The following is a 72089-nucleotide window of genomic DNA, read 5'->3' as shown; positions in this document are numbered from 1 at the left end:
ACAGTAATGGGGCTCACACTGCTGGCAGCAGGGACCAGTATTCCAGACACAATTGCCAGCGTCATGGTGGCTCGAGAGGGTAAATATGCAATAACCATCATCAAGGTCAGAAAAAAGCATTATTGATAAAAATGTGAATAGACATAGATAAACAACTCAGATGGAAATAACTGAATACAAAGATAAGCTGTTATGACTCTCATGTAAGGTTAGCTGTTTGATTTCTCTATGCAAAGTTGAAGAAGCCCTGTTTCTCCCTTGTAGGCAAAGGTGACATGGCCATGTCCAACATTGTGGGTTCAAATGTGTTCGACATGCTCTGCTTGGGCCTACCCTGGTTCATAAAGACAGCCTTCTTGGACACAACTGCCCCAGTGGTGGTGAATAGCACTGGAATGGTTTTTGTCACCTCTACCCTCCTGCTCTCCATAGTCTTTCTCTTTTTGGCTGTGACCATCAATGGCTGGAAGTTGGACTGGAAACTGGGGGTCACGTGTCTCCTGTGCTATACCATCTTCGCTTCATTATCCATCCTCTATGAGATGGGCATTATTGGGAACAACCCTATACAGGCCTGCCATGACTAAGTGACACCACATTTGTGTTTAGTGTTGACTCTGCACTTGACTGCCTATGGCTCACAAGAACAAACTGACCTCACACCTGCCTATGTTGATACTTACTCACACCAAGGCATGCATCTTAACTGCACCCAGCCGAACTCAGTTTAATTAATGGTTGATCTGGAGTGATAGACAAAATTACACAGTAGACAATAAGCGAAAATATTAATAATGGAGCAGAATACCTTTTGTCTCCCTCTTTCTTGGAATGTTGTTATACATATTTGGACCAAGTTATTATGGAAACAGGACCATTTCACCTTAAATAGTCAGGGACATATGTGTATTGATGGCTTTCTTTGGTTTTTACCAAAATGAAACGACCATGGCATAGAAAAATAAAAGTATTATTGATTGTACTGCTTTATGAGCAGTTTAGCTTTAGACAACTCCGCACTGAACTTTGACTGAGACAAAAACTTTAGTTTTCTTAAACCAGTAGATAACCTTTCGCTAAGCAGCTACAAATACTCGAATGCAAGTTGTTTTAGTTTACCATATTTTGATTTTGATGTCAAATTGATGTCAAATTTAATTTTAATTTTGTTCCTTTTGTTATTATCTTACTAATTTCTTTTTGTTAGTGTGTATTTGTCAGAATTGACCCATCACACCCATCTGGTTGAGACTGGAATTCCTATACACTACTGGTAAAGCACCCACTCTAATTTTGGAAAAGGTCTGCCTGTGAAGGGCTATCTGACTCTCACTAGAGCCAGACCCGAAGGTCCAATTCCCCAGTCTAAGAACCCTGGTCTCCTCACCATCATTGGATGCCAACAACTACAAGGAACAGCAAACTCTTAAGAGTCATCAGACAATTTCACAGCAAGGACGCTACACACACTGCCATTTAGGCAGTTGGATGAAAGACTGGCACGCTGAGCTGACATCCGAAGTTATTCCTCACACCCTCTGTGCTGTCTGGACAATCCAATGGAACACACGCACACATCTGCAGTTCAACACGGCTGAATGCCAGTAATTCGTAAGAGCTGACATTTCTCTCATATGTTACTAGTTGGTATCAATATTTGTTTTAGTGTTTATTAATCAAAATAGATGAGTTAACTCTTTCCCCTCACCTGACACAACCTCATCACTCCTAATTAGTTCCCCACTTCACTGTTAACAATGGCTTCCTCTCCTGATCCTCCTATTAGACTGTAGGTATACTGTTATTATGAATTTGTTGATTAATAAGTTTCCTTTGTTGGTCTCGATTACCATAGACTGCGTAAACCTATGTTTCTCTAATTATTTTTTTTTAATAGCTTAGTTAGCTACCTGTATCCACCACAAATTGTTTGTGTTAAACTTAGCTTGTTTACATTGTTAGGCTTATGTGATTATAATGATTCTAATGAACTAATCACTCCTGGTTATTAATCTTAGTCAATGATTGTTGTGCATCTCTATTTAGTCAATACCTTGGTTATTACGTCTGTTAGCCCAGAGTGATATTATAATGTTTGGTAGACGAGAAATAATCACATATCAGACTGACGACTTTAGTTGAGACTGAATTATTAGTCATTAATACATTAATTAAAATTAATATATTTTCCCTGTTACGCAGGGTATCTGTAACTGACAATTCATTAAAAGTATTAAAATCACTACAACATATGCATCCACTCCTGTACATATTCACACATACATACGTTCACTGAATAAAAACTATTTGAAATGGTAAATACTTAAAAGGTACCACTGCCAGGTAGAAAGTAACAATGCTGAATTGAATAGAATAAAAATGAAATGCAATAGAAGATAATATTTTTCAGTATAGGTGTGTGAGGTGCTTATGTGAAATAATTGTTCATGAGTGTGATAGCATGAGGAAAGCTTTTCTGCAGGCTAACTGTTTGTCCTCATTTGGCTGAAGTGCCGGCCTAAAGGAAGGAGCTGCAATAGGTGATGGCCAGGATACAATGGGTCAGTGATAATTTTCTCTTCATGATTCTGAATGTGTACACATCACACATGATGGGCAGATTTACACCAGTGGTCATTTCTGCAGACCTGATGCTGTACTACAATTTTTGTATGTTATTTTTGGTGGCAGAGCTACACAAGACTGTGATTGGATGTAGTGATGACTCTATGGTGCCTTTATATGACTGAACCAGCAGCTGCTAAGGCAGGTTTAACTTATTTAGCTGATGCAGGAAGCACATCCCCTGTTGCTCTTTGTTTGTGATGGAGTTAATGTCCCACTTTAAGTCTCTCCTGATTGTAGTTCCCAGAAAATTGAAGTGCTCCACAGTCATCACAAACATGTCAAGGATTCTAAGGGCTGGTAACTATGGAGGTTTCTAGTGGCTATAGCTTTGGGTTACTAAGTGGAAGATTGTAGGTTTGAAGCCCAGCTTTGCCATGCATCCAATTTGGGCCATTGGGCAATGCCCTTAACCCTGTTGGCACCAGGGACACTATACAATGGCTGACCCCAACCTCCAAAGAAGATGGGATATGTGGGAAAAAAAAGCATTTAATTTTACTGTACAAATGTGTATGTATATATGACAAATAAAGGCATTCCATCTGTTTTTACACAGTCCAAGTTTGTTACGTCTCAGCGCCACCAAACCAGAGACAGCAAATCCCCTGGCGCTGTGTACAGGTGGATCTCATCGTTTCTGGAAAAAACAGGATCCCATGCATTTTAATAACGATGAGATCACAGGTAAGTGCCAAGAGTCTATCCATTTTGACCAACGCTGCATGGGGGAGTGGCCTGCAGTGCAAGATGTGAGTAGGCGTAGTGAATGCACAGACAATCCATGGTTAGGCATTCGGTGTGTGCTCAAGCGCAAATGTGAGCTCCCCATAGCCCGTGTGCGCTCAGAACTGCCGAGAGGGTTCTGTATCTGTTCCTCCAGGGACATCCAACCTGTACCTGTAGCTATCCCACAATCCACCCTGTTCCCGGCATGAAAGACACCATCCAGTCTGATCTGGTTCCTGTTCCCAGGGTGGAAGACATCGCCTGTCCTGATCAGGTTCCTGTTCCCAGCATGGAAGACACCGTATGTCCTGTCCCTAGGTCTATTCCTGTGGCTAAGTATCTGGACCTGTTGGATCTGCCTCTGCTGATCACACCGGACCTACCATTGAATGCTGTAGCTGCACCTCTGGACCTCCCAGACTTCCTGGACCTGCCACCGTATGCCTTAGCCATGCCTCCCAGCACCCTGGATTCACCGCTGGTCTCCTCAATGTCCTTGGACCTGCCTTCTGACTCCCAGGCTTCATGTTCCCTGTCCATCCCACCCTGGCCTGTGTATCCTGCTGCTTCCGCCCCTGGGTTCCCACCCATCCCTCCCTGGCCTGTGTCTCCTGTTGCCCGTGTGCCTTCTGTGTCGCCTTTGTTACCTGCTCCTGCTGCCCTGTTGTTTTTGCCTTCTCCGTTGCCTGGTTTTGTTTTTTCTCCTGTTGTGTCTGTTCCTGTGCCTGTTTCTGTGCCTGTTCCAGTTCCTGTGTCTCCCTTTGTTTCTGTCCCTGTGCCTGTCCATGTGTCCATTCCGGTGCCCATATCTGTTTTTGTTCCTGTCCCTGGCCTGGTCTGTTTTACGTTTTTGATTTCCTCATCCTTGTAACGTAGGAGGGGTGGAGAGTGAACACACTTGCGAAGTGCCTGTGCCTTGGATGTGATGCAAAACAGAACTAACTAGGGAAGCCATAATATAAGGGATGGATGGGATAGTATAACTAAATACATTTAATAACAGACACAGACTAACAATATTCAAGATGAAGACACAGGTAACAGAACTAAATAGGAAAGCCAGACAACACTTGAACAGGGGAAAGGAAACCTAAACAGAGTGAAGAGACGAGAGAAAACCGAATGGGAAAAGAGAGCAGAATAAGTTTGATGAATACTCACAGAAAAACAACATAGACTAAAACACAGAGAAAGTATTACAGACAAGGGAACAGCAGAGAACTAAACAAGGAAAGCATAGACAGTGAGAGTAACCAAACAGGGCGTGCAGGGAGAAAACATAAACATGGGGCAAGAAACAAGAAGCGAGATTAAACAGGAGATTACTAAACACATGAGCGAGCAGAAATGAAGTCTAAGAAAACACATAGGCACGAGGAGCTAGGACAATCTGGATCTTACCAGAAACAATGACCAACAAACAAGAGACGCAGGAACGGGAATTACATCGGAATGCAATTAGGGACAAACTCGGATCAGCTGGAGACAAAGGGGAGGAGACAGGGAACCATGGAGAGATGAAAACTGGAAAACCCAGAAGTGACTATGCTTGTCAGGGAACTGGGGAACGCTCTGGTCTGTGAACATAACAGTCCTGTTGTGCCTTCAGTCATACATTGTCGTTTGTCATCTTTTATTGTGTCTCCTCAGCCTCCCTCCCAGCACTTTTGTCATCCTCAGGCTGTTTCTGTTGTGCATTCTATTCCTGCTCCCGCTTCTGCGTCCATTCCAGGTTCTTGTTCTGTTGCTTCTGCTCCTGTTCCTCTTGTTTCTGTGTCTTTGGTATCTTCTGCTCTGGTGCCTGCTTCTTGTCGTGTCCCCGGCTCATGTTTCTGCCCTGTCTACTCCTTTGTCTTGTCTCAGTACTGTACCTGCTCCGCGTCTCGCCCGTTCTGTTCCTGTTGGTATCTCGTCATAGTCCTGTTCATGGTCTGTTCTGTTTGGTTTTGGTGTTTTTTGTTTTTGCATGCCCTGTTGTTGCACGCTTTGGGGGGGGGTACTGTCACTAGCTTCCTCCTAGCTGCCCTGTTCCATGGTTTCCCTGTTTTGTGTTTTTGTTCCATTCCGCAGTTTTGTTTTCTCCGCCCCTCATTTGTTTTCCACACCTGTTTCTCATTTCTAGCTTTGTTAGGTTCACATATTTAAACCCTGTCTTGTTCCCTGTGTCTTTGCTGTTTATTGAATGTTTGAATGACTGTAATTATATATTTGAAAGCCTGTATCTGTAAGTTTGTACTCCGTGCCTTTGTGTTTATCCTAGCCTTTGTGTTTCCAAGCCTCTGTTACAGCCTGCTTCCCTTGTTTGCCTTTGTGTGTCTTTTGTTTATCATGTATCCCCGTACTCTACATATTGCCTCAATGACCCTGGACTGTTATAACAACTCTGAATCTGGATTTGCCCCTAATAAATCTCACTCTTCTCCAAACTTGCATCCGCCTCCTTACTGTTCACCATTACAGATTTACAGTTTATGGTTTGGACTGCACAGTTTCAATATTACTGTGACACCAGTACACCATCCTTCACTGATGTAAACGCAGATTTGGCGTTACTGTTTTCTGCACCTTGTATTCACCAGTGACACCAGATAAATATTTAGGAAAGTCTTTATTAGTCCAGTACAGAACAGTTTGGTAACAGTTCAACCATTTTTTCACCGACATAGTGAATATTTGCCACAGGGATGTTGGCCAGAGCTGTAAAACTGCTGTATTAGTTTTACTAGTGTGCCAACTTGCTTCCTCCTCTTGCTTCCTCCTCTATTAACTAAATTGTCCAAAAAAATACCTGAAAATAAGAACTCAGGAGTAATGCCTGTCTGATATTCAGCAAGCCTTTTATGCTGCATATTACCTTGTTTAGCTTTCAGGCATAGACACAAACGCAAATGAGAGGGCACTGGACAAATGAGGACCATGGCTCCATCTTTATCATATTTCAAAAAGCATGAGAATACCTTTTACCACAGGAGATGACAGAATATTTACTGACATGGCAATTGCCTAAGGTTATTTATACCAATCAATTTATTATTGGCAAAATGCACAGGAATCTTTACTATCACGAGAGCATATAGTCTGCAATAATGACTGACATGGTGGAATTGGATGGACTAAAATCTTGGATAATATTTACATTACCTCACCTTCCCATATAAAATTAATTCTAGTCTATAGTTTAAGTCTATAGTTTCATTTTTAGCCTGATAGAAAACAGAAAATCCACCATTCAGTGCTCCTGGCAATGAGGCTCATCCGGTAGCTATGCTTCATAATTAATTAGTATCCCCACTTGTAAGTTCATATATGTTTGATTTCAATATTTCATGTATGGCTGTATTGTTTGCAATTATATTCACCTCTACTTAAGTAGCGTAGCAAGTTATGACAGCAACCAATCAAGCGTGCTCACTGGAATATTAGCACCACATCCTGACCATTCTCAGATAGAACTGATAAGACTTGGTTCGTGAGCAGTCATATCATATTTCTGTTGTGTTTTTTTGTTGTGTTGAAAATTTGCTTAATATTTCATATACAACTCTGGTTTAGCATCATACAATTTTTTTTTATTTCTTTATAATGTTACCTTATATGTTAATATGTTGATATTTTTATTTTCATTGTAATATGTTACTTAAGTGCTATTTGGACAAGATTTTACACACAAATCAATCAGTAAAGCCTGCTGGTAAAATAGTCAAATAAATTGCCAGATGAGGCATCCATGGATCAGACTTTTCCGGTTTTTCCAGTACATCCTACAGATGTAAAATCAGATTGAGATCTGGGGAATTTGGAGGCCAAGTGAGCACCTTGATCTCTCTATCTTGTTCTTTGAATAATTCCTGATCAATATTTGCAGTGTGACAAGGTGCATTATCCTGCTGAAAGAGATCACTGCCATTAGGGAATACCTTATTCCCTTTCCCAAAAAAACATGATTCTTCCGACCAGGCCAGCTTCTTCCATTATTCCATGATCCAGGTCTGATGCTCACTGGCACATTGTTGGTACTTTTGGAAGTTGGCAAGGGTCAGCATGGCACTCTGACCAGTCTGCAGCAACATAGTCCCAAGCTGCAATGCACTTTGTGTTCTGACACTGTTCTATCAAAACCAGCATTAACTTTTTCATCAATTTGTGATATAGTAGATCTTCTGTGAGATCTGACAAGACAGACTAGCTTGATCCCCACATGTGTTAGTGAGCCTCGCACACCCATGAACCTGTTTCTGGTTCAACAGTTGTTCTTCCTTGGACCACTTTTGGTTGGTGCTGGCTATTACAAACTTGAAGATTTGTCATTATGGCTGATGCTCCAAACATCTCCTGTAGACATCAAAATTTGGCCCTTGTCCTTCCTGCTTCCAAAATATTAACTTCTAGAAATGACTGTGTACTTGCTGCCTAATATGCCCTACTCCTTGACAGCTGCCATGGTAATGAACTTTATTCACTTCAAATGTCAGTGGTTTGAATGGCTGATTGATATACATCCATAAAGTAGATTTATCACAAGATGTATGTATAGTTTATAACCTATTCTTATTTGATAAGAAATCTCTATAAAAATAAAAGTGCATTGCCATCATACTAAAAAAGTCACACATAGGCTTTCACTGGACACAGCTACCAAATCATTAATGCTGCATGAAATATTAACATTATGGCTATTATGGATATTATAAACAAAGCATTTTGATTTAAATTCCTTACTCATTTGTCTTCATGCATCTTCTATGCAAAATATTCCTATGTAATAAATTATGTAAAAATAACATGGTTTTAACATTAGGAGACTACACACATCGACCTAAAGCTACCAGAAGTGTTGCTCCTCTGAGAAGGCCTTTGGTGATAAACCCTGATATAGATAATGCAAATAAATGCTTCCTCAATTACTTCCATGCTCAAGAAAAAGCAAGCAAACTCCACAGGACACTGTGACACTGCTTCCTGTTTTCAAAACTGTTTAGGCATACTTTTTCTTACTGCTCTCTAACTGTTTATCTTTTTTTTTCTTAGACTTAAATACATTCTACCTGGAAATCGGCAACTTCCAATAGACATCGAAAAATACTCTGTCATCAAAAACTACCTAAAAATGTAACATTTTTCATTTTTTATCATGGTCGGCTGCGTTCTTCTTAAGTGTGCAGAGTCCAATATGTATAGCTATTCTTCATCCGTCATTAGTGAGAGTAATATCTGTGAGAATTGTAGATTAATTGCCAGTCTGACTGGGATGATTCTAACATTGGAGGTGCGCATACAAACTTTAGAAAGTGTTAGATATATCAAGGAATTAGAACTACAAGCTCTGGATACCTTAGGCGAAGTTAACAAGCCCTCAATTCCAGCACTACAGCCCTCGGAGTGGGGGGAATGGGTAACGATATGGTGAAATAGTCGAGCTTCAGCACACCAATGGGAGCACCACACCTCTCCCATTCGTGTTTCCAACAGGTTTGCGCCGCTCAGCGAGGCATCCGCTGAGAAGCCTGTCGACAGAGCTCTGGTTATAGGGTACTCTATTTTGTGACATGTGAAATTAACTAGGCCTTTAGAAACAGTAATTATCTCTATACCAGTGGCCAGAACACCAGACATTGTAGGTAATTTTAAAGTCTTATGCAACATAGGTTCTTTAAGAGCTAACAATATACACTTATGCCAATGTGGTGTTCAGAAATAATTGGACCACATTTGAGGGGAAGCTTGGCCTTTTAGGGCGAGATGGTATCCATCCTTCTAGGGAGGGTGCTGCTCTCCTCTCTTGTAACATAAGACACAGTTTTATCACCTAGTTAATCTATGACAATCCAGAGTGGAGGCCAGGCAGCAGACAAAGAAACTAAACCAACCATCTGCTGATTGCTACAAGACTTCACCCCAGGTTCACCACATTGACACTGTGTCTATTCCCCAAACTAAGAAGAAATACAAAAAAACCCAAGAAAAACATGTCTTAATAACCTAATTAGTATTAAAGTAAGTGACTCACAGAACACTGCCTGCACCTTTCATCTAAAGCTACATTTACTAAATGTTAGATCCATAACTAAAGTGCTCATGATAAATGAAATCCTAACGTGATAGATTTAATGTACTTTGTCTAACAGAAACCTGGATCAGGCCAAATGGGTACATAGCTTTGAATGAAGCATGTCCTTCTGGCTACAGCTATGTACATCACTGTCATATAACTGGCCGTGGAGGCGGCATTGCAGTTATTTATACTGACACATTGGCATAAACCACAAAGTTGGATATGATTTCCAGTCCTTTGAAATTATTTTACTACCATAAATGATAAGAAGCCCTCCAGCCTCTTCCACTAATTGGCATCTACAGGCCACCTGGACCCTATTTAGAATTTATTAACCAGTCTGCAGATTTCCTCTCCAATGTAGTCACTATAGTAGAAAGAGTCATTATTGTAAGTGATATCAATATTCACTTTGATAGTGCCCAAGGCTTGTAGTCTTCCAGCTCTCATTGAAGGAGAGCCTTCTCAAGTATAAAAAGGCACTTATTACCTCTTGAACAGCTTATCTCTCAACCCTAATAGAAAATAACAAAAATAAACCTAGATTTCTATTTTTAGTACAATTGTACATCTAACTACGAACTCATATTACCAATGCTCATATTACAACCTCACATAGTAATGAGTTCATGAATTTCTTCCATGAGCAAATTAAGCACATCAGAGATAACATTCAAAGTATTAACATAACATCATGCAGCTACTTTGAGATCAGAACAACCAAGCCAAAAAAGACTGAAGAGTCTGAACTTAGATCTCTGATCTCATGCTCAAAATCCTTTACTTGCTTACTAGATTCACTGCCTACTCACTTTCTTAAGGAAATCCTACCTGAACTAATTGAACCTTCACTAAATTTAATACGCTCCTAAATCATTCAAATTATAAGTAATCAGACCACTTCTCAAAAAATCTAATCTCAACCCATGTCAACTGTCAAACTACAGGCCAATCTTAAACCTTCCACTGATTTCCAAGATCCTAGAAAAAGATGTAGGTCAGCAGCTAAGCTCATAGCTGAATCAAAACCAGATACATAAAGTCTTTCAGTCAGGGTTTAGGCCTCATCATAGTACAGAGACAGCACTGATTAAAGTAGTTAATGACCTGTTGTTGGTTTCTGACCTGGGTTGTTTCTTTGCTTATATTGTTTGATCTGAGTGCAGTTTCTGACACTATAGATCACAACATTTTACTAGATAGACTCAAAATGTTGTTGGCATTAGTGAAATAGCCTTTTACTGGTTTAAATCTTATCGAGCTGGTTGCTACCAGTTTGTTAACATAAATCAAGACTTTTCAGCATGCAAAAAGGCCGTGCTTCACAAGGATCTGTTCTAAAGGGCTTCTGCAATTTTCTTTATATATGTTACCTGTAGGTGACATTATATGTTAACACTGTGCTAGTTTCCACTGCTACACAGATGATACTCAGCTATATGTCATATATCATCTTAGTATTATTGAGGAATGCCTAAAGGACGTCAGACACTGGATGCTGAGAAACTTTCTCTCACTTAATCTTGACAAAACAGAAGTGTTTCTATTACGCGCACACACAGCTAGGTCCTTGCTTTCTACTTACTCAATGAACCTCAATGGTCTCCCAATCACTTCTTTAACAGTTAAAGGTCTTGGAGTGATTATGGAGCCCAGTTTCTCATTTGAAACTCATATAAATAATATTTTTAGGACCGCCTTTCTACACTTCAGGAACATTGCGAAGATTAGGAACATACTATCCTCACATGATGCAGAAAAGCTAGCCCATGCATTTATCACTTCAAGATTGGACTAGTGTAATGCCTTACTATCTGGCTGTACCATTGAGTACCTAAACAAGCTCCAGCTAGTTCAAAATGCATCAGCCATAGTTCTTACAAGAACTAGAAGTTTTGATCACATCATTCCTATCTTAGCTACTTTACATTCGCTCCCAGTATTTATTATAAAATATTTCTAATGACCTACAACGCACTGAATGGTCTTGCCCCACAATACCTTAGAGAATGCCTAGTGTATTACGACCTACCACGTATGCTTAAATCAAAAGGTGCAGGCTCTTTTCTAGTACCAAGAATAAGAAAATCTAACGCAGGGCGCAGAGCCTTTTCCTATAAAGCTCCCACACTACGGAATAACCTTCCTGTTATTTTTTGAGACTCAGATACAGGCTCAATATTCAAGGCTGGGCTGAAAACCTATCTGTACAGTCAAGCATTTTATTAACTACTTCCAATCTTGGGTAAAGGTGTAGATCTGGGGGTCCATGGGTATTGGGTATTAAGTGTTATGGTAAACTGGGATGTTATGATGCTGTCACTTCACCTCTCTTTTGTCACTCAAGTTTGTTGGCTGAGAGTGGTGGAGTGCTGATGTTCCAGGGTGCCCTCATACCTGTGGTTCTTTCTGGCTCTATCCTTTTATCTACGCTGGTAGATCTGCAGGAAGTCCATATTTGCATGTTTTAATTCCCTACTTTAAACACCTTGATACCTGGACATGCCTAATAATCTATTCTAGCCTTCCGCTAAGGTACACCTACCCCTGATGTCACGATGTTACTGAGCCTCAACCTGTCTCAGCTGCCATGGCTACTCTCACTACCCCCTGATGTCCCCTGCTGTAGCCCACCACACCTCCATCCCAGCCAACTACTTCTGCATTGCCCTTGATGGACATTCTCGTGTGGGATGGGTTTCGGACATGCACACTCTATTGGAACCAGACTAGGACTACTAGAAAACTGGAGTAGACATTAATTTTTTTTTTTTTTCCATTTTATTGATTTATTTATTTTGCTCTTTCATTACTTATTCTGCTTCTTATTGTGTATACTGTTACTATTGTGGTGTCGGTTACTGGCCAGAGTCAAGCTCTAACGAGTTTTTCCTTGTCACTGTCACCCTTGTCTTGCTCACTGGGGGCTTGAGCTTGGACATTTGTAAAGCTGCTTTGTGACAGCATCTCTTGGTAAAAAAAAAAAAAAAAAAAAAAAAAAAAAAAAAAAAAAAAAAAAAAAGCTATATAAATAAGTTTGACTTGACTTGACTTCTTTGTGGGAGCTTGTTAAGGGTCATACTGGCTGGCACTGTAGGGGACTATCTCCATCAGTGATCAGTTCTATCACTGTCAAATCATCTGCATACTTAATGAAAGTATTTGTGTTGTGGAATGGTATGAAGAAAATGTGTTATGCAATGAACAAATGAACAAATATTTAATTGTGCATATTAGCTATACATATTAGCTTTAACAGGTACACTGTGGACATGCTCACTGAATAAACAGAATAAAGAAATTAATTATTTCAAACACTTTTATTTAACTATAAAATGTAACTATACAATTTACCTATTTAAAAAATATATTATTTTCTCCTGCTCCATCAAAATGTTTTCTTCTAATCTCAATGTCATAGATGGAGAACATGCAAGGAAAAAAGGAGCAAACGATCTCAAGTCTTCAACTAAAAGTGTCACGGAAGGCTCCGCCCCCGCGAGTCACGTGGTACGGACGATGTTTTGCAGGGTATTCACGTTTGTACTGTTTGTAACCACGCCCCCCGGGATTGCACACACATGTACAGGGCTTAATATCGAATGTCTGAATGTCTATTTAAATACGTGTCAGTATGTGCATCCTCGTTAATCATTGTCGTTACGTATGTGTTAATATTGAGCTCTGTAGCCGTAACGTTAGTTTATGTAGTCCCATGTTAATGTGTATGTGTTATTCGTTTAATATTACATGTAGAATGCCACATGTGTCGTATATGTTTAATGTTAATAAACGTCTTGCACCGTCGAGGAAATCTGTGCTTCCTGCTCCGCGGCACTCGGGACAGCTACGTTACAAAAAGACTTTAATGAAATTAATGAAAACTAAACCAAAGCCAGTAACATTCAGTGACTGACAACGGTCATGGAAACAAAAAGGATTTCTAAAGAGCACAACATAACCCCCCAGTGGTGCATCCTATCCTAATTTAATTTTGATCCTTCATGTTGCTGGTTCTTTGATTCACCCTTCCTTGCTTTTTATTGTGCAAAATATGTTCCTCCATTTATGAAAGTGTTGGTTTTCAAACTTCTCACAACACAGAAAGATTAACCAGCACTGGCAGCAACCACTGATTCAACAGGTGCACCACCAAATTCAAGCTGCCACTTCAAAGCAAAAACACGGGGGAAAAGTCAATATTCTGGCAGAAATATGTAGGTGCAACATGTTGGCCTCTGGAGGACCAGCCCTCAATGTAGATATGAAGGGCTCTTTCTAAGATAAAGAAAACACAACCATTTGTAGTTATGGGTGACTATACACTAGTGAAAACATGGTTTTGTATATTATATTCCAATCCCTATACACCCCCTAGTGTTAATCTTGCATGCTACTCTTTTAAGAGTCATCTGAATGGGAGTAATATGCTCAAAGTCATAAACATCTGTGCTTGCCCCTTATACCCTCAAACTCAGGGCCGCTTTACTATAACAATACAGATGAAGAGAAAAAGAACAAAAAACACATTAAATAATATAAACAATATAAATATCTATAATATAAATATAAATAATATAAATCTGATTGTGATCAGCATAACAGTGGAAATGGAGACCATACCTGTGGATAATCTGACCAAGGGGTAGCATATAGATTATGAACAGGAGAGAGCCAAGGACTGATCCCTGAGGAACACCTTGAGTGACAGTGACAGCAAGCAATTTCATTTACCAAAGATGACAAAATGTGGTCTATTAGAAATATAGGTGGTGAACCATTTCTGAACCAAATTAGTAATTTTTGAGAGGCGGGAGATGAGCATGTTATGGTTAATTTTGTCAAATGCAGCACTTACATCTACAAGGAGAATACTCAAGTCACCAGAATAAGTCAGTATTTAAGAAAGACTGCAGTTGGGAGGGTACTTTTTCTAATACGTCAGCTAGAAAGAGGAGTTTCTGAGTTTAGAAACAACATAAGGAACAAATCTTCCTTCATCTCAGCGGCAAGATGCACTATACCTGCCTTAGTGGAGTGAACTGGTCAAATGGCTTGCAGTCAAATGGATTGTGCCAGAGATTAAGGGCTTTCAGGGCTTTAAGGGCTTTAAAAGTTATAAGCAAGTCTTTGCCAACAATAGAGAAGTTTAATAGTAAGCCAGTGTAAATTGGGGCAGCCCTATTCATAACTAGCTGAACCCTACTCAAACAGAATCCAACCAATGTATATTATATAAATAAAAGTACATTCCAAGTGAGTAGCCTATTTGACCAATATAGCTCTAAGAAAATTCTAAACCTCATGTTAGTATATCCTTAGAGTTATATTAGTAGCATCCTACATAGACAAATACCACAATACCCGGTTTGTATACAGCTTTATGTATTCGAACAAATCAGTATTCTACAGAGAGCCAAGGGCTGTACTTTGCACCTTCATGGCAATTTTTTTTTTTTTTAATGAATGATTTGCAGAAAAGGCCAGTTGTGTCGAAAATATAAATCTTTTTGAAAGTGCTAAGTAGAACTATGCGGTAGTTCTACAAAGAGCCAAGAGCTGTACTTTGCTCCTTCTTGGCAATGATTGGAAAAATTATTTCTAGAAAAGGCCAGTTGTGTCAGAAATATAAATCTTCTTGAAAGTGCTAATTTGTAATCATTGTGAACACATGAAAATAGCATTCTGCTGCATCCAGCAATAACAGCAGGCAAAGTCCTTTAGTTAGATTAGTAAAAAATAACTTACTGTAAATGACATGCAGTCAAGTAAAAGTAATCATAACCATTATACAAGTTACCATTTGACATTTTTAGGCTTTAGATCTGCAAGACACAAGATAGTAAGCCAAAATGATTACATTGTAAAAAATTCTATTACAGTGAGATGTCATACCTAGTGTACATTTTTGTCTATTTAACAATAAGTATGATCCAAGAAACTGACAAGCAAAATAAAAAATCTGCTTTTGACACAGTCAAAGATATCTCATCAGTGTGTGGGTGTGTGGTTATGTCTGTTGCACAGATGTACCAGTGTGATAGCAGGCTTCTCTGTGTTTTCAGTACTGGGCTTCATGGCTCATGAGCAAGGTGTTGCAGTAGAGGACGTAGCAGTTAGGTACCACAGCATTCACCACAGCACAAGGCTGATTTAAAATGGGTTGCAGCAAAATCTATTTAAAATATTATATATGCAAATTTTTATAATCTAAAAAATGTGTCTGCTTCAAACAGTGAAGTAAATTCAATAAAAACTGTTAATCATTGAAAAAAACATAGCTTTAGCCTGATGAGTTTTAGATTCTAGACGAGTTATACCATCATATGGTAGTTTTCCAAGGAGACAGCAAAGCACTAATGTTAAGTTGCTTTAGACAACTGAAAACATACTATAAAAGTGAAAAAACATGTGAAAATTTAGAAATGAGATTTTTTTATTATTCTTCATAAGTGCAAGGACGTTCACCATGAGAAGGGATCACATCTTTTTTTTTTTTTGTCATAAGAACAGCTTCACAGTTGACAAGGTTTGAAAACCTTTTTGGTAACAGGAATAAATTAGATATAGAGATTGCTATAAAGACTTCAACAGCTAAATCCCCCAAACAAACACATAAAAACACACAGCCCTTTATGATCCTTTTTCCACAAACACAATAATAGAACAACTGTTCCAAGAAATTAGGCCTATTAGTCTTGTAAGGTTTAACTCAACTTACATGATACAAATTATCATACATTTAGTGCCTATGTACATCTTTCATTTGCCCACATTCCAAAGTCATGTGTTTGCCTACCACAGGGGCTGAACGCATGTGTGATATCATTGAAGATATGAGTGTCGTATCCTAATTTCATCTTTAAGTTGTGCTGGAAATACCTCAACTCTCTCATATCTGCAGTGAGCTGTGTGTTTATTTGTTCTTCTCTGATTTACAGAAGAACAGTTGGTTTCCTGTTTATTAGGACAAATAAACAACAGATAATCAAAAAAATAGCTCTTATAAGAGTGATGGGCAGAAGGGCATCTTTTAAAAGCCCAACACATTAACATTTGAAGAAGATGGGCTGCATCTGGTTTACCTGTCAGATAATAGGAAGATGAGGCTTGTACTGTTTTCCTTGTGTGTATTAGTCTAAACAGTTTAGCAGTATGCCGCACTCCCTTCAAAACAAACATGTGAAAGATGCAGCCTCCAAGTTCCTGTGCTTTACTGATCCATGCATTCATACACCGAATGAGTAAAACTCAAGGAAAACAAGAACAAAAATAGAGTACAAGTCATGATTAAAAGAGCCAAAGCATGCTCATCAACATGAACCAGCAAAAGCCAACTATTGAGTATAAACGTTTTTACTCCTTAGCATGGTAGAGACAGAAAGTAGAGGCTGAGCTAACAATGGGAAACATAGAAGCATCTGTACATAGTGTATCACAACAAAAGATTAAAGCATTAAGGTAAACAAAATAAAAATACTCATAAAAACTCATTTAGGATCTGTACAATATCATTAACAGTAGATTAGACAAGTGAGCAGGCATGTAGTGTGAACTTTGATGATTCACAAATGAAATGTGACTGCACCTTTTCCTGTGCAGGGAAATTTGGTGACGTTAATTGCTCCTGACATTACTGTAATTAAGCACATCGTCTCTATTTTACCATCTGTGAGACAACCTTATCAGTTTGCTGATACACAGCAGCCGGTATGCTGCAAACAATATCCTCTTTCTAGTGAAAAGGAAGCAGGCATAGAGGGTGTTATAAATTTATTAAAACAAGGGGTGACTGTAGAAACAGTCTCTCCTTATAATACACCTGTTAATCTAGTATGCAAAGCAGGTGGTCGCTGCTGAAGATTTATACAGGATCTTAGGGTAAACTAAGTAGTTGTTCCAAGAGATTCTCTTGTGCTGGATGTGTCAGCTATTGTTAATAAAACTCCTGTTACTCACAGCCATTTTACTGTTGTTTATTCTCAGCATTTTCTTGTCACTGTTCATAAGAAAACACAAGCTATTTTTGCCTTTAATTTTAAAGGAAAACAATACCAATGCATGTGTTTGCCATAGAGGTTTGTGGATGCACCTAATGTCTTTGCAGCCTTCAAACGCGACTCCCTGTCCAAACTAGTGTCATCTGAGGGTTATATAGTGCTGCTATCCTTTTTATTTTGTCTCAGGGAAGTTCTAAACTTTCCCAGGACCGCATCCAAGCTGTCATGGTATTCAAACCACCAGCCACAAAAAGGGGCATGATGCCCTTCCTGGGTCTGATCAACTATTGTTCCTGGATATCGGACCGTTCCTTCCACGACAAGATCCTGATCCTGAGTGCTGTAAGTCAGATTATCTTGACACTATCACATGGACTGCCAAGATAGCTGAAGCCTTCCCTGCTCTAAAGTGATCGTGATGCTCTTCTCCAGCACTGGGACTTATTTACACTGCAAAAATCAATATGTGCCTGTGCAGCATTTTCCTGTATTAAAGCAACATCGGTCAAGCCAGGGACATTAGCTGAAGGATGTGAAAGAAAACTATAATTACAATCAGATGGGTCAACGTAGGAGCAAGGAGTCCCCTCTTTTGCCACAGGATCAGCTAAGAAACTTCCAGGTGCCTCTTTACTGGAGTCTGGAAAATCATGTCATTTAATTTTTCACTATAGCCAATTTTGAGTGTAATGTGCTCGTATGCAAACGATCTGAAATAACTGTGGAGTGGGAAATTGACATTGATTTTTGCAGTGTAAGTACAGTCAAGGTAATGATGGCATTCATAAATGACCCAATGACCACATTCGATTAACTAAATCCTGTTTAGCATGTGTTTGACATTTTCATGGTCTCATGTTGCATGAAAGGGGGTGAGTGATATTAATGACAGTCTCCTTTTGAAACGATAATGGGGCTCCCATTCTCAACACTGGTGGTCAGAGAAAAACCAAGTCCAAAGATTAGTGGCAACATGGACACAAACATGGATTGTGGCAGAGTACACAACTGCTCCTAACTGACAAATTAAGTATACAAACTAACTTTGCCATCTCTCTTCCTCTTCCCAACTTACCATTACAAACCTGGAGACAAGGCACTAATCAAAGGTTTATAGACAACTAGGTGACGCAGCATATGGACCATGATGTACTGTGATTGCTGTCAAAAGGACAGCTATGTTAACAAAGGAAATGCCTCAGTGGATACATGTTAGTCTTGTAAAAGATGTTCGAAATATTAAGGGGGCACCAATTATAACTAGTGGTGAAAAGTGTGTTTATGTCCCTTTTTTCTTGATTTCCCTTTTCTGTCCATCTTTCTTGTTCTTCCCCTATACAGGCTTAGATGCAATAGCCATTGCTGTATGGACTGGTCACTTTGTGACTGATGAGGTGACCTCTTGGGAGTTGTTTACAACCTGTGATCTCCACCGTCACTCACTGGGATTTTCTACATGCCATTAACAAGGTGTCTGATCCTACCATCTGACTGATTTGTGTTACTTATGAGCAGTTTCATGTTGAAATTAGTCACCGTCAGCCCTGCACAGCTCTTGTTCTGTGTCTGGCTTAATGCAGTCTGTGGACCTGCATTAGGGAGCAATTTGTCTGGCTAGTGCTGCACAGAGGAAAAATAAGGATTATTAGCAGAAGGGCAGTGCTAGTGCAGTGGTTAAGGTAATCAACTTGGCTACCAGTTCAAGCCCCACCACTGGCAATTTGCCACTGTGGGCCCCTGAGCAAGGCCCTTGACCCTCAAATGCTCAAAGGTGGTATTCATACCTAGTTGTAAGTCGCTTTGGATAAAAACCGTCAGCTAAATGCCATAAATGTAGATGTACTAACTGGCAATTGATAACTAAATTTAATTCCACCTGGGGAATTAACCCTGCTGCACAAAAGTGGGTTAGCTGGTGCTTTTACTCTCTAACTGGCACGAAAGAAAGGTCTTTTCACCCAGTCTTTGTGGAGGGAGCTTGCATTGCAAATATTATTCTGAAGGAATAAAAGAGGGTTATTGTTAGAATTTCCTACAATGCAACTCCCCATTTCTGTAAACATTATCAATCAATACCAATCTAACTCATTACCATTACTGAAGCAGAGTAAGTAGAAAAGTGGGATGATTTTTGTTACAATGTTTTATTCACTTTAAAAGTACTACATTAAAATATTTGCATAAGAGCAGCCAAACTAGTTTTTCCCAGTGGAGCCAAATCCCCCAGAGCCTCGCTTAGTCTCTTCCAGAGTCTGAAAAGTAGAGCATTATAGTTAACAACTGGGGCATACATAAACAGCACCTTAGGCTAAATCATCAACCCACTTCAGAAGGTCAATTCTCTTGCAGCTCTATGCACTCTTCCTTTATAGAGAGTACCAACTCTCAGAAAAGGGGGGGGCAATCATTCATTCCACTAGGGGGCAAAATAGAGCAATAGGCTCAGGTCCAAGTTAAAGGCTACTGAGAAAATATTCATTAAAAAGAACTTGGGGTGACATTGCAGTCTTCTCAGACATTTTGTATTTGATACAAGCTCATTTGTCTACTTAAAGTGTAGATTTTAGATAAATGTTGAAAAGCTATTAATGTACTAGTTTTTGTTATTGATTATTGCTTAACTGCTCGTCAGCGTAATGTTGCTCATTACCTAAACTGAGTTTGATACCTTGTCCAATCTAACAAAAAAAATCAAGGTCCTCAGAAGGCCTCGACACATTTGGGTAGTGGTGAGCATTACTGACATTTTAAAATAACTTAACATTTTACAATATGTGGCTATACATTGGGGTAAGCACTAGGTTATTAATCCATAAGACCATGGTCACATGTTACAAACCGTTTAAAATGTTCTGGAAGAGTCCTTATACAGTGCAAGTGCAATAGGTTTTAGCTGCAACAGTTCATAGGCATTTACCTCTAGCTCCAGCAGCTCAGGGTAAAAAATTCTTTCACAGACTAGCTGAGCAACTCTATCTCCTTTTTTCACTGCACAGAGAAATAAAGCAGATGTTAAAATGTACATAACCTTATTTAACCATTTTTATTCGATGTCGAGGTCAAATACCTTCAAACGCCGACTTGCTGAAGTTAAAAAGAACCACACCAAGATTCCCCCTGTAGTCCTCGTCCACCACACCAGCTTCACAGAAACGTTAAGGGTATTAGCCAGCCATCGTAGTTTTATTAGTTAGCTTAGCCATCCTAGCAAATGTACATCCTAGTTCTCAGCACCTAGCTATACCTATGCGACCCATCCATAATTGCAAATTGAATACTAATACTTTAGTATTAGTATTCAACAGTTCAACTAAAGAAACGTTAACATAACGCTAACTTACTTACCACCGACATCGATGAAGTGATTTGCTGCGAGACCAGAGCGTGGGGCTTAAAAAATGTAAGAACAAACAATGGTAATAGATTAGTAATATTAAGAAGGGCCTAAACACTAAGTTCAACTAAGTATATGGCGCCTTTCAAAGGCGCAAAGGCGATTGAATTTACTGACAGGGAAGCATTAGGTTAGCTAACTTACCTACTCGGCCATAGCATCCAGTAGGTACAGCAATCTGGATATCGGTCAGCACAATGGCTTTATCCATAGGGCCAATAGTATAATCATAGGCGCTGAAAACAAATCAATTTTAGTAGGGTGGGCGAACTGGTGCTCATTGATTAGCAATTTTAAACAGTATTTTACGTGTTTCTAACTTTTTATACAGCTCTCCTGCCTACCTGTATAGGTCGTATCCAGCGGCTTTTGCAGATCCTCTAGTCGGAGTGGTGGCGTGCTCTGAGATTTTGGCGAATTTTAGTACAACTTTGTCGTTAGTGCCCACTTCAGTTTTAGTCCTCTTCATAGGAGAGACTGCTATAATTTCTGAGCAGGGCATTCTGCCTGTAAATGAACGTTAAAATTTGAATGAACTTTAAAATTCAATCTAAAAATAAGTGACAGCTAGTAACTAACTAACCTAGCTAATTTAACCAAAACAACTCCCTTTTTCGCGCCAACACGAATTTCAAATGCCGCCTCTTCTCGAGAACCAATGAAATGTCTCTAATACGTCATTTTGTTTTGAGGCAAATCCTGGGATTCAATAGCAAACTAAATAGCAACAGAAAGTTGAACAGCAAGGTACCGCTTGTCGAGATAGAACCAACACTCTGCACGAGTCTGTATAAGTTACGATTTCCCCTCTTTGTAGCCGTCAAAAATGATGCGCACCAGCAGGAACATACTGAAAACATCGTCTCGCGAACTAATCTAGGCTACTATGGAGTAAAGTCACTTATGCGAATTTCCAAACTGAGCTTTTAATTGCTTTAATTGAGCTTGACAACACGGGTAGAAATCCTAGTAATTTCCCAGTTTTATACGTTGACTAAATCAGGTGTTACAGTGAATTCGGGTCCCTGTTTACTCTAGCACTGCGCATGTGCAAAATTGCAGCGTCATATGCCTTCGTCTGTGTATGTGCGAAATCTCAGCGTCAGACGCTCTGCTGACAGGCTTTGAAGGTGTATGTGAGTTAAACGTTAGCTTTTTTCCCCCCTGTTCTTCCCACTAAACTCAGTTTACTTCCCGTGTAAAACAGATTGTGATTAAACGCATACTGTATAGAAGGTATTACTAGCAGAGATCTTAATTAGTCGGACAATCGTGCTTTCGGATTCTGTGTATCTTAACAGCTAACCTACATGTATAATGACCGAGGTCATTTTTTATTGGTTGTTCTTCTGAGACAAATATTGTTCACATGTTAATATATTATTAGTTTTTCTTGACTGGCAGATTTATTGATTCGAGTAGTTTACACAGGATGTCCCACAACCTCATCTCCGTTTTATGCTAGCTACTCCTCTCCGTTGTCCCACTTTGTTTTGCACTGAGACCAAGTGTAGAAACGTGATTTCTGCTGTTATGTAGAAATAGTAATGTGTGATATAGTAATGTTTCTCTGCTTAGCAATTTCAATAAACAAGCTTCCATATACAACGTCCTATCACACTCAAATAGGAAACAGGGATACCTGGTTAAATCCTTCCCCCCACTGTATTCTTATTATAAATGTGTATGGATGAAATTTTGGTATTTTTAATACATAGGGTGGCCCTATTTTCTGTAGTATTGGGTATCCCTGTTCCCTCTATGTTCAAGTGTATAGGATGTTGTATATAGAAGCTTGTTAATTGATATTGCAAAGCAGAGACACATTAAATGCAAAACAGTAGGGTATAAATGCATGGCAGCTTCAATGTATTACAGGGAAATCACTTTCTAAACAAACTTCAGAGTTAAACTGGAATAACGGAGATCAGTAACTAGCATAAAACAGTGATGCTAACTCCTTACGGTATTATTAATTATATTAATAAGAATAATATTAATTATTAATATAGCTACCTAGCAAGTTTTTGTGTCTGAAACAGAAGTTCCAAATGTTTCAAGTCCTTATACACAATTTTACCAAGGTTGTGGGACTTCCACGATACACCAATCAATCTGTCAATCAAGAAATCTAATAATACTTTAACATGCAAACAGTGCATGTCTTTAAGGAACTAGGCATTTATACAGTCACTATTTAAAGGTAGCCCAATTTAAAATCAGAACTGAGACATTAAATATAGCTGTTCAGATACACAGACACTGAAACTGGAGGAAAAGCTTCTCACTGAACATTAAAACCGCTGCCAATAATACCTTGTAAGCAAAGCATTACCATATGTGTTTAATTGCAAGCTGATTTACACACAAAATAAATTTAGCTTAGCGAGAATACTTGTCTGTGGAGTCATCTGAACAGCTACAAGACTGTTTTAGCTACACTGATTGGATTTATTTGTGGATGAGGACATAAACACCTACACTTCAACTGTTCTGTTGTATATAAAAACATTGTGTAGACAACATCACAGTTACAAAATGTAGCCATGTTTTTCCAAATAACAAACCATGGATGATTAAATCCAACTCCTGTTAAAAGTCTGCAACGTGGCTTTCCGGTGCAGCAACATGGAGCTATACAGTGCAACTAGGTCCAAACTGAAGAATGGCATCAGAGATGGCAAAGTAGCTTACAAACAGAATGAAGAACCACTTTAATAACTCAGACTCACAGCATGTCTGACAAGGTATACAGCACATCACAAATTAGAAGGGCAACACCAGCATGACTATAAGTAGTAGTGCCGAGCTGACAGAACAGCTCGGTCACTTCTTTGGTCACAATAAGGTGAAGAGAGCACAGACTATAATTCACACAACTCCAGCCTTCAGCAGCCAGATTTACTCACCATACAAATAACAGGTTACACACACACTCTGTAGTATCAACATAGATAAAATGGCAGAACTGGATGAAATTTCAGGATGGGTTCTGAGAGACTGTGCCACTGATTTAGCCAGAGTGCTTACTAAGATCTTCAGTCTACCTCTAGCACAGTGCACTGTCTCTACTTGCCTAAAATCATCTGAAATTGTGCCAGTCCCTAAGTAGACAGCCATAACTTGCCCCATTGACTATAGGCTAGTCATATTTATACCAATAATTATAAAGTGGCCAAAGAGACTGGTCTTCAAATGCACCAAGTCTGCACTTCCACCAACTCTGGATCCACATCACTATGTCTACAGGGCAAATAGATCATGCCATTGCCACTGCTCTACCTACTGTACTGCTCCATCTAGAACAACGGGGAGCATACGCACAGCTGTTGTTTGTTGGTTACAGCTCCATATTTAACAGCATCATGCTCAGCAGGTTGGTCTCTAAGCTGTCCAACCTAGGCCTCAAACACAACATCTGTCTCTTTCTAACAGACTGGCCATAGTCAGTCTTGATGTGGCCCCATCACTCCTCCACCTCGATATTCAGTACAGGGGCTCCACAAGACTGTACTCCCTGTAAACATAAGACTGTATATCAATCCACAATACAAAATACAATTATGAAATTTGCAGATGACATGACAATTATAGGCCTGATCACTGAGGGTGATGAGTGAGCTTACTGGGAGGAGGTGCAGCAGCTAACAATTTGCTGCTCAGATAATAACTTGCCATTCAACACCAAAAAAAACAACAACAGAGCTCATCATTGACTTTAGGAAGAGACAGGATGTCCACTCTTCCGCTGTACATAAATGAAGGGAGAAGTCAAATTTATTTATGTGGTGCTTTTTACAACACACATCATCACAACACAGTTTTAAAAATGTATGGGTATAGATCCCTAAATGAGCAAGAAAAAAAGGTGGGATTTAGGAAGAGTCCTTGGGAGGACCAGGACCAAGACCAAGAGGGAACTTATCCACCATTGGCCAGGCCAGCTAGTACCAGTCCATATTTTTATGATGTTATTTTTAGTCCAAGTATCTAGTAAAGATGTAGAGCCTCAGTTACTCCAGTGGGTCTATGCTAGGTGAGTTCTTTCTGAGATGGTGGCATCAGCGTATCCACTAGCAAAAGTCTCCAGCTTCAGGTTCTTTAGCATGCACTTTTCTGAAGATCTCACATGGTCAGCCAACATAAACTCTCTGACAAAGAAGGCATAGCAGTGGCTTTACTTTGTAAGAACACTTAGGAAAGCCAACCTCTCACCACAGCTGCTATTGAAGATCTCCAACACATCTGCATGCCCTGGAAGATAATTACAGATATTTTCTTCCCTCAGGAAATTGATAAAAAATACAAGTCCATCAAAGCATGCACTACACGAATAGTGAACCGTTACTACCACAAGGTTATCACCACACTGAACTTGGCACTAAAAGAACTGAACTCTAGACACTGTACTAACCTCTGCACTAAAGGAATTACCCTTGTACTGTGCAATAACTGTCTATGTGCAATAGTCATTTTGCAGTAGCTACCCTATATCCTGTGAAATAACTGCCATATTGTGCCATTCTGTAAAATACTTATTCTGTAAATATATGTGCAATATTAATTGTAAAAAATCTTTTGACCTTCTGAGTTGTGATATATCACTGGCCACTTTATTATGAACACCTGTTGCTTAACACAAATATCTAATCAGCCAATTACCTGGAAACAACAATGCATTTAGGTGACCTGCTGAAGTTCAAACTGAGCATCAGAATGAGGAAGAAAAGTGATTTAAGTGACTTTGAACATGGCATGTTTGTTGGTGCTATAAAGGCTGGTCTGAGTATTTCAGAAACTGCGGCTCTACTGGGATTTTCACGCACAACCATCTCTAGGGTTTACAGCGCATGGTCTGTAAAAGAGAAAATAGTGATAGTGGATAGTGGAGGGCAGTTCTCTGGACGAAAATGCCTGGTTGGTGCCAGAGGCCAGAGGAAAATGACCAAACTGGTGCGAGCTGATAGGAAGGCAACGGTAACTCAATTTAACTGAGACATGCAGAAGAGCATCTCTGAATACACAACACATCGAACCTTGAAGCAGATGGGCTACAGTGTTAGAAGACCACACCGATTGCCAGCTAAGAACAGGCAACTGAGGCTATAATTCACACAGGTGCAACAAAATTGGACAACAGAAGTCTGGAAAAACGTTGCCCGGTCTGATCAGTTTTGATTCCTACTGCGACATTCAGATGGTCAGAATTTGGGGTAAGCAGCATGAAAGCATTGATCCATCCTGCATTGTATCAAGGGTTCAGGCTGGTCATGATGATGTAATAATGTGGTAGATATTTTCTTGGCAGTTTGGGCACCCTTTTAATATCATTTTAGCAACATTTAAACACCACAGCCTACCCGAGTATTGCTGTTGACCATGTCAATCCTTTTATGATCACAGTGTACCCATCTTCTGATGGCTACTTACAGCAGGATAAAGAAGCCCAAATCATCTCAAACAGGTTTCTTGAACATCAAAATGAGTTCACTGTATTCAAATAGACTTAGTCACTAGATCCCAATCCAATAGAGCACCTTTGGGATGTGGTGGAATGGGAGATTTGCATCATGGATGTGCAGCCAATAGATATGCAACTCTGTGATGCTGTCTTACCAATATGGACCAGAATTTCAGAGGAATGTTTGCAGCACTGCAGCACCTTGTTGAATCTGTGCCACAAATAATTAAGGAAGTTCTGAAGGCAAAAGGAAAAAAAGTTTTAGTTCTATATTCTGTAGTGTTTTATCATTTTACTATAAGAGCTCTGCCAAGTAGAGTACCTTGATTTCTTTGTATATATAGTACAATGACAATAAAGAATCGAATGTAATCTAAAAGGAAGCAAAAAGCCAACCTTTAACCCACATACACCGATTAAGCCCAAATATGTATCTCTGCACATCAGACCAGCAAGTGGGAGGACTCACACCACAAGTCGGGGGAAACCAACAAGTAGGAAAGAATCTCACCACAAGTGGGTGGAGACCAGCAGGTGGGACGTTTTTGCGCTACCAAGGAATGTGGAAACAAGTGTCACTGAAAGAAGCATCTGCTAAGGTTTTTTTGCATATCCGTTTAGGCGTTTTATTGTACTTTTTAAAAATTTTCTTGTTATTTTAAGAAATAGTAAAAAGGAGAAAAGATGTCGTTCTCTTATTTTTAACAGTTTATTTATTTCTTTTTTTGTGTGCATGTTCTCCAGTTGCATTGACATTATTTCTGTTTTATTTACTATATGTTCCAAAGAGCAAATTGTGAAATACTAAACTTATCATCGCTTATTAAATATAGGCTACAATGTGTTAATGTCACAGTTGGTCCCTCCTAGCTTCCATGTTCCACATTTTCCCTGTCTTGTGTATTTTGGTTGCATTCCTTAGTTTCATTTTCTCCACTCCTCATTTGGTTTTCCACACCTGTTATTACTTTCACCTGTTCCTCATTTCTAGCCTTTCACCCTGTCTTGTTCCCAGTGTCTTGGCTGTTCATTGTATGTATGTTTATGAAAGCCCTTACCTGTTCATTGGAAGTCTAGTTTCTATATGTAAGTGGAACCATTGTTTGTTTATCTAAGTCTGTTTATGTAATACCTAGCCTCTTTGTTAGAGCCTGCTTCCCCTGTTTGCCTTCATGTGCTTTTGTTTGTGGGTGCTCATGTATTCTTGGACTCCCTATGTTAGCTCTATGAAAATAAAACTTAAAGAAAGCAATTGTGTTCATGTAGCATAATCTATTTTTTAGCACACAAGCCCACTTAAGTTAAATAGATCTTGCTATAATACATATGGACTCAAAAAGTTAAAAATAAAATTATTATAATTCTTGGTTCATTTCAGTAACATTTGTGCTTTGTGAATTCTATATTTATATGGGTATATCTGAGTACATGTTAATTCTGTTATGGTGTGTACTTTATTAGATCCACATACCTTGTACCTGCATTCTTTGACCTTTTTATCAGAAACATCTACCACACAAGACATTTACCTGACACTTTTCTCCAGAGTGACCTACAATTATGAGTGAGTACAACTTGAGAGTTAAGGGCCTTGCTCAGGGGCCCAAGAGTAGCAGCTTGGTAGTTGTGGGGCTTGAACCAGCCCCTTAACCACTGTGCTAGATAGCCATCCCTGCACAGTTTAGGTTTCACAAGTCATTTGGAAAGGTGTGATAGAACAAGAAAAAAGATTGAAATGTTCAGGGCAAAGTGTATTCAGGCCCATGGTGTATTCCAGGACCAGAACTGGAAATCGGTGGCTTAGGAAAAGGCAAAAACATGCACAAATTAAGTGCACAGTGTAAAAACAATTAAAGAAATTCTTCATGCGGTGGCTAGCATTTTAACTGGTTTTATTCAACTAAAATAAATATTTTGATTAAAACAAAGTAAGGTAATTATTCAGATGAACAAAGTCAGTATGTAACATCAGTCTAAATCACACAAACACTTTTAAGTCCACTTCTGTCTTTTTCAGTGTTACAATGTAGGCTACATCTTCACATACAACTCCCAGGTGTTCTTCAGACTCAGCTTTACAGTCATGTTACTTGACAGGCTGTGACCACTAATTCATATGTAAGTATTTTTTTCCAATCTCAATAAGATTTCAAGTGGTCCCAATGTATTCAAATAGTTACCCTCAATATTAATAATAATTTTCATACACTGACCTCACCAACCCGAGGCCTACTGAAAATCACATGGAAAGAATCAATAGTCTTAAGTAGTTTTTAAATGTACAATGTTAATTACTGTTTTGTGTTCAGCATTATGTGTTCTACATACAAACTACTGTATTGAAGAAAAAAAAACATAAACCAACAATAGATAGTCAGAACAAGAAAGACAAATATAAATTGTTTTAAATACAAAGAAGTAGTAATAACATAATGAACCAACAACTCCTTGAGTAAAAAAGTAAAAAGATTTCGCACATGTACAGTGCCAGAGGAGACGTGGGAACAGAATTCATCTGAACAAATGTTGCAATGAAATCTGTATCAAATTTGAACTTTTCCTATGAATTTCACTAGGATTATCTCTTATGTCTACAAGTTTCATTTTTTAGTCAAACTTTTGACATTGTAATATTGCACGTAGACACCTTTGTTAGCTGACAACTTCGGTAGCTCAAGCAAAGTCATTTCTGGTCAGTATTGGTTGACACACCTCAGAATAGAGGTGTTCTTGCTTAGAGTCTAAAGTTGTATCTGAAGTAGCACCCTACTAACTGTTAGGTGTAAAGTATCAGCCATTTTGTTTTATTTTCTGATAGCTCATATTTGAAATGCACTTCTATTTTTCATGCTAATTATTGTGGAAAACTGGAATAGTCATAAATGCTTATTTGATTATTGATTTTTGAAATTTGACAAATGATTGTTTGCAGAACAAATTATTGCAGCAAATTATTATTTTCAAATTATTAAACTATTATTTGTTTAGAGTATTGTTTATTTATTATATATTATTCATCTTTATTATTATTATTTATTCAATCAACAAATTATGTTAATTCACTAAATAATCATTAAATAAACATCATTTAACTCTAACATATCCTTTAACTACAGGACTTCCAAAACTTCTGAAGACCAGATTCAGACCTGAAAAAACCTGAATAGTCACATGAAAAAAAGACTATTATGGCAAATTCCTGCTACTTAACTTTGCCTTAACTTCATGTTCAGTATTGCTGCTCTTCACAATCGAGCTAATTTCACAATCCTGTCCTTGTTCTGTACCTTTAACAAACAGCAATAACATTACCACTGGTTACATTTCTATTTATTTCCTCTACTGTTTATAGCTGTGGAGTACATGAGTTTAACAACAAAAGTAATCAAAGAATCTGCATAAAAATCCATATATTAATACTGTTAGTCGTATTTACATTTTTATTTTGTTAATTACACCAAAATAACAGCATATTCACTATAAATATAATGGCCCATAGAAATGAGTTCAATCATTGTTTCATTAAAACATTGTGTGTGTGTGTTTGTGTGTGTGTGTATATAAAGATCTCTCTATATGAGTTCTATTGTATCTCCTGCAAGACAGATGGATGGGGGAAAAAAATTCGTTTCATTAAACTCGTATGGACAATCAAAATTAAATATTTGTAATTTTCAGTGGCAAGGCATTTTAATACTAATGTACATTGTAATAATGACATCTGTTTGCATTGCCAGTTGTTGCTATGGAAGCAATGAATTAATGAAATGAGAAATAATGATCTTGGAACTTTAGAACTCCATGGAATGAATGTTATGATTCAACTGTATTTTACTAGCTACATTGTGTTGACAGATCTGATGACAAATTGAGCACTTCAGATACATGCAGTTAACATTATTTTTCAAAAAGCATATAATACCAAATATGAGTCACTCTATAATTCCTTTGCTTTTAAATGGCTTTCTCCCCAGATTCCCCCATATTCTACATAATTTATGTGACAGTGCCCTTGCCAAGTCTTACATTTTATATAATCCAGATGAAGTAACAGTCTTACTGGGATTAGGTAGCAGACCGTTATCAATGAACATTACACACTGTGTTCTCAGGTTTAGATTGGTTAGTGTCAATTTGTTGTGTGTGGATGAGTATAGCGCCAGAGCAGGATTAGGAGTAGAAGGTCAGCACACTCTTGTGGTTCCCACGGACCAGCAGAGTGGGAGGGACATTTTTGGTGAGGGCCTCCAGCCAGGCCATATACAGGTGGTCTGAAACAGAGCCCTTCCGGGCAATTGGCATACTCCTGCAAAGCACACAAAAACTGCATAATCCTCTGGAGTGTACACTACAATCCATATGCCCGCCATAACCACAGTTTAAAAGTTATTACCAGAGACCATGATGTTAGACCTTGTGCAGTCATGGTACACTTCTATATTTACAGCATTTGGCAGATGCTCTTATCCAGAACAACTTTATTTATGATTATGGCAGTGTGTGCGCTCTCTGAGAATTAAACCATGACCTTGTTGCTAGCAACTTGCTTGACCTACTATACCAAACATCAGTAGAGCTATTCAGGAACTGGGCCAGCCCTAATGACACCTGCAGGGATAGCCAGATGACTGGGCCATCCCTGTAGAGTATTTGGTATGTATGTGTGCAGGTATGACTCAGATGACAGTGAAACAAGAGTAAGAGTGTGTAGACACTGTATGGTGAGACAGGTGTTGGGTCAATATGACCAATGTATGAAGCGAATAAGATGGGTAAGGATGGTGCTTTCACTCACACTATGATGAGTTTAGCTGCTCTAGAACTCTCCTGCAGCAGCTCATTCAGTCGTAACTGGAGGCTCGTCTGCAGTAAGATAATGCAGCTCATGTCATCTTGAATACAGTATACACAGTATAGGAGTGTACAGTACACATTTTGTTCTTTCGTTCATTTATTTATGCATTCATGCATCAATTAATCCAACCATTTTCTCAGTCATTCGTTCATTTATCTGTGCGTGCATCTATACCATTGGTTGACTGATTTATTCATTCATTAATCATTTATTTTACCTTGTCCTCAAAACGATCCAGTTCCGCATCTGTGATCTTCCAGGGGTGCTCTTTCCTTAGAGCCTCTGCTTGTGCTGTGTCCTTGGAACCCTCATGCAGACGGTATGGCTCAATCATGTCCTCAAACAGCTTCCAGCTGTGAAAGTACACACACAGTAGATGAGATGTGGAAAAAATAGAGGGCAGATAGTTACATCCATACTGGCCTCTTATCATATGCATGCATCTTTGTTAGCTGATTACTTTTCTGACGATGGTCGAATGTTGAAGTCTGCAATGACAGTGATGTCAGTACATTTTATTCTGAATTTCTTCAGCAGAGACTGCATTCTGAAACATATAAATACAGAGGATCAGACACCCATGTCTGCACCTAAGACAATAAAACACAATAATAAGTACAATTAAATTAACTTTTATTAACGTTGCTGTTTTAGCAAATTACTTTTTGTAGGTATTAGTAGGGGCTGCTGTCAGTTTTGTGTCTCTGTTCAGGTTAAAGTTTAAAGTATTAAAGCATTAAAATGTATTTGTGGTATATACAAGGCTACTGTTGATTTTTCATCAGAGTTGATGTGACAACATCTGTTGTAAAAAGCGCTATATAAATTGATTTTGATTTTGATTTTGATTTTGATTTTGATATGAGTCTGGGTTCACATACTCCTCTTTGTCCTGTTCTAAGTGGCCAGGCTGCCCTGCTATAAATATACGCAGTTTACACTCCCTCCACTTCTTTCTTGTGGTCAGAATGTATGGCAGGAGCAGAGTCAAACCTGCAGATGGCACAGAGATTCCCTCATTACAACAGAGATTACAAAGCAGAACATAAATTATTACATAAGGATAGTTGACACTACCACATAAAGGAATAAAAATCAAATATATTAAAAATAAAAATAAAATACATTAGAAATAAAAATAAAATGCATCATACTAATGTAACAGAGAAAGAGATAGCGATAGGACAATGCACGGCTTGCTTGGGTTGCTCGGTTCAGCAGTCTATGCTTGTGCACTTACCTGAACACAGATGTGGCAACCTAAACAAGAGTTCAGCAGTTAAAAAACAAACACAAATAAATAAAAAATAAAAACCCCACAAAATATAGATAGATGCATGTCATCTATCATTCATCATCCCAAGATGACAGGTAGACCAGCAAAGAAGATATTCCAATGTTAGTACTAAAGATTTGTGTACCATGATTAAGTAATTATTTTCAGACACTAAGTGTGTTGATTTAGTTATGCTTATTGCACACATCATTGGTATCATGTTTTGGCACTGATGTTAACAAAGGAAAAAGAGTCAGGCTGAAATCCTATCTCATTAGCATTTTTATATCCTTGCACTCGTCCAGTCTCACTGATTCAATGTCATGACTTTGACTACTAACATAAATGCCACATAATGTAAGTTAAAAGAAGAGAGCTTCACAGATATGCAGTTCTGACCCTATATTCCCTAACACCATCCCCACGGATCACACCATCCCTTCTACACCCCCATTCGTGAGCCCCATGTCCTCATCAATGTGCCTCCACAGTTACTGCTTCTGTCCAGATGTCATTTACCATCATATAAATTATTTTTACATTTATGTTGTTTATAACCATTATAACTATAATAGTAAGTTCATTCACATGACATAGCTAGTAAGATACAAATATAATTCACAATATTGGGAAATTGTAACAATTGTTGTTATACTAAAAAGGGCAGTGTGTAAGATTAGTGGCATCTAATGGTGAGGTTGCAAATTGCAGCCAACTGAATACTCCCTCCATCCCTCCCTCTCCAAGCGTGTAGTGGAACCTATTGTGGCACAAATACATTTTGTGTATTTGGGTTACTGAAAAGTGCCATATATGTCTAATGTATTATTGTTGTTGTTGTTGTTGTCGTCATTAAAAGAATGCTGTTCTGAGACAGAATTTAATCTTCCGTAGAGATAAATTGAGAGTTGTAGACAAACACATACAAAGAGCCACTTGCAATGGAATGTGCTGAAGACATAACATCACAGGTGCACAGAGAGAATGGTAACTTCATTAGGCTCTTGTCAGTCAAAGCATTGTGAATCCTTTCCCCATCAGTATTTCCGAGGGAATAATCAACCCATACTACTAACTCTGTCCATCTCGTTAGCAAAAGGTGGCTGTATATATGGGCTGGTATCACATAGAGTCAATATATTAATGCTGGGCCTCCATCAATAAGCCTGACCTTGCTGGACTAGAGGAAGGTGCCCCCATGTACCAGGCTCCAAGACACCCCCCAACCTATTATGGACTGCTTGCTCCCATGTCTGTAAAGATTCTGGCACATTTTACTTACTAAAAATGACCAGTAGAAATAAATCAAGTTATTTTAATGCTGTGAGAATTGCAATGTTATTAAATATTCTGTTATAACCTGTGAAAAAGGCATTTTTGAGCTTATTCAAAAGCTCAGAAGTGTTGAAGTGTTCATTTATGCTGGATACTATTGGCATTTACTTACCTAAAGCCTTCTAATAGTGACATTTCTGGTAGCTTCAAGTAAATTCTACTACATGTATGTAACTTCTTGTGAGGGAGAGGGGTTGTTGGAGGGGTTGCTGAATTGCTGAACTCCCTGAAACGAGGTTTTACAGGGTGGTATGTCTGTTAAGTTATATTTTAAAAGTTTCTCATAAATCTTTAATTTTATTGACGAATATAAGGGCACTTTTTTTTTTCCCATTTTGACCATGATAACATTTACTTTGATAATAGCCACCCACTGTGTTATTTTATGAATAAGCAGTGTTGAACTAAAGCTAAATAAAAAAAGGAAATGTTAATATGATTTGATATTATAAGTCGGTTAGCCTACTGTTTAATATCAGGCATCCTACTTCATCATGATAGTGGTCAAAGCATGATCACGGAATGTCACAAAGTGCGAACATATGTTTGTATTACACTATAGATGATACACTATGGAATACACTATAGAATACTCTATAGATGATTAAACTCCTAATAATAATAAATGGTTAATGGCATATGCCATTGTGACACATTAGTGATGCCGATGCAAATCTGGTTAAAAACTAATCAGCATGCACTGTACCAAGCCTGGCATCAATCTGTCTGCATAGTGCCACATTAAGTCAAACAAGCCTTATGAGATCCAGTCTGTGTGGCAATACTATCAACATAAAAGATCAGCCACATTTAACATAAAATGATACTGGAGTTCTGGGAAAAATCTGTTATAATTATCTTATTTTCTATAAATGAGTACATTTTACATTTACATTTACAGCATTTGGCAGTCGCTCTGGATAAGTGCTTTGTCATTTACTCCTTCCAAACATCTCCCTGTGTGTGTTTGTGTGTGTGTGTGAGGTTCTTTCATCCGTATGGCCACGCCCTCCCTGTGTTTCACACCTGCTCCTCGTTGTGTTGTTAGTGTATGAGTCTTGTTTAAATATGAATATCATCAGTGTTTAATCTTGTGATAGCCTAAGCATTATGTTCTCTTTCGTGTGTATAAATAAATGTTGTTTTGTGTCACACGGCTCGTCTGTGCATCCTGCCAAGCCTCCTCGCATTACAGAAACACTGATGGCCAAAGGATGCCAGGAAAGATGAGCAAAAAGAAGGGCAAGAAAGCGCGTAACCGTTCCCCCCCAGCCCTTACAGGGAAACCCCCCATAGTCTTGGGCACTCTCCACAGGGGAGAGTGCTCCTGGAAACCTTTGGAGGGGCCCTGAGAGTAGCACAGGGTCAGACTCGGTGGAGTCCTACAGACCCACAATGGACTACCGGAACTGTTACGATGGCAACCGGTTTCCAGGGTCGGACTCTATGGGGTCCTCCTATCCATATTGGGACTACTGGGAAGACTACGGGGGGTATGAGCAGAGTGAGGAGTATCAGGACGTCAGCCTCTGGTCAGACTCAGAGGTCAACCATTTGGAGGATCCCGTTATGGAGGTAGAGGAGGCCCTCCATGAGGATACCCCTTCTGTGATGGACATGTGGTCGGCAGATTCCAAGAGCGACGAGCCTCCGGCACCCAAGGCTCCACCCAAGGCACGGTGCAATAGATTCAGCAAATTGCCCCGCGTGACTTGCAGAGAGGTGGTGCCATCATTTGAGGACACTCCCTCACCTAAGGCACACAGCCCCAGGGCTCGCGTGCCTACACGCAAGCCTAAAGGAGGCGTCACCAGTGCCCACCCCAGAGACAGGCAAAACAGCTGGTGCGCTTTCTGAAGCGTCTGCCTCAAAGCCAGAGAAGCCGCTGCCACCCAACATGGTGAAGAGCAATCCCCCACAGCATAGTCGAACTTCAACCCAGCCGGCGACAGGGGGACAGGCTGGGGCTCCTGCCAGCTTCCCTGGACTTGTTGACAACCCTTTGTTTAATTTTATTCATGTAGCTGTCCCAGTCACACTTAATGTGTCTGTCACTTTATCTCCCTATGTGTCTGTGCCTGTAGCCGTCAGTGTGTCCATCCCTGTGTCTGTTGTCATCCTGGTCCCTGTCTTCCTCCCCTCTGTCCAACTCGTGCTGGTCCGTGTTGGGTCGCTCAGTCCTCTGGCCTCGCCATTTGGCCATAGCCTGATAGGCTGGCGTGCCAGGAGTCGCGCCATTGGGGAGAAGCTCTGTCACGGTACGACCCCTCTTCCCAAATGTCTCCCCATGTGCGTGTGTGTGCGTGTGTGTGTGTGTGTGTGTGTGTGTGTGTGTGTGTGTGTGTGTGTGTGTGTTCGTTCGTCCGTATTGCCACACGCTCCCTGTGTTTCACACATGCTCCTCGTTGTGTGTTGTTAGTGTGTGGGTATATAAGTCTTTTGTTTAAATGTGAATATTGTCAGTGTTTGATCTTGTGATAGCCTGAGTGCTATGTTGTCTTTTTTGTGTATAAATAAACATTGTTTTGTGTCACACGGCTCGTCTATGCATTTTGCCAAGCCTCCCCACGTTACACTCATAGAATACATCCTAGCCAGTACTGTAGATTAGAGTTCAAGATACTAATGAACTAGAACGCTGTTGAAAATATAGGGCAAAATACATAAGCTCTATCTCACTGCAATAAACAATACCCTACATTAGGTACTAGAGTTCCAGTTAGTCAACATAGGAGTGTGGTCAATGGTCATTTACATATTCCACAAATAGATGGGTCTTCAGTCTGTGTTTGAAGACTGCAAGGGACTCTGCTGTCCGGACAGAGTCCGGATAGTATCTCTGTCCGGACAGTATCTCCCGATTACTGAAATGCACATGAACAAGAGATTGCAAAATGAGTGTAATAATACTTTGGCACAGCACACCTCAGTTAACTTGCAAGGCCTCTAGGATCCAAGACATTTTCCACAGGAGTAAGACACACAAGACAACTCAAATTCTATGCTTTAGATTACCAAACATTTAAGATGTTCTACTGTTGACACTTACATAAGAAATGCTGTACAGTGAATGGCAGTGCCATTAAATCAGATTTTACTAGTGGTCTTGTTTTAATATGAATATAATATGTAGTATTATATAGTATTATATAATCTTGCTTATAATAAGAATTCTAAGTAACATATCAAGGATAACACAAATTCAAAAGAACTTAGACAGAAAATGTTCATCTTTCTCTACTGTGTATTATAACTAAAAAATGACTGTAGTTCCATAAGCAAAATGGGGAATGGCCACTTTGTTAGCTCAAGACACAGTTGCTTATAAGACTTAAAATATTTTCCCCTCATACCTCCATCGTCGTACAGCCACCACACATCGATGGTGCCTTTGCCCTGCTTCCTCTTAAACTGTGAGCTGGCCTCCACCAAGCGTTGGTTAATCTTAGCCACATCAGAAGAGTGAGGCACTTCCATGGTGACTTAGGGGAGAGTGAGAGAAACCCAGGCAGAAAAATATAAGAAATAAAGGTAAGACACATTATGGTGTTCTTAGCAACACACAATACGTCTGATGGTTTCTCCCCATCTGTCGATGATAATTAGTGTGTATTATTAGATTAGAGCAGCACAGTTGGTTTTGTAGAGGAACCTTTTACTGACATTTTTGTCCTTTGACACTTATGCAAATAGACATTCCCACCCCCTTAGTCATAACACAAATGATGAATATTTTATCTAGTCTAAAATCACATTACCTTTTACACAAGCAACTGAAGATAGATAGATAGAGAGAAATAAATATACTCTAATTTTGTTGCTGCACCAGGGTGTTAACACCACATTTTGCTAATTTTCCATGCCACACTCATATTTTTGCCATTTCTTAATATGGTGAACATAAATAAATGTACTTGCAACAAAGAGGGTGGAGTGACATAATAGGGTGTGTGACATTTAAAATGTATTTTTGTACCTGCACTCTTTTGTGCAGTTACTGCACTGTTAGTACCTCTGCTGCTTGTCATGGAAATAGCAAACAACATTTCTGCCATGCCCACACATGCCTTATTTCTGCCGTGTCCACAAAAATAGAGCCTATAGCTGTAAGTCCAACCCAGGTGTTCAGTTAAAATCATCTTGGGACATTTAATTCTTGCACTCAAAGGTCATTATCTGATCATTTTATTGTGAACAGAGCCATAAACAGGCATACACACACACACACACACACACACACACACACACACACAAAATTAACAGGCAAAAACAACACAGTGCCATAATTTGTTGTATTCAAGCAGTACCTTTAGTGGCGTGTGTTTTTTGTGATAATTTTCTGGATCTTTTAAAAAAGTATTTTCTTCCCTCCTGGAAGCCATTTTCCTCTATCTCGTTCTCCAATGCCTGCTGCTCCACAAGCATCCTCTCCATCTCCTCTGATGAGCAAATGTCCACAAACAAGTTTTAAAGCACTTTGACAGTGAAAATTTATAACTTTCAAAAGTTTTCTTCTGCTCCAACACTGATTGACTCATGAGAGATTTGATGTGCTGACAGGATCTGTGCTGGAGCACAAAAAACTCACTTTCCAGGTCAGTGAGGCTCTTATTATATTAATAGTGCTTTCTAATAAACTGATTTGTAAGGGTATGTTACATTTACTTTAACATGTATTCTGTGTCCCCATGTGTGTTTGTTTGTTTAGGCATCCGTGGTATTGTTTATTGCTTGTTGCTGTTCTTGTGTACCTTCTGCTTCGAGGATGTGAGAGATGTCTAGTCCCTGACTGATCCTCAGCATCACTATACCATACTCAAAATCAAAAGCATCACTAGTGACAGGAGATAAAGATGAGTCATTATTATTAGGCAATGCTGTCATAGATTGTACACAAGGTACAAAAGATCTGCATGTGTGTAAGTGTGTGTGTAACATACTGCAGCACGCCTACGTATTCCTGCACATTCGCTGTGTAAACAGTCTTCCAGTCTCTCTTAAACCCCAGTATCACCGTGTTGGGTCGGAGTCGGCCCAGACCTGAAGCCTGCAGCAGGAATGGGGATGTGTTTTTTTGCCTGATTGCAGTTTACATTCTCTATCTGCTTTATTGCTCAGGCCATCAGCCAGTTGCAGCTCCTAATCTCGCTTCAGTCTGAAGTCCTGATGCAGTGGTATCTCTGGTGATAGCACCAGTGGTTGTAATCTGTGCTGCTCTACAGTTTTATGCATGTATAATATATAACACATAACAAAGTCACACAAGCTGAATGAACACTGTGTTCCACTGGGAGGTTCAATTAACTTTTTATGATTTTTGTCAGTGGAGCTATGTTTTGGCAACTTGACTCATGTGTGACTATCATGGGTAGCATGGATAGCAGTACTCAGGAGAAATAATCACTTGACATCAGCTTTACTGAGGCAGAGCACTTTTAATGTTCTGCAGTACAGTCTGTCTGATCTATAGTGCAGTATAATTTTCTTCAGTTGGATATGTGTTTAATGTGTGGTGTATAGCAGAGCACTATGCAGTACAGTCTAATCAATGATGCAGATCTATTCAACACAGTATTCTGCTGTAGAGACTGCCTGATATGCCACACAATATAATGTTGTGCAGTAGCACCTGTCTGAACTGTAGTAGTTTATTACTCTGTACAGTAACTGTGTTGTATTTATTGTAGTCATTTTAAAATTTGTCTTGCCATCCATAAGTAGCAGTTAATAGCATCTATTAAGTATGGAAACTAAGCAAAGTTTTCTAACAAAATGTGAGGTTCTCATACAAGTACAGGGTGTTCATTTTAACATAACATTTAAAATTCTCAGTCCTAATATTAGTACAAGGGTTTTCGGGAGGGTATGGTATCTTGTGTTAAGTCTATGTTATCTGCAGTACCATACATAATCCTGGGGTAAGTCATCTATACTATATATTTCACATATTTGATATATTTGACAGTGCAATTGGTCTAACCTGCAGAAGGCTCTCTGCACCCTCACGGAAGTTGTCGGAAGCTACGGCAGCATAGAACGCTTTCCTCTTCTGCTGATTCAACCACATTTGATTCTGCTCCATGGCAGCAGTGAGTGCTTGCTGCTGCTCTAGGCGGGGACCCTGGTGCACCAAAACATTGTCACTGCCATGTGGGGAGAAGACTGTAACATATGTAGCAGGTATTACATTTATCTTCTTCATGTACATATATGACATGAAAGCTAATCTTTTCTCACCACAAATACATCGCATGTGATGCAGAGGCCATAGTTCTTAGTGATGGAGTGAGCCAAATCCAGCAGGGCTGGTCGTGTTTTAGGAGTACCAGTCAATACAATGCACTGAGGCCTGATGAAGAGAAGAACAACTTACATTACATAAACATCACCATATGCTCACCTTACACACCAACATAGTCTAAATCTGACCACGCTTACATCAAAAAATAATACTTTGGATAATCTAGAAATATATTTTGTTTACTATATTTAAAAGTTGTAAACCTTTTGTTTAGGGAAGATCACTTTAGATGGGTTTTTAAGTGATTTTTACTGATTTTATCTTTTATGATGAACTGTTTTATGATGAACTGGAGCCACATTTTCAAGTGATTATCAACACATTCTGTGTCAAGGAGCATACAAATTAGTTTAATGTGGCCACAAGATGTGTGTGTAAATAGAGGTCACAAAATCATGTTGTGTGCACATTTTTTATGTCTATATGTGCATTTCTCCTGGTTTCTGAATTGATGCTGAACAAATAAGTAAAAGAAGAGTCCATAATAAAGGATGCTCCTCTAAGTATGTATCATCTGTTGTATAATGTGATAAAATTAATAAACATTTGAGAACTGAAAATACAAAAAATAAGTGCACAAATAAATAAAATTCTGTGCACGATTTGTGATTTCATGACTTTTATTCAGTTCATTGTGGAGATGAAATAAAAATAAACTTGAGGTCTCTGCAGCTACGATGAGAAATCTCAAGTGTTTGTATTTCAGACAAAACAAAAGTCTAAAATATTTGTTTTAATTTGGGTAAATGTATTTATTAGGCTTATGAAGTAAGTGGTACCTGAAGTTTTTGACGTGATCATCCACTCCTGATAAAGTTAGAGCATTGTTCACAGCATTCACAAAGGTCACAGCCTGTGTTGATGAACCCCAGTTCACATCTACAGAAAATGAACAGAAAGCTGTCTGTTCAAAACAAATCCCTCCATCTGACCATCTGACACTTGAAAAAATCTATTTTACAAATTGTTTTGTTTTTTTTTTAATCTGAAAGACTCCTGACATACACTGCAGATCAAAAATTGAGAACAACACACAATTTCAAGGTCACTGTGTAGTCCTAGGTAAATCGATCCTAACAGAATTAAAAGAGCAATATTTTAAGATGATTTCATGAGCTGTATATAAAGCACAGTATAAAAAGCTTAAATGAGATAACTGAAAAAGAACACTGATCAAATTTAGAGAACACTTTCAGATACCTGCAAGTTATTGTTGTTAATCTGGTACCTGGTGCTAATTTCCTTAATTATCTGACAAACCCTTTTTAACTGGCAGCCTAACTTTCCAGTTTTCATTGATTTTGCAAGATGGTGGGCCATTCCAAAGTGACTGAAACCCTCCGGCAGCAGGTTGTCCAGATGAAGGCCAAAGGGGTGACAGCCATAGCAAGAGAAGTTGGTTGTTCCAAGTCTGTGATTTCTAGAATATTGCATCTTTACAACATCACAAACTCATTCAAGTCCCCCAAGAAGGCTGGTTGCCCACGAAAGACAAATGCAAGTGAGGACAGAATAATGTAGAGAATCTCCACGGGTAATTGGTTCATCACTGCAGCTGGAATTGCTTGCCGGTTCAGCACTGAACAGGGTAAGGAACTGTCTCGTCAACAAGTGTCTCGACGTTTAAGAGCATTTGGACTGAAAGCCCACTCTGCAGTAACCATCCTCTCATTAACAAAAAGAATCAAAAGGCTAGACTAACCTTTGCTGAGGAGCACGTTGTGTGGACAGAGAAGTGGTCCAGAGTTTACTTTAGTGACGAAAGCAAGTTTAATTTATTTGGGTCTGATGGCGAGCATTATGCTCGTCAACAAAATGGGGAAAGACTGAACCCAAAGTGTGTAAAGAAGTCAGTGAAAGGTGGAGGAGGAAGTGCCATGGTTTGGGAAATGTTTCGGCAGCAGGAGTTGGACCTCTCATACAGCTACATGGCAGAGTGAATACAAGTGTGTATCAGAACCTTCACCAACACGTGGTTCCTTCATTACGCTCATCAATCAGCCAGCAATTTTCATACAGGTCAATGCCTCCTGTCACACAGCAAAATGGGTAAAGCAGTTCCTTGAAACTGAAAACATTGAAACAATGAAATGGCCAGCCCAGAGTCCTAATCTAAACACAATAGAAAACCTCTGGGAAATCCTTGGTGACAAAGTTATGGCCAAGAAACCCACAACAGTCACTGAACTGTGGAAGAGGCTGCAAGAAGAGTGGACCAAAATCATACCAGAGCAGTGTGAGAGACTAGTGATGTCCTGTGGCTGCAGATGTGCTGAAGTCATTCAAAGTAATGGCCTGTACACTTCCTACTGATTGGTGACTGATGTAACCTTCAGAAAATTTAGTTGTAATCTTTTTCTGTACTACAGTCATTGCTGTTCTCTAATTTTGATCATTGTGTTTTCTGCAAAATAAAGGTTTTATGTTGAAATACCTTGTAAAACACTGTTCTAGTGGCATGGTATACCCCTAACAAAAAAATCCTTCAAATGTTGACCAATGAAGACTACATTATTTCTGAAAAAATCAAGTATTCATAAATTGTTCTCTAATTTTGATCTCCAGTGTATGTAGAAAAGATGGACCCTTGTAATATTTTATCTTAAACTCCTGCTTCTCTCTATTTAATTTTTATATCTACTCTTATCTTCCCAGATTTGGGATTTATTTTCTCAACAACTAGAAATGACCTTGATCCAATTTGCTTGCTTATTGCTTGCTCTCCATTTATGCATGAAAGGTTTTCTGTTTAATCAAAAGTGTATATATCTGGGTCCTCGGAGTTGAGCCATACTTAATAATTTCCACTTTGCCTAGTGCACTATAAAATATAAATTGCTTTTCCAGTTTATTGGAAACTGCCTTCATTGGAAACCGCCTTGACTCAGGTCACTCAAGTCAATCAGTTGCTACATACCATTTAACTACATATTAATAAATCTAAATTTTAGTTTCTGTAATCAGCAAGAAAGCTTCAGTTAAACTGTCTACATCTTGGTAAATGTGCTGGGCTCTATAATCAGTAACTAAAAATTTCAACAATATAAACCATTAAAAATGTCTATTCAAGAAGGTGGTCCTCTATGCCTGTAAACTATTTTGCTGTACATGCAGCACATAGATCATTTGGCTAAGCTCTATGCATGTCTTTGAAGGCAGGGACTTTGGAGAAAGGTTTGGATGAAGGATATGGGATTGAGGAGAGAGACTTGACCTCTGTGGCTGTCTGGGATAAGTTAACAAAGGCTAAATTCGATACCAGCTTTAACATTGTGTGATGGCAGGTACAGTTGTGCTTAGTCTCACTCTACTCTGTGTGTGTGTGTGTGTGTGTGTGTGTGTGTGTGTGTGTGTGTGTGTGTGTGTGTGTGTGTGTGTGTGTGTGTGTGTAGAAACATGGTTTATTTTGAATAAAAACTTGTTTTAGGTTCCTACCTGGCTTCTTAACGGTAACATAGATGTATAGGAACATCTCTATAGCATATGTGAGAAGTGCAGCCCACCAGTTAATAACGAACATAACAGCACAGCACAGCACAGCCCCAAACAAAGACAGCCACATGTTGTAGTATTTATATGCTGGCCTCCAACCTACACAAACAAATATACACATTACACTCAAAATCATCAAAAATAAATAAATAGTGCTGAGAACAGATTACCCTTGAATTAATGTTTGTTCATTCCATAATCTAATATAAAATATTTACATTTAAAATTTGAAAAGAAACACATTCTTTCAAATGAATAACTTTCACTGCATTGTATTTTCCCATCCACTTATCTAACACTTACTTAAAAAATCTAACAATTGCAGTTTACGTAAATACTTAGTTGCATTACACAAAACAGTTCCCTTAAATTAATGGTCAATTATAGGTTGAAGTGGGCTGGAGCATACAGACCTGGGGACTTAGCATATGAAGCATGAAAGCAAGAGAAGTTGATGAGGGCATATGAGGCCAGAAAGAAGTTGGAGATAATGGGAGCAATGATGTTCAGCTCAGCTAAAAAGAAATGAGAGACATTTTAGTATCTTCTGTACACTAAAACACACAGCTGGACTCGTTGATTATCAAGCCTTTTGTGAGCTGAGTCAGAGCTGAGATATGTTACTTCAGGGAAGACACAGAAATGTGTAGTGCATTGCATGGCCAGGACAACCACTAATGGATCGGTTGGTTATGGTCAAGTAGTGCATATGTTTGAGAAGGTGGTTACCGTGGTGTGTTATGAGGCTCACCAATGAGGATGAAGGCCACAGCAATGACGAAGGTGAGCACATAACCACGGATGGGCTCATTATTTTTGCCATGGCCCTTGGCAAAAAAGTGAAGGGCCTTGTAGATATTGTCCTTACACAGAGCCTAGAACCAGAGTGAGGTGAGCATCAGCAGATATATGCACATTTTAAAGCTTGTGCTATAGATAAAAGTTGCACTACATCTTATTTTATCTACCTACCTCTTCTATATTGCCTCACAGATCATAGCCCAAATCCACACACACTCCTAATCCCTCCATATTATTTTTCCTGCTCCAGCCACTACAACCCTTTTGCCAGTGGACTGGCTGACAGTGCCTAAGGATTAGGAGCTTTTGTACTCATCCACCAACATGCTAGTGAAGACTGAGCTTAGAGTATAAGAAGTAGTTTAAAACACTTATTTGTGAAGTGTGGTAACAAAGATGGTGTGGCAAAAATGTACTCAATTTTCCACTTAATAAAAATGTAGTCAGCCAAGCCATCGCACATTTGTTTCACACCACATTCAGCATACAGTATGGGAGTGTGCAGGTTTTACTGCTGTTAGGTTGTGCGCAGGAATGCACATGTATACTTTAGTACAATGTCAACCTTTCAAGGTGACAGTAAATGTGAGCGCATTGCAAAGGAAGCATGGCCGAGCCCACACTGTAAAAGAGATGGCTAGGCGGGGCTTTGCTACTAACAAATCCGATGTTAGCTATGCAAGGAGCATATGAATTAGTTTAATGTGGGCACAAGATACTAAACAGAGGTTATGAAATCAAGTTGTGTGTACATTTTACTTTTATAATATACATTCCTCCTGGTTTCTGAATTGATGCTGAACAAATAAGTAAAAGAAGAGTCCATAATGAAGGTTGCTCCTCCAAGTGTGTTTCAGATGTTGTGTAATGTAATGAAATGAATAAACATTTGAGAATTCAAAATATAAAAAATGAGTGCACAAATAAAGAAAATTCTGTGCACAATTTGTGATTTCATGACTTTTATTCAGTTCATTGTGGACATGAAATAAAAATAAACTTGAGGTCTCTGCAGCTACATTGAGAAATCTCTGACAAACTGACGTGGGCTAATGTTGTATAATGTGTTCTGAAATAAACAACTGAATTTATAGCCTCTTAACACCCATGTTGCCAACTAAAAGAGTAAGCCCCCATCCCTAATTTTGGCCCTAATTTTGTGTTTAGTTGAGTCGAATATCAAAATTATGCCAAATGCACATCCCTAGTTCACACTGCATCAATATTACCGGACAACATACAGTTTTCTAGTGTGAGAGGATGTTATTGGGCAGAGCACCAATGTGCAGTGGGATTGTGTGCTGCTTTTTTTACCTGGAAGACTTTAGGAGCACTGACAAGAGAAGCAAGGGCTGAGGAGATTGTTGCAGAAAATGTTCCTGCTGTGATGAGGGGTCCGAACCCAGATACCATAGTCATAACCTATACACACCGCACGTACACAGAAACAGGAATCAATGCCAATTACAGTGGTGTGAAAAAGTGTTTGCCCCCTTCCTGATATCCTTTTTTTTTTGCATGTTTGTCACACTTAAATGTTTCAGATCAAACAAATTTAAATATTAGACAAAGTTAACACAAAATGCAGTTTTTAAATGAAGGTTTTTATTATTAAGGGAAAAAAAAAATCTAAACCTACATGGCCCTGTGTGAAAAAGTGATTGCCTCCTAAACCTAATAACTGATTGGGCCACCCTTAGCAGCAACAACTGCAATCAAGCATTTGCAATAACTGGCAATGAGTCTTTAACAGTGCTGTGGAGGAAGTGCATATTTGCAGAATTGTTGTAATTTGGCCACATTGGAGGGTTTTTGAGCATGAACCTCCATTATAAAAGGTCATGCCACAGCATCTCAATCGGATTCAGGTCAGGACTTTGACTAGGCCACTCAAGTCTTCTTAAGCCATTCAGAGGTGGACTTGCTCATGTGTTTTAGATCATTGTCCTGCTGCAGAACCCAAGTTCACTTCAGCTAGAGGTCAAACAGATGGCCGAACATTCTCCTTCAGGATTTTTTGGTAGACAGCAGAATTCATGGTTCTATTTACCACAGCAAGTCTTCCAGGTCCTGAAGCCACAAAACAGTCCCAGACCATCACACTACCACCACCATATTTTACTCTGGGTATGATGCTCCTTTTCTGAAATGCTGTGTTACTTTTACGCCAGATGTAATGGGACATACACCTTCCAAAAAGTTCAACTTTTGTCTCATCAGTTCACAGAGTTCTTGGGGATCATCAAGATGATTTCTGGCAAAACTGAGACAAGCCTTTATGTTCTTTTTGCTCAGCAGTGGTATTTGTCTTGGAACTCTGCCATGCAGGCCATTTTTGCCCAGTCTCTTTCTTATGGTGGAGTCATGAACACTGACCTTAACTGAGGCAAGTGAGACCTGCAGTTCTTTGGATGTTGTTGTGGGGTCTTTTGTGACCTCTTGGATGAGTCGTCGCTGCACTCTTGGAGTAATTTTGGTCAGCCGGCCACTCCTGGGAAGGTTCACCACTGTTCCACTTTTTCGCCATTTGTGGATAATGGCTCTCGCTGTGGTTTGCTGGAGTCCCAAAGCTTTAGAAATGGCTTTATAACCTTTGCCAGACTGATAGATCACAATTACTTTTTATATCATTTGTTCCAGAATTTCTATGGATCACAGAAGCTGTCTAGCTTTTGAGGATGTTTTGGTTTACTTCACTTTGTCAGGCAGGTCCTATTTAAGGGATTTCTTGATTGAGAACAGGTGTGGCAGTAATCAGGCCTGGGTGTGGCTAAAGAAATTGAATTCAGCTTTCCAAAGATGTGATAAACTACAGTTAATTTATGTTTTAACCGGGGGGGAAATCACCTTTTCACACTGGGCCATGTAGATTTGGATTTTTCTTCCCCCTTAATAATAAAAACCTTCATTTAAAAACTGCATTTTGTGTTTATTTGATGATCTGAAACATTTAATTGAGAAACATGCAAAAAAAAAAGATGTCAGGAAGGGGGCAAACACTTTTTCACACCACTGTACTTCAATATCTATATCTGTAAAATCTATAATAACAGCCCAAAACAACAACATGAGATCTTTTCTCATGGTCATCCTCATCAACAGACACACACAATTCTGTTGCTTTAGGTCAAACCATTTGGGGGTCTTGAATTTGCTGACTGCTTGACCTCTCACCTGAAAGTTGTTCATGAGGCCATACTGGCATTTGGTAGTTCTGCAAATGGAGAAGTCATAGCCAAAATTGCATGCGACTGAGAAGTTACACTTGGCCCCTGGAGTGATGGTGTCATTCAAGTTCCCAGTTGCATCACGGACAACAGTAGCACCTGAAGCAGGATGGTCAGAGGTACAATCATGCCACTAAGATCCTGCATCTGAACATACCACCCTATTATACCATGGACCTGAGCCTTTGTTGTAATTACTTATAAATTCCTCTATATGGAAGTCCTAATATCCTAATAAGTATAATTATATAGACAGGAGTCCACTGACACCAGTTGTACTTCATAGGGGACGTGTGTATCTGTGAATGTGTGCGTGTGTTGTAGGCTCACTGTTATGCCATGCTCTTTCTACCTATTCATGAATACACACAAAAATGCTTCTGCTGTTTGCCTGTAGAGTAGGACCATTATTTTTTTTAAGGGAATGCATTGTACTTTGATAGCACAACTGGTAGAGCAGGTTGTATAAATAAAATACAACACCAGGATTTTGTGCTCAATTCCCTGAGAGTACACATACTATTAAATATGTAAATAGCTCTTCATGCGACCAGATTGTTTAAGTGAGCTACAGGACTAGCATGGGATGAACATATTTTGTAATTTTATTCCCACTTGTTTTAATATTGTAATAAGAAAGAGAGTCAAATGATTTTATTGTGTAGTGGTAGCCATATATTGTGGTTTTATTACATAACCATTTGTTGGGAGTTGCGAGTTGGGAGTTTAATTAATATTTTGTTTGTTTCAGTTAAATACAAAATGATTTATAAGCTATAGATTCAGAAGCTGTGGTAAATTGGCAAATGCAGCAGGTTTTGTCATGGTATTTGTGTCCACAAGATCAATTAATAGGCTTTTAGTGATAATGACCATTGTGTTGGTCCCCTTCAGTAGCTTTATGGATTTTCTTTCTTAATTGGTTTTGTTTTCTTTTGTTTTCTTTATAAATATGCTTCTTGTTGGCTTAGTTTCGCCATAATATTTGAGGGTATGTAGTTTTGCTAGTTTATGAGGAGTAGGTGAGAATTTCTTATATTAGCTGCTCTAAACAGGTGCTTTGTTTAGCATATTAGCAGCTCAAATTAATGTAGGTATTCATACCATCAAATCTATTCTAAAATTCTGTTTGATAATTTTGTAATAAAAGCTGAATTGTACTAAAGCCATTTTCTTCTCTGGGATCATAGCTCTTGTCTGCAGCTCATGTCATAATTAATATTGTGTAAATTACAACACCATACATCTAACATGGAATGGTTTAGTCTGTATTAGAGACATATTTTGACATCTTGGTGGCCACAATGGCAAAAACAGAGCTGATATATCTAGAATTGGAAATAGGTTGTTGGTTGGTTATTCATACATGAAGAGAATTTTGTTTGGGTGGGTGGGGGGGGGGGGGGGCGTCTTTTGTTTATTTTTTTGCTGTTTTTAAAAATTGTATTTATTTTTTGGAGAAAACTAGTTATTATGAAAACCAGTGACAGATTTTCCCCAAATTCAGGTGACTAATGTAACTACAGGAGGATCACCAGGCTGTTTTTAATCTTACTTGGTTGTTATGAACCCATCCTAACCTACCTAATCATTTGGCTAATGTTGTCTAGCTATATCTATATCTATATAGCTATATCATTAGTGATATCTAATGTTTAGGCCAGCTTATAATATGCTATCCTCACGTGATGCTAGAACGTGAAAGTCTTAAGTGTGTGTATTAGCTTGGGAAGCCACAGAAAAGTCAGCTTACCTACAGTCAAATTTTTCTTCACTTCCTCAATGTCTGATACATCTGGTTGCCAAATTGGGCTAGCACCAATGTTTAATCTAGATTCTAGGTAAGCCGTTCAGTTTTATTTTTTTTTTATCTTGCAATTAGTGGAGACCAAATAATATTAAAAACGTAGTTGCTTGGGAAAGGAAAAACTCCTGTCACACACGGAAGAGAGAGAAAAATCTGGGTGTCTCTAACCATGCCAAAAGCCTCATGATGTCATCAGCTTGAATAAATCAGTCTCTATCCCTAATCATGTAACCTGAGCATATTCTAAACTCCTACCATTGGTGATAAACTCAGAAGAGCCTACAGTAGAAGATCAACTGTAAGTTTGACATCTTTTCTTGGCTTTGCCTCACAGGCACTTTGTTGATGACTTCAGCAAGCATGCTGCCCCCTTGCACCAGCGGGGTGGGGCTCCGAGAATAGTCAGAGAAGGCCATGTAAGAAACAGTTAGGAGAGTTCTGGGATAAGGTCAGAGAATCACCTTTTCTCACTTTGAGGAGTTACCTCCACACCTATGGCTTATGCTGATTTTTCCAAACCCATCATTTTAGAGCTGCAGGTCACACATGTCTAGGGGCCATCATGTCTCAGCAAAGGATGGGAAGAAGAGGCAAGTTGCTTATGCCAGCTGAGGACTGTGTCCAACTGAGCATATGTCTAATTATAGTGCTATTAAACTTGATCTGCTTGCTTTGAAGTGATCTGCTGGCAACCAAGTTTACAATATACAGACAATAATCCTCTTAGATATTTGCAGTCTGCAAAGTTAGGGGCTGTTGAACAGTGTCTGGCACCTTAGTTAGCTCAGTTTGACTTCAAGGTTATCATCTAGGGGCTATGAACCAGAATGCCAGTGCTTTCTCTTGCCAGCTTAGTTTGCTCACTCTGGAGTATGCAGCTGATATTTTATCAGGTGTGATGGTCCCTCCACAAACTCATGGTCCCCAAGCAAGCTTTCCCTGAGCAGTCACAAGTTCCATACACCTTGCCTTCTCAGTCTGATCTGCTGGGGCGCTCCAAGAATTACAAGGGCCATTGACCTGGTAATTGGCCCTTTCTACAATACCTAGGCACCTAGGCACTACAATACTCTTTATACTGCAATGATCTACAATAGATCTACAATTTCAATTTCTAGGTCTATGTATCTTCGATGTTATAACTCTGCATCATTTCTGGTTACACTGTACTCGTTCTCTGTGTTCCAAGTTATCTCTCTATCATTCTCTTGTTGCTTAGATATATCTCTTGTTTAGTCTTAAATGATTTCTATTGGTGCTTTAGTTGATGTTGCCTTCTTTGTCTGTATCGCCCTCCCAGTTCATGTTCATTAAGTTGTTTCTGTTCTCCTGTGCGCTCTGTTATCTCAGTACTCTCGTATATTTCTTTCCTGATGTATAATAACCCCGAATTGGCCTCTTATCCTTTTTGTTTGTTTCCAGTGTTTCTGTTATTAAACTAGTAATTTATTTACATTGTCCTGTTTATCATTTTCACTATGTCTTCCCCTGTTTTGGATTCTGCTCGTTCTCAAATCCAAGGCGCTGGTACTTTGCATGTGTGTTCGCTCTTCATCTCATCTACATTACAGTACACATTTGACTAAGAGAGGCCACACTTCTGTTTATTCATTCCTTATCATTGACTCTCCCTCCTCCCTTCCTTGCTGGTCTCTGATATTTCCTGCATTAACCACAGGAGAATGTAGCAAGAGTCTCCTATTTTTACATCTAACTTCTGCTTTCCAGGACAGATCAAATACAGATCAATCATGGACTGATTATGGAATACATAGATTGCAGTGCTTAAAAGAAAATGCTCCACAAAGAAACCTAATAAGAAAACACCCTATAGATATTAATCAGCTACTTTCTGTAGAAAAGTCAAAAACTGTACTGAAGTACAAGTACTGGTACTTTAAAATAATAATTACAAGTAGAAGTAAAAGTAGTCCTTTAAATATCAGATAAGTAAAAGTAAGAAATTATCTAGTAAAACGACTACTGAAGTAATAAGTTACTTAATTGGATTCCTTTTAATAATTAAAACAGAACTGCAAAATCACAGCCTGATTTAGGCAGCACAGAAACACCAAAGCATAATTTACATTTACAGATTTTAGAAAACTCTTTTTGTACAAAATGACATCCAATTATAACTGAATACAGTTCATGCAATTGAGGGTTAAAGGCCTTGCTCAGAGGCCCAACAGTGGCAGTGGTCTTGTCTCTAGTCACTGATCACTAATTGAGTACCAATTTCTAATAATTTCTCTTCAGATTAAGTGTAATAAAACTTCTTGTTGTTGCCGCCTATTTATGGTACTCTTAGTTAATTTAACACCAAAAAAAGAAGAATATACTGCATGTGGTTTTGACAGAATTTTGTATTGTCTCTGGATTTTTGGCTAAGGCAAAGTGGCAAGGGGTCCTAATTTTTCTGAATTGGATGGAACCTGAAGGTGGCTATGGTGTAAGACATGGAACTTATGTCATGTAGCTACATGAGGTTTTTGAGAACACCTAGATAATTGTTAGAGAGAGCAATGGAGACTTATATATATATATATATATATATATATATATATATATATATATATATATATATATATATATATATATATATATATATATATTTTTTTTTTTTTTTTTTTTTTTTTTTTTTTTTTTTCTCCTGATTCTGTTTTATATTATATTTGTACTTCTGTAATTTTCCTGAATGTCTCTGTAACTCTTCTTTGCCATGATAACTGCTGGCAATGCAAGCATGGAGGTCAGGAGGTAATAACTCCCAGACCTCATCCAGCTCCCTCCCTATCTATACCTCTCCCCCATCTCCTGCCCATGTCTCCTGCTTCTTAAGTTTGATCACACTCCTGTGTTGTTGAACAGACTAGTACACTTCCATCTTGGCTTAGAAAAAAATGATCCAAAAATTCTCCACACATGCAAATAAACATTGAGAATCTGACAATGAGGAGTCCCTTGACTTTTCATTGCCAAATTTTGAACAGTATCAAAACCAGATACATGAAGTCTTTCCATCAGTGTCTTTCCATCTGTAGTACAGAGACAGCACTGATTAAAGTAATTAATGACCTGTTGTTGGCTTCTGACCAGGGTTATGTTTATTTGCTTATATTGCTTGATCTGAGTGCAACATTTGACACTATAGATCACAACATTTTACTAGATAGATTTGAAAATGTTGGGATTAGGGGAATAGCCCTTTCCTGTCTTAAATCTTAACTATCTGATCGCTACCAGTTTGTTAACATAAATGGAGATTTTTCAGCATACAACAAGATTAGCTATGGTGTCCCACAAGGATCTGTTCTAGGGCCTCTGCTTTTTTATATATGCTACCTCTAGGACATTATACATAAACACCATGCTAGTTTAAACTGCTATGCTGATGATACTCAGCTATATGTCTCAGCCAAACCATAGGACATATACATTAGTTCTTCTATTTAAGACATGTTCCCTCATCTCTTGTTTGCTGGTCATTTTCTTTGCTTAATTCTAGGTTATGCTCTTCCAGTTCCTGTTCACAAGTATTGTTCTGTTCTCACTTTGTGTGTTGTACTTTCTCTCTTCGCTTTTGTTAAGGTTACACACTCTCTGTATGTATACGCAAGTATTGTGTGGTTTTCCCTTCAGCTTATGTCTTTCTGTAACTCTCTGGTCTTCCCTTTAATCCTGTTATAATTGTCTTTTGTTTTAGCCTAGTTAGTTGCTTGTCTAGATAAGTATCCCTGTTCAGCATACTTTCTTTTCCTTGTATTTTGTCATGCTCATGGGTTTATTGTTTTTGCAGATACTCTTCTGTTTAGTTCTTTTGTGTTTGTTTTCCTTAGTTTCTATTTTACTCCTGTAAATATCTATTCATCCTCACCTTGTTAGTGTGTTAGTCTTTTGTTTATTATGTTATTTCTATTCTGTATTTTTTGTTTCTATGGTTAGTTTGTTCATTATATTAAACTTGCTATTCATCTGATTTATCCTGTCTGTTCGTTTATTAGTTCGTATTATGGCTTCCCTAGTCTTCAGTTATATACACTCACACAACCAAGGCAAGGATATTTTGCACATGTGTTCACCCTCAAACTCCCCAGCAAATATGAGGCTGTGATGAAACACAACTGCAAGCAAAAGAAAATCAGCATTTTCCCTCAGGTTTCCCACTGACTTTACATGAGTGTAAATAGGCTTTGGGGTATGCCATGAAGCATGACTTTTTGAAGAATGCTTACTCATTATTAAGCCTTTTGGGGAGTCCAAATCCCCACAAGAATTGTGAATGAGCAAAATGTTTGACCAACTGAAATGGGTAAAAGCATAAAGCATTTGTTTCAATCAGTCAAAAATATGTGAAAGGTCATTAAATGGCTTTAAAGGTCATTAAATGGCTTCAAACAGTCACTGACTGTGACTGTTAGGGCAATGGTCCTGACTTCCACCCATAACCCCTCCATCAGGACAGCCATGTCACATTGAGGATGACAATCATTAAACTTGAACTGGATTGCATGCTATGTATGCAGAACCCTCTAATAACTGCTTTCCTTCATAAAAGGCTGGAAATTACAGTAATATTGCTTTTTTTATGGTCAGTAATATCATTTTTATTGCACTTAGGAGTCGCTGTGTGTTATACTAACAGCATAGAACATACTAAATAGCAAAGTAGCATACTACAGTAATAAACTGCAGCAGAGCATATCAACCATTGCTATAATACTTAGCGTACAAGAATAAAACACAGGGATGCTTAAGTTATCTAACTAGCTAGCCAGACAGTTACAAAATGATAACATTCTAGCCACACATTAGCAATCTTACTGCAAAATGTAACTTTAGCTTGTAAGTGACTCAAAAATATTTTTGACACAATCAGAACTCTCTAATATTAATTTTATTTATTAAAGGGGCAAATTAAGCCTTTTCATTTTTTCCATTTAGATTTCAACACATGGAGGGCTGGCATTTTTGGAAGTAGAAGCCAATGGAGTACATTCTCATAAAACAGAAATGGTGTAAATGCTACTGAAAAATATCTGCATGAAAAATACACAAAGCAGTAACTAGGGAAAGAACATAAAATTGTGTGTCCCCTGTATTTTGCACCAGTAGGAACTGCAACAGTAATACAGCCTCAAACACAAATGGCAGTGACAGCCAACGTGACTGGCTAATCCAGATTTTGAAAATGTTAAAACATTCAGCCTACCTTCAATCAACTTTCAACCAATGCAGATACAGATTTATATGGACTTATATATACCTTATTTTAAACATATTTTATGCATATGCATGTCTGTGGTGCTTTACTAGTTTGTTACATGTGAGATGTCCCACATGAGAGTAATAGATGATTAGCCAAGAACTGTCAGTATTTATTTTAGCATATTGTGAAATAACTCCTATTCTAAGGACATCATAGGTGTTTATATTACCTTCTATTGTGCCTCCTAAGTCCTAAGCAGGGGTATTGCAGTATAATTTAAATTCACTACAGGCACTACAGTACTTGCACTACAGCTGTTCATACCTAAATTATTTAAAATCATGTCACTAATACAGCAGACAAGGTATTTTATAATGCTTATATGTTAGTACTAGCCACTTATAACCATATAACCAAAAATGTATAAAAAAGAAACCTATAAAACAAAGGTATTAGTTACCTCCGTTAAAGGTATTATCAAAGGTTTATGTTAGCAAAAGAGACATTGCTAACACTAGATAACAAAAGCATGCAAAATGTACAATATAGCCAGTATAACAGTAAAATGCTTTCATGCTTGCCAGATAACACAAGAATACACAAACTTGCAAACTGACATTTCACACCTAAGATTCTGGCTCTAGTCACAGAATTATTGATGTTTCCCCCTGTCTATATTGCTTTAGACAGAAAGGTGGAATAAGTAATTTTGTCCAAACAAGAAAGTTTTTTTTAAATATCCGACAGAAAAATCCCATGCCCTATCTTCAACTTTCTCCTTTCATTGCCTGACTACAGCTTGAGGAGTCCACAAGAAAGAGCAGGGGCATCATGCTCATCCAAGCTCATCGATGGCATGCCACACTACATTTTTGATAACTGTATTTTTTTTATTACTATTTTTTAATTATTACTATTATTTTCTTTTAAAATATGAAGTTATGGGAATTTGATATTATCAAACATTCAAATTATGTCATAGAGCATATTTCAAAAAGTAACACACCCCCTCTTCCTATGGTATTGGTTTCTTCCAAATGTAAGGAATACTCCTTATTCCTCTGATTACAGATTGGTTTGGTAAGGTTGAACTGTCTCATCTCCTGCCCATAGACAGGAACCAGGACATCTGAGATGCCAAGATGTCTAACAACAGCAACCATAAATCTACACTTAAAGTCAACAATTACTGTGCATGTCTACAATACTACACCCATAGAGTGCCCCTGAAAATAGAATCGTATGCTTCACAGGGTTTGGGCTAAACACTGGTGCAAGACAAAAGACTCATCAGCTTTGTTTCAAAACACAGAGACATTGAACATGAAGCTAGCCATTGTATACGGGATTCATTGTTACCATACATGCCTATACTCCAGAATTATTGGCACCTCTGGTAAAGATGAGTAAAGGGGTTATAAGCAGTTCTCCCTTTGGTGAATTTAACTTAATGTCACACTGAACAAATCAGAAAAATCCAACCTTTAATTGAAGTAAATTTAATCTGAGAAAAAAAACATCATAAATAATTATTTTTAACAAAAAACATGTGCCAAAATGATTGCCACCCCTGCTTATAATACTTTGTACAACCTTCCTTTTCCAATAAAGCAGCACTTCTCCTTTGACAACTTATAAGGTTGGAGAATGCAGACCATTCCTTTTTACAGAATCTCTCCAGATCATCCAGGGTCATAGGTCTGCTCTTGAGCACTCTCCTCTTTAGCTCACCACATGCTTAAGTTTGTGTTCAGTAAATTATTTTATTGTTGATCTGGACATATCCTTTGTCCTGTTGGAAGATCCAAGCTCAAGATCAAAGCTCAATTTTCATTTCATCTGCCCATAGAACAGTAGCAGTTAGCAAACTCTAGGCAGATATATTTGTCATTTGGTAATTCGATGACTTCCAAATAATTGTTTGGCATGGAAGTGGAGTCTGTTTGTAGTTTTGGAGAGTTGGTGACCTCAAGATACTACTTTTTCCTGTGAGTCTCCAACACTGATCCTAGGGGATTTTTTGCCTCTCTTACTATCCTCACTGTGCGCGAGGGCAAAATAAACTTGGGTCCTCGTTAAGGCAGGATTGTTGCTGTTCTACCTGATTGGAAGTTATTAATTATTACCCTTTTATTTTATTACCCTTTTTAATAATAAATAATAAATAAGTAGCAGTTTTAATACTCCCTGACTCATGAGCTTCAACACAAATTTCCCTAAATTTAATTGTGTGTTGTCATGTTTTTTTCCTTTCAAGCTTGGGGCCTCTGGGACCATACGTAGTATTTTATCTGTTCCTAGGACTGCTCTGTTCTGGATGGGAATCTCAGATGTTATTCCTAGACATATATTCCTAGACACTCTGGTCAGTTTAAAAAGTAAAATATAAATGGAAATTTTTTTTTTACTTATTTATATGCTTACAGGTCTTTAAAATATGAGCTTGCAGTGCAGGAATGAATTATATTCAATGGCAGACAAGTACTCATCCAAGACTCTGTAATGAATGATATTCTAAAATAGCTCAATTATAGCCTCCAATGTCTAGTGAAAACATCTTGTCAGAGAGTGTCTACTGGACCAAGATCACATTAAATACATATTGACTGTTGTAGACAGATATTCCAGTTGTTGATTAAATGCACAGTGCTGTGTTCAGCCAAGCAGTCACACAGGAAGTTCAAGAATACGCATCCCTATTTTGTCAATGGACCACAGTACACGGAACATGCCTTCAAATAGTTTTGCAGGAAACTGAGGAATTAAGTATATTACTAATCTATGGCATTATTTCAATGGATTCATTGGAAGACATGTGTGACACCTTAAGTCTGCTTCAAATAGCAATGCAACAAGTTCAAGCAACTCCTAGGTTTTCATGTAGAGACAGCTGAGAAAAGGGCAGACATTGTAGACACACCCTCATAACTCCAAAGAAATCTGCTGCTTCCCAAAGGTGCAGGCTATTTTATAATGAGTATAAAGTTCTGGGTGACTCACACCTCTTGAGCTTGTTCCTTCCATAAAATTGCATAAGATAATGACTAGGTAATCACAAATGTTCCCCCAGTTCTCCAGATACTTTGCACAGCAAAACTGTTTTCCAAGTAGCAAAATATAATATTAGCCTGGCACACTTTCTCAGAATATCAGTTACCACAATGCAACAAAAAAAAACTTTAATGTAGTTTATTTCTATATCGTTTCATTTCAACTCAAATTTAGACTGAACAGCCAATCAAAAAACTCCCTCATGGCTGAACGCCGACACTGGTTCAACATGCACAATCAGCCAAAACAGTGCTGACAAAGACCTTCTAGAAGCACTGGTGTGGAATAGACTGCACTGAGTATGGGTGAAGGTCAGTCACTGCTTTCTAATGGCCTAACGCCCTCCATCAGCTGATAGTCCAGTCATTGTGTCACTTGTCTCACAATGCCATACTCTCTAGAGAAAGCAGAAGTATGTATTACATTTAAAATATTAAAGACATTAACCTATATGTTTTTTCAATAGCACATGGGTTTTAGGATGCTAGCAGTTTTCTTTGTAATTTTTAGTGAAATATGATTAAACATTGCATGCCAAAATTAATGTAAGATCCTGGCCAAGTGGTAAGAAACAATTTTAATTTGGCGTTTTTAGCCTTTTTGTCACAGTATGGCCCCTTCTCCCAAACGTCTCCCTGTGTGTGTGTGTGTGTGTGTGTGTGTGTGTGTGTGTGTGTGTGTGTGTGTGTGTGTGTGTTCGTTCGTCTGTATGGCCATGCCCTCCCTGTGTTTCACACCTGCTCTTCGTTTCGTTGTGTATCATTAGTGAGCGTGTATATAAGTCTCGTGTTTAAGTGTGCATGTTGTCGATGTTTGAACCTTGTTAGCCTGCGAGCCACATAGATGTCCTTGTTTTGTGTTGTACATGACTCAGCCCTGCATCCTGCACTTCCTCCTTGCATTACAGAAACATCGACCGCCAAAGGATGCCGGGAAAGAAAAAGAAGGAGGGGAAGAAGGTGTATAACTGTTCCTCCCCAGCTGTTACGGGGAAACCTTCCATACTCTTGGGCATTCTCTGTACTGATACAACAGGGGAGAGAGCTCCTGGAAAATTTTGGGGGGGCCCTGGGTGTAGCTCAGGGGTGGACTCTGCGGAGTCCTACAAGCCCCTGATGGACTATAAGAACTGGTACAAGGAGGACCAGTATCCAGGTCCAGAGGGGTCCTATTACCCCTACTGGGACTACCGGGAGAGCTACAGGGAGCATGAACAGAGTGAGGGCTATACAGACGTCGGCCTTCGATCAGAGTATAGCTACATCAGCTTCTGATTAGACTCAGAGGTCAATTGGGGAAGAGTCCAGTGATGGAGGTGGAGGAGGTCCTCCATAGGGATTCTTCCACGGTGATGGACACCACGTCGGCGGATTCCGAGAGCGAAGGGCCTCTGGCGCCCAAGGTACCACCCAAGGCTCCACCCAGGAGGCGCCACTCTGGAACAAGTAGGTTGCCCAATGGAGCTTGCAGGGAGGCATCGTCATCAGATGAGGACACTCCATCTGCGAATGCTCACAGGCCCAGAGCTCAAGCACCTATGCGTAAGCAAGAGAGCAGCGCCACCAAAGCCCACCCCCAAGACAGACAAATCAGCTGGTGTGTCTCTGGATACGTGTGCGCTGAAACCGGAGCAGTCACCGTGCACAAGCCAACAAAAGAGGATCCCGTCCAGCCATGGCGAACTCTGACCCAGCCAACGATAGGCTAGGGCTCCTGTTACCTTCCCCGGACTGTTTAATAGTTTTTTATATAGTCCTGTTCATGTAACTGTCCCGATCACTGTATCTATTCCTGTCTCAATTACTGTGCCAGTTGCTTTGTCCCGCTTTGTGTCAGTGCCTGTGCCCGTCAGTGTTTCTGTCCCTGTGTCTGTTGTCGTCCTGGTCCCTGTCTTTCTCCCCTCTGTCCTGCTCACGCTGGGCCACGTCGGGTCGCTCGGTGCTCCGGCCTCTCCATTTGGTGTTGGTTTCGGGGCCATAGCCTGATAGGCTGGCGCACCGGGAGTCGTGCCAGTCTGAAAGGGCTCTGTCACAGTATGGCCCTTCCTCCTATGCATCTCCCTGTGTGTGTGTCTGTTCATTCATCTGTATGGCCACGCCCTTCCTGTGTTTCACACCTGCTCCTCGTTGTATATTCTTAGTGCGCATGTATATATGTCTCGTGTTTAAATGTGAATGTTGTTGATGTCTGAACCCTGTTAGCCTGAGGGCCACGTAGTTGTCCTTGTTTTGTTTCAATAAACGTGTCATTGCGTTGTATATGACTCATCCCCGCATCCTACCCTGGCACCTCACGTTACACTTTTAGGTCCATTCAGTCCATTCATTGAGGACTCTCTCACAAGCTCACTCTATAACAGGAGGAATAGGAAGTGGACAGGCTCCTCATAACCTGCATTTGTGATGACAAACATGAAGGAGACAATCTTGAAAATGAAGTCATGATATAATCAGTCCCTCGGGAAACAGAAATATGCAAAGGCTCAGCTGGATGCGGGAAGTGCAGGATTTAACATTATATTAAAAACTCCCAACATGAGCATGACAAAGTGAAAAATGCCATGAAAAGCAACATCCTTGTTATCTTTCAGTGTCTATCCAACATCAGTTTTCCAATGCTAGTGTGATTGCACAAATAGCTGAACAAATTTTACAGTCTATATTCTGTTAATATTCCAGAGCCTACTCTCTGTAACAGATGATCTCCACAACATTCTGAAAAAAATAAACTGAAAATATGACCTAATAGTAGAATTCAAGGAAGCTGTAGAAGACACAATGAAAGGTGGGCCATAATGGTGGGCCATTTGCAGAGGTGTATGAGAAAACCAAAAATATTTATGATACCAACCAAGACTATCATTGTGGAAAAAGCAAAAATGTGTAAAGGACTATGTCACTAAAATGTCATTTGGCGCAAGCAATCAAAGTGGTGATAACTAAGTGAATGTAACTTATTATTCCCTTCCTTGGACAGATTGAAAAATGAGCTGAACCAGCATTTTACAACTGTCCACATTGAGTTCCTGAAAGATCATCCCTCCTCAGAGAACTTTCTATCAGACAATGACGTTAAATGGATAGCTGATCGATACAAAATTGAATTTGCAGTGTGTGACAAAGGCTAAGCAACTACACAAAGTGTCAAACCTGGGTTTTCCAAATGATAAACATGCTCTGACCACCAGACCAGAGTCAGATCACTCTTCTTCACACTACAATATATGAAATATATTAAATAAAATGAAATATATTAAATAAAATCCTAAGCGAATAATTGTTTTGCTATTTCCCTCCCTCCTTCACGGATCTATGTGGATGGGTTCTCTACAGATAGCCTTGCTTGCTTGCTTTCTTTCTTGTTAATGAGAGATGGATGGTGGAGATGACATAACTTAAGAAAAGTGGCTATATTTAGATTGTTGTGGTCTCACTTTAGTGGGCACCAGGAAGATGATACAAACATGAATATTAACCAGTTGTTGTAATGCAAGTAAGGAATAGATTCTGTTTTGCTGTAGTTTAATTTTCAGAGGATGGGCAACATGTGTTTACCTTACTTTCTTTCTTTGCTGTTTGGTCATTTTTATGATTGCTCTTGTTATTACCTTATTGTCCTTAATGTTTTAGCATTGTCCTATCTGGAATTGTGTTTTATTAGTTATCTTCAAAATAATTATGTTTTAGTTTGTTTTAAGTGTCCTTTCATATTTGGTCTTGTGGCTCAATTTGAGAAGAGTCCAATTAAACTATTATTTTAAAATGACTAGACTGTAACAATGGACTAGTGGAAGTGCAACCCACTTCACTTCAAGAAGAAGGTGCAATTACTTTCTTCTGTCATGTCTTCTCACAAACAATGCTGTAGCAATCAAAGAGATCATCAACAGATCGAATATTTCACGAGAGAATTATTAACCTTAATGAAAGCATATCAACTTTTAAGTCATGTTATATTGTTATTATCTAATGAAATAAAAGATATAGAACACTACAAAAACTCTGGCTGTCCCCCACTTGTTGCCATCTGGCTTATTCCAGAATACAGTGGTGAGAGCTGCATGTATTTCCCAATTTGGTCTTACATTTGCACTGTCAGCACTGTTGAGGGCAATGATGTGCCAAAAATATTGTGTTTAGTATATATTATGTCATTCATTTTTGTGGTTAATCTACAGCTTAAATGTTTAATTCTGAGTGCAATATTCTTTGATGTGATTTCTCTACCGGTCATTGTCATGCAGATGGCCAGAAGGTAATTAGGTCTGATCCTAAAAAATAAAGTAGCACTATAGAAATGTTGTAAACTTTGTAAATTAGTTTGTTAATGTCTGTGGATTGCATTTTTACAAACTATACCCATTACAAATTGTTATATATATTAATATTGGATAGTTTAAAAAAAATAGCCTCTCTCTTAATGGTAAAACAAATTTTTAGACTCTTTAGACTTGTCTTTGTTATTATCAGGTGCTTCATGGAATTAATGTTGAACAGAAGCTGAGAGCCATAGTCTAGGTATTTTTATGATCCCAATGATTTTTGTTTTGTATCTTGTTATTATTAAGACAATAAATACAGTACTATGCCTGAATCTGATGCTATTGTGTGGAGAAGCATGATTACATGTATTAGATCACAGACAGACACAGAGGGGTTACACATCTAACATGGATTTCTATAGTGGGTTCCCAAATGTTTTCAGGGCTATAGATGGAAATCATTTTCATGCTTATATTTCTCTCTGGTTGAAATGTTCTGGGTGTATTTTATAATAGTGCCTCCAAAATTGTGGATGATGTCTTTGAAGTGGGTGAAGTAGGTCATGATAAATCAACCAAAAATTATAGCACCCTACAATTTTAGCTTCCTTCATAATAAATCAGGCCCTTAGGCTTTGCTCTAGTGCATGGTAGAGCATGGTTTTTTAGATATTCTGAAAAGCTATGTGCAATATAAGCATTCTATATGATTAGCCCAGATGAACATTACATGGTTAGCTATGGCTGGTGTTTTGTGGCTCTGTACTCACTGACACATAGAGCGATTCCAAGGTAGGTAATTCCTGTAATAAATATGGCCAGCAAGGTGCCAATGGGAATAGCCCCTTGAGGGTCCTGTAATCATATACATATTCATATTATTAAAGCAGCCTGAGAGCAGGCAAAAGAGAGAACAGATCTGGCTTCTCCAACCTATGGTGCCTGCCCAGAAATCTAGCCCAAGGTCAACTGCTACAGAAGGCATAGTCAGTCACAAACACCCCTTTAGACACTACTAAGCACAGCCTACTGCAAGTTATTAGTGCACTTCTTAGTGCAGACTCACTAAGGTTTTTTTGCTATGGATTCCTTTAAAATGGGATTCATTCAGTTGTGGAATGTTTTCTGATGACAATTAATTTGGAGAATATTAAGGAATATATGTTTCTATCCTACCTTTAGGTCTCCAGAGATGTTGGCTCCTGCCAAGATGCCTGTTGCTGCAGGGAAGAAGATGGCAAAGACAGAGAAAAATGTCTCTCCATCTCGAAAGTTTGGGGTGAAGTTTTCTGCCATTATCGATGCTGCAGTGAAGACATTAAAACGTTTATATTGGTCTATAAACTGTATATTTATATATTTATTTACATTTATTTTGTTATTATTTAGCCACTTCTAAGGACAATCTTTACCTAAAAATAATTGTATATATGGTGTGTCAGAAAACTTGCACATGCAGGGAAATATGAAGCTCTAATCATTGATAGCAACAGTGTTTCTACAAAAACTTCAGTCACCTTGGTAACTATAGAAGCCTTTGGCACGCTTTTCTTCAGTGGCAGGGATTGCTGTGCCCACAAATACATTTGCTATGGCCAGCAAGAGAATCACTAGCAGTGCAATCTGAGCCTACAAAAATACAGTGAGAGAGACCTGTCAATGCACTTTTAATAGTACCCACTGAGGAGGAAAAAAAAAATACATATGTCAGTATTTTGTTATTATCAGATTCTTCAATTAATTAATGTTGAATATATTTTTATGGTGCATCTGAAAAGGAGGAATGAATACATCTAAAATGTTCACTGTAAAGTATTAAATCTTGAAATTGACATCTTAAACACACAAAATTCACATACAAGCACAAACATTATCCTTAAAAATAAATCTGAAAAATTGTGATTGTGCAGCAGGCATGTGCCACATGTGTGGACCTCACTTTGGCCTCCCACTCCATTCCAGCCACCGAGATCCCAAGCAGGAGCACCACAGTTATGCAGCCGACAATCCTGATATCATTCACTTCGTCTACCATGATGGCATCATTTACCTAAAAAACAAAATCACCACCAGCAGCACTGATACACTATCACCTGTTTATAGAATAAAGAATTATGTGTTCCTCTTTCTTATTCAACATATGAGAAGCTGAGGACTTTAATCCAGTGACTTAGAGCAGAAAAACACTGTAGTATAAGCGGTCCATAAACTGAGTATGACTACTATTCGAATCTTCAGTATAATCTGACTCAGCGTTCATACCATGCATGTAATTAAAAAAAGCTTTCAAACCTATACTCATAAGAAAAATCTTTATCAAAATAAAATGAGGAACAATACTGCTGTTTGAGAAATTGTACCTTGAGAAGATCCACCACAGTCTCAGAAAATCCTACGACATACATGGCTACAGCCACGGCATTGGCAAAAGCAAAGATCAGACCAATCGAACCTCCAAACTCAGGCCCCAAACTACGGGAGATTAGATAGTATGCCCCTCCTGGAGGTGCAACAGTACAGGAACAATTTAAATAAATCAACAATATGAAAATGCAAATTACATGATGAGACATATACATACCCACAAAGTGTTGTGCCTGTTAATGTGTGAGCATGCAAGTAATCCCTATCTTAGATCTCTTTGTGAGTGTCCTCAATATTGATGAATTTGTCTGTTTAGGTGTGTTTGCTTATACTTGCATACCTCCTCGGACTACACCATTTGTGCAGATAGCCGACATAGACAGACAGGTGAGAGTGGTCACCACCATACTTAGAATAATAATAATAATTCCAAGTCCTGAAACACAGAGAACAATATTAAACCCCACATTTTCATTCACAGTTGAGAAACAAAAATCCAGTTAAACTTGATGAAAATGGTAAACATAGATTCATACACAGATACTGTGTTATTGCCAGTGTTGGCCTTATCTTAGTTTTCAACCCCATTAACCCACAACACAAACTAAGGCCTCTGTAAACAGGCAAAGAAAACACACATTTAAGTAATTTTGAAAAATATTTGAAAAAAACATGAATACCATCAATTTCACAAAGACTGTATCTTATGGAGCATCTTCTACCCTTTATTGCTGCTGTTAAACATTTCTGTAACTACTCATATGCTTCTGGTGCTTTTCTTCTGGAATGCTAATCTATTCCTCATTTCCAGAGGCTTCCCGTTCACTGATATATTCTTTGGCTTCTGTGCTGCCACTGCTTTCAAGTTTATTAATCTTTAAATAAATAAATACATAAATGAATGAATGAATGAATGAATGAATGAACTGTTTGAAGTTTGAAGTAAAGCAAGTTCGGAGTCGAGGAAAGAACAGCAGAGCCCCAATAGAAACAGAACTGGACAGGAGAAAGAATAGCTGAACATGTACAGCACTCTCCTTGTCTATTTTCATAAAGTTAATTACTCTATGGCTTTAGTATATTCAAATCACATGAAAAGGCTCAATGAAAGAGACTCATCATACATAATACTCATAATCTCTGTCTGCTCACTTAGTGCCAGTTGTATGTGAAGTGTGTGTGTCGGATTGGTATCGATCTCAGGCAACATTCAAACACAAGATATCATATCGGATCAGTACAGAAAAATTCGTATTGTGCCATCTCTAAGTAATATAAGGGTTCTTGTCAGCTGCTCCTGATAACTTATAAATGAAGCTGCCAACAATGTTTCTTGAAACATTTCTGTATCTTGGAAGTCTTATTGTATGTATTCCCTTATTGGTGAAATAATATTTGATAAAATATTTTTATCTTTTATTTGCCATGTTTGCTAGAACAAAGAAATACTTTACAGATTCATAGGTAGTGAAGCTAACAATAATTCTGAATAGTATTAGTAATTAATATGATAACACTAAAAATCATACTATTATCAATTTGGATGTCACACAATGAGTATGAATATAATTTTCTTCTAAACATTTTATGTCTCAGGGGGGTTGAAATTTTATTAACAACTGGTACATTTTTATTGCTGCATACATTATTTTTAGGTAATGCTATCATTTTAGCTACAATGATGGTCTGAGTTCTCTAGCCAGCAATAATGACCATTGTGAGACTCCTGATCTGCAGCTGTTAGTCACTTAGAGCTTTGGAATAATTAACCACAAGAGTGACCTCTCAACCTGCCATTAGGTATATACCACGAAACTAGTCAATGCCCTGCAGCAGTAGGCAGGCTGCCTATATCTGTCTGGTAGTGCAAAAGAATGCCTTTCTGAACCAATGGCCTCTGAAGTGCAACATGCATGCTGCTGCTAATAACTGCGTCCTCGCCACCTGAGGTGTGATTTGTCCCCTGCTGGCTGATCCTGCTCTGTCTTTCAGCCACCACTTTGACCACATGCTGAAGGACAGACGCTATAATTGCAGGGTTGGCATAAGCTGTTACAGGGAAGTTCTGTCCCTGAGACTGTGTTGACCTTGCCATATATTCATTATTTCCATAGCCAGAAATTATTTCAGGATAACTTGATACTATATACAATTGTATCAAGTAAAATTAAATTGACAAGTACAATTCAATATTAGTAACTACTAGAATCAGTTGCAGCATTCAGAGTTCATCATTTGATTATTTAAGGCATGGTGTACTGACAAACAGGAAATAAATAGGAAGTAAAATACTTTTATGAAAAACACTTTTCATTCTTGAAACTGAACTGAAAAGGTTTTGGGAGTTTGTTTTTTTTTTTGGGGGGGGGGGGGGGGCTCCATTTATTTGACCAATGTCCCATATTACATTGCATGTTTTTTTAAACCCCTATTTTGAACAGTCATAAGAGTGGAGTTTCATTTCGAAATCTCTTCAGCTCTGCCCATGTGTCCCCCTGCTAAACCCAAAAAACTGTAGGTTACTTGCCCCACATCACTTTATTGTCCAGCACATGTAATGAAATGAGGTAAGCTCATCAGCAGAGCACAAGCATTAGTGTTCAATAGGTATTATTCATGGGACCATGATCAGGGCTTTCAACTTTCTATGAAAGGATATGGTAAGCATTGACAGTGAGAGGAACAAAATAGAAAGAACTAAAAAAAGAATGTAGTTGAAGAAAAATGTGGTGGAGAGTGTGTTTACCTGATCCTGCCTGCCCAAAGACCCAAGACAGACGAATAAAGAGCATCACGCCCCAGATGTTCAACATACACCTCACCTTTGGAGAAAATAACACCCATGATTCAGCCATGGCTCAAATATGGCCAAATGTTGGATGACACAGTTCTTCACTTTTGGTGAAATTAAGATCTGGTTTTGACCTAATGTGCGAGTGGGTAACACTAACCAGAACTCCTTTAATCCAGCCAAATTTAACGACCCCTCCATTGTCCTCTGGAGAAGCGATGGCCTCAAGATCATCATTCGGCAAGACATCGCTTCCCTCCCCATCATCCATTGTATCATGAACATCCAAATCTCCATTCTGACAGTAAATAAGCAAAGTTTAAATTGTAAAACATTTTCAGTGCCATTTAGAGCCTCAAAGGTGTGGTCCAATTACATGAATACTACTCTTGGCAAGACGAGGACAAATGCTTATGTGTAATTCATAAAACCAAGTGGTAACTGTTCATTTAGCAAGCACACTGCAAAGCCATACTGAGATACTTCCATACTCTCTGAATCAGCACCACTTTCAGGCTTCGTTTGTATTAATTATGGTACTAAGGGCAAATAGATCAATGCAATGTTCTATGGTTACTTATTAACTAAATGTTTCTCTATGGCTTTCACATTATAACTGTGGCAGGCATGTATAATGTGAAAGCCATTACGACTATGGCATTATAGCTATGAAAAGTATTGAGCTTAAGCATTTGGTCATTCAGCACCATTTATGTTGGTTAGGCAGAATGGTGGCTCCTCACAATATCCTCAAGAATACCACTTAAAACAGCAGAAAGGCAATTCCATCTACTTTGTCTATGCACAATATATGCAAGTTAATGTTAATTTATCAACATCTTCCCCTTGAATTTTGGCTGTGCAATTCACACTGGACCTCTCATTCTCTCACTATGCCTACATATTTATGTGATTTTTTTTTTTGTTCTTGTCGTTCCAATCAAAATTTTCTAGAATTACTTTTCTTGGCTGTTTTAGAATATATGTACAAAAAGCTTTGGAATATATCTACAAAAATATATTTGACTCAAACCATTACATTTGACTCAAACCATAGCATTCAGTGATCTCATTTCTGACAAAATTTATTCAGGCCTAACTTATTATATTTAGTTACCCTGTACTGTATGCATTGGTTCTATAGTTTTAACTGTAATAATCGTGTAGTAGAAATTTTCAGCTTACTTTGTATATTTTATAAGAAGAAAACTCTGAAACTTGATCCTTTAATAGCTGTTGTGCTGTGTCTGTCTGTCACTGACCTTCTCAAAGACCTCATGTAGCTCCTGCAGTGAGGGTCTGATAGCACGATGCCCACTCACACTCCCTGCATTACGGTAGAAGTCGATATTTGGTACACGGTCTAGTGTGTCATGGCCAAACGCACTAACAACTGATGGCCTGACTGACCGGTGATCTCCGTTACCATAACCATTACTAGAGAATGGTGTTTCTTCGTAGAGTGGAGGATCATCTTTAGACTTCTCAAATGCTGGGTTCTCCATCTGAAATCGTTTGGCAGGTCTTATAGTTGCTTGAGTTCAGTAGCAAAATGACTCTGATACAAAGTTCTGTTAATTCTGCAGCACTCCAAGTTCAGTTCAACAAGGCTGCAAAAAAGCACAGTCTAGAATTCTCAGTTCAACAAGGCTGCAAAAAGCCCACTCTGGTATTCTTAGCTCAAAAAGGCTCCAAAAACCTGGTCAAAAGTAATTTTTAGTTCTGGCTGAGATGTGTCTAATTGTTTCAGAAAGTGGTCTTATGTTGAACAATAACATGGTATTATATGACTTGGCTGCAGGTACTTATATATCCTGTATCTTTCAGGGGCTCCAGGTGAGAGGCTATTGGTTCTACCTGCTGGCCTAAGTGCTTAAGCAAGGGGCACAGAAATGTCCTTGCTTCATCAAAGGAGACGCAGAACATGTGCTTAAAGTTTAACCTGGCCATAAATGGAAAGAGAAGATAATGAGTCTCTGAGCTGAAGAGAAAAACATTGATTATTAATAGCATTGTGTGAAGTTTGGCGGTTAGAGGAAGTTCATGATGACTTGAATTGCTTTATGATGCTGTATCTAACACTATTCTGCAGAATCATGAAACCAGAGTGGTTAAAATCACACGTGCATTTGGGCTAAAGACTTGATCAAGCTTTATTCTGGGTAAATTCCAGCTCTGCTGTTTTGAGTTTTCTTTACAACAGCATGATGGTTTCAGAGCTGAAATATGTCAGAATCAACCTGCATGTGCAGCACATTATTTTATTACAAATGTAAGAGAACTGATAATAAAATGATACATGTAGATAATATATAAACGTTAGTGGAAAGTAAATTAAATACTCACTTCAAACTATTTTGCTTTTGCACAATAAAAAAACAATGTTTTCTCACTGGAATGTTTTCTTACTGAAGTTAATGGTCCTGGAAACAGGTGTGGCTTTTGCACTGTAAGGTGTTGATCTGAGTCATGTGAACCTTCCCGATGGTAGTCGAGTTAATGTGAAGCCACTAATAATGGGAACATGCTCTGGGCATTTGCTTTTCACCCAGAGCTACACAGAACCTTTTCCTTATTGCTTGCTAGTGCAGGTCATCACTGAGAATCAACTGTGACCCTCTGGCTGACCTTGAGAAAGTACTGTACGGAAAACAAGTTGATAGCAATATGCCAAAGAGAAATTAATAGGAAATAGTGGTGGAATAATAATGCTGTTTGTTGTATATGAAATGGAGGATAGAGGTGTGTGTCAAAGCACAAAAATGGGTGAAAATCAAAATGCACATGGAGCTGTGTGGGAGAGAAGTCGAGGAAGTAGGAAGGAGAGAAAGCAGAAAGAAGCGAAAGAGAATTCCTCACAAGCATTTTAGGAACCTGGTCTGTTGCATCTCCCTCTTCTCCAGTACTGCTGTACTATTGGAGATGTGTGTGTACACATGCTTTTATGGAAGCAAATATCATCTACATAACAAGGACGACCTGACAATCTGGACGCTGTCTATGCATCTGTCAGTGTCTGATTTATTGAAGGTCAGAAATGTGGAAGCATCAAGTGGTCCCAATCAGTAATCCTAATCATAAAAAACCTTTTGTTTATTATTTATTAATTTATTATCTAAAATGCTGGTAACTTCGAAACCTAAAAAAGATTTCCTGTTAGGAAAATCCTGTTCCTGTCCAATTAGAAAAAAATAATGAGAGAAAGCATATATGTGCTTGTATAAATTAACATTGGGAATATATGCAGCTAGGTATGCACTTACCAAGAGCAATATGTAGGTCAGAGGAAAATTCAACAATGCCTCTTTGCCCTCATCTAGCTACTATATGAAAGAAATGGCTATTGGCACAGCCAAACACTATTATCTTAGTTACTGGAGCTGCTGTAGCTGTTTACAGGCATAGCTGTGCAGCCATCCCCATGACTCACCAAAAACTGTACATATAAGTAGATATCATGGCTCCACTCATCCACATCATTGTTTTGTGATGAAGCCCTCAATTGGCCAAATTAAAGATCAGCATGTTGTTGTTGTTTTTTTTGGCAGGGGGGCAGATTCTACCCAGAACAGGCAATAGACTTTATAATAGAACCCCACATACAGACAAATCTTTTGTTAAATTGGTTATATGAGTGATGTAAGAAGACTTGCTGAGTTCATTAATTATCTTGCATTTAGAATGTTCTCTTAGGCATGAAATAAATTTGCTACTGGTCCAGATCTGTCATGCACAGCTGTTCTGAGTAAATCTAAATAGTGTGTGTAATTAGTTTATCTGCTTCTGTGACGTTTTGAGGATAAGCAGGATGCAGGGACGAGGCACGATAACACACATATTCATTCTTCCGAACATGCAACGCTTACAACTTACTTAAACGCTATACACAACTCAAACACCAACAACATGCATTACAACACAGGAGACATATATACACTCAAGATGATTACAACTAACACAGAACAGGTGAGTGACACAAGAGGGTGTGGCAACAGAGACGAACACACACACACACACAAAGACGTTTGAGGGGGCGGGACCCTGACGTGACAGCTTCATTATCTTGAAAAAATATGAGTTAGAATATAAAAGTAAAATTGATAAATATTTACTTTTTACTCTGCTATTTGTGCAAGGCATTTTATATCCTGTCAGTATCTGTTTATCTGATCAACTTAGGCATGATGTGGCTCATTATATTATAATCTTCATATTTAGGGTGCAGCTGTGACCTAAGGGTTAGAGAAGGTTAGAGAAGCGTGCTTGGTACCAAAAGGGTGGTGGCTCAATCCCCTGAACCAGCAGTAACCATAGCACCTAACTAACCCCCAATTGCTCCTGTGCACCACAGTAGGTGGCTGCCCACTGCTCTGGGTATGTGTTTCCTCACTGCCCCTAGAGTGTGCTGTCCTAATTGGTGAAGTGCTGACTGGTATGTATGCATTCACTTGGGATGGATTAAGTGCATAGAGGAATTTTCCTAAGGAATTTCTTCTTCTATAACCTTCAAATAATTTGTATATAATTTTTAAATTCATAATGTTGATACTGAGAACTGCTATGCAGGGGAACATCTTCTGTTGCAATTCAACTCTATGCCTATTCTATAGTCCATGTCCCCCTTAAACACCTCCAGTTTTAGGAAACTTGTTTGGTCAAGCCATTTTAAAAAATATGATTTCATTTCAAATCACACATTATTTATATCAGCATAGTACAGCCCCACTATTTAGGTCTTTTTATATGTCTGATATACAGCCCATACAAATCTTAAGAGATAAGGGATACTATACTGTGCAGTCTCTCATTTTAGAGTTATTGTGGCATGACATTCTGATCCAGGGTATTGAATTGAGTGCCTCTGCACACTGTGTTGCTGGAAACTCCTGATTTAAAGGTGCACTTGCAGTTGCCAGTTGGAGGTTTGTCCCTTATGCAAGTTAATTACTTAGTTGGGGAAAGGTTGTTTATTCTCCATGAAGTGACTTCCAAACCCATTTTCTCTAATGGGGATAGTGCTACAGGTGACTTCCTTTTCCCAGCTTATGCTTTGACTCA

At 38.7% G+C, this 72089-nt stretch overlaps 3 protein-coding genes across 12 annotated transcripts in view; 1 reads left to right on the top strand and 2 right to left on the bottom strand.

Annotated features, from left to right (window-relative positions):
* The window catches only part of LOC145655809 (sodium/potassium/calcium exchanger 5-like), a 14455-nt gene extending 8694 nt beyond the window's left edge, over window positions 1-5761 (top strand). For 2 of the 9 annotated variants that reach the window (XM_081709293.1, XM_081709291.1), the window contains exons 8-9: window positions 1-79; window positions 265-5761. The exon at window positions 1-79 is cut by the window's left edge and continues 23 nt beyond it. In XM_081709293.1, coding sequence (XP_081565419.1) covers window positions 1-79; window positions 265-587 — 402 coding nt within the window. In that variant the 3' untranslated portion in view covers window positions 588-5761. Of the gene's footprint in view, window positions 106-264 lie in introns of all 9 variants that reach the window. The other 7 variants (XR_014121729.1, XR_014121728.1, XR_014121727.1 and 4 more) reach the window with 7 other exon arrangements.
* Window positions 5762-19531: 13770 nt separating this feature from the next.
* LOC113577299 (deoxyuridine 5'-triphosphate nucleotidohydrolase) lies at window positions 19532-21835 on the bottom strand. Its single transcript, XM_027009873.3, has 7 exons — window positions 21552-21835; window positions 21145-21307; window positions 20945-21036; window positions 20752-20796; window positions 20474-20548; window positions 20324-20394; window positions 19532-19658 (listed from the first exon to the last, which is right to left on the bottom strand). Exons 1-7 carry the CDS (start codon window positions 21658-21660, stop codon window positions 19602-19604), a joined length of 612 nt encoding a protein of 203 aa, XP_026865674.2. The 5' UTR covers window positions 21661-21835; the 3' UTR covers window positions 19532-19601.
* A 6308-nt stretch (window positions 21836-28143) lies between these two features.
* Window positions 28144-68866, bottom strand: LOC145655803 (solute carrier family 12 member 1-like). Of its 2 annotated transcripts, none has more exons than XM_081709276.1 (26): window positions 68294-68866; window positions 67192-67329; window positions 66987-67062; window positions 64581-64676; window positions 64237-64376; window positions 63816-63926; window positions 63394-63505; window positions 63053-63180; window positions 62647-62731; window positions 47496-47647; window positions 45636-45743; window positions 44272-44395; window positions 43934-44035; window positions 43464-43619; window positions 40808-40907; window positions 39965-40076; window positions 39708-39848; window positions 38668-38774; window positions 38479-38561; window positions 38035-38166; window positions 37081-37209; window positions 31998-32109; window positions 31577-31663; window positions 31334-31469; window positions 31057-31124; window positions 28144-30567 (listed from the first exon to the last, which is right to left on the bottom strand). In XM_081709276.1, exons 1-26 carry the CDS (start codon window positions 68534-68536, stop codon window positions 30432-30434), a joined length of 3114 nt encoding a protein of 1037 aa, XP_081565402.1. In that variant the 5' UTR covers window positions 68537-68866; the 3' UTR covers window positions 28144-30431. The 2 variants fall into 2 exon arrangements, with proteins under 2 accessions (XP_081565402.1, XP_081565403.1); XM_081709277.1 differs by having other exon boundaries at window positions 28144-29856.
* Window positions 68867-72089: the final 3223 nt, after the last annotated feature.

Source organism: Electrophorus electricus, unplaced genomic scaffold (assembly GCF_041902795.1).
Source record: "Electrophorus electricus isolate QZ-2024a unplaced genomic scaffold, ASM4190279v1 Scaffold35, whole genome shotgun sequence".
In the NCBI taxonomy this organism is placed as follows: domain Eukaryota; kingdom Metazoa; phylum Chordata; class Actinopteri; order Gymnotiformes; family Gymnotidae; genus Electrophorus; species Electrophorus electricus.
This window is presented reverse-complemented; position numbering and strand designations above follow the sequence as displayed.

Bases quoted from the DNA above. Each gene is read 5' to 3' on its own strand.
- LOC113577299 (XM_027009873.3), bottom strand. From the start codon at position 21,660: ATGTTTTCAGTATGTTCCTGCTGGTGCGCATCATTTTTGACGGCTACA. The intron at 21,308-21,551 runs GTACCTTGCTGT...GTTCATTTACAG, and splicing joins TGGTTCTATCTCGACAAGCG to GCAGAATGCCCTGCTCAGAA. The intron at 20,395-20,473 runs GTATTTGACCTC...TTCTCTGTGCAG, and splicing joins CAGCAAGTCGGCGTTTGAAG to TGAAAAAAGGAGATAGAGTT.
- LOC145655803 (XM_081709276.1), bottom strand. From the start codon at position 68,536: ATGGAGAACCCAGCATTTGAGAAGTCTAAAGATGATCCTCCACTCTAC. The intron at 64,677-66,986 runs GTAAACACACTC...TCTGTGTTTCAG, and splicing joins CTTTGGGCAGGCAGGATCAG to GACTTGGAATTATTATTATT. The intron at 39,849-39,964 runs GTGAGAAAAGAT...TTGGTGCACCAG, and splicing joins TCACATGCGATGTATTTGTG to GGTCCCCGCCTAGAGCAGCA.